At 45.4% G+C, this 71,846-nt stretch overlaps 1 protein-coding gene across 2 annotated transcripts; it reads left to right on the plus strand.

The window, feature by feature from the left end:
- The first annotated feature begins 22,267 nt into the window (after positions 1-22,267).
- On the plus strand, positions 22,268-57,521 carry AKR1D1 (aldo-keto reductase family 1 member D1). Of its 2 annotated transcripts, XM_072849585.1 has the most exons (9): positions 22,268-22,360; positions 38,785-38,952; positions 43,444-43,560; positions 48,012-48,089; positions 50,308-50,430; positions 52,177-52,286; positions 52,766-52,931; positions 53,705-53,787; positions 57,479-57,521. In XM_072849585.1, the coding sequence occupies exons 1-9, from the start codon at positions 22,268-22,270 to the stop codon at positions 57,519-57,521; spliced, it is 981 nt and encodes a 326-aa protein (XP_072705686.1). The 2 variants fall into 2 exon arrangements, with proteins under 2 accessions (XP_072705686.1, XP_072705688.1); XM_072849587.1 differs by lacking the exon at positions 50,308-50,430.
- Positions 57,522-71,846: the final 14,325 nt, after the last annotated feature.

The raw sequence follows: 71,846 nt of genomic DNA on the forward strand, positions 1-71,846 counted from the left end.
CATTTTCTTTCCTTTTTTTCTGACCAAAAACCCTGTGTGGTCCCCTGTGCAGAAACATGTAAACCACTATCTCATTTTCCCCAGAGCTCATCGTGGCCATAACACATATGAGCATCTCAAATTTGTAGCTGGCAAATTGCTGCCACAATTGGACGATTAAAAAAATCCCAGGGAGCACACGACAGCTTTCACGGCCCTTCCACTGCTCAGAGCAGAAACCTTCTCCTCCCTCTGAGCAGCCAGCCCTAGGAGATCTGGAGAGACACAGAGCTTTAAAACAACATTAACAATTAATTTTAAAATGAATGTGAGAAATATCGCAAAGAAAGGTAACCGGCATGGGCTTACCTGTGCACAACAGAATATTATTTTGGTACGGAAACAAGGACTGCCAAACTGAGGTATTACTGCTAAGTACCCAAACCATCAGCATGGTGCGTTTTAGGTACCAATGCCCTCAGAATGAACTTACAGGAGCAAGCCCCCAAGTAAAGCCGGTACCCCAGGCAGGCCAGGCTCAGCAGCCAGCAGTTGGCACTGTTGCTCCACGGGAGAAGCGATGGGCAGCACCAGCCAGGGATGCAGCAGCAGCAGCACCAGCAGCCAGGGATGCAGCAGCAGCAGCACCAGCAGCCAGGGATGCAGCAGCAGCAGCACCAGCAGCCAGGGATGCAGCAGCAGCAGCACCAGCAGCCAGGGATGCAGCAGCAGCAGCACCAGCAGCCAGGGATGCAGCAGCACCAGCACCAGCAGCCAGGGATGCAGCAGCACCAGCACCAGCAGCCAGGGATGCAGTTAAAGTGCAAGCCCACAGACAGCTCTTCTGACCATCACTTGCAAATACAGTCATGATGATAGACATGGCCTGCACATGAGCATGCCCACGCTAAATACACACTCCGTGCAGACGTGTTACGAGAAAGAAAAAAGATTTCCATCGTGCATACACGTACCACTCTCGCTTAGACCCTGCAACAGCAAATGAGACACGTGGAAAATAAGAGTGACGCGCTGCAAAAGAGTTGGGAAATTCAAATGGATTTGCCGTGTGTCACAAAGTAGCACATGACAAAATCCTTCACAAAAGCAGTAAGATACTTCAAAACTCACTCTAGGAGTATCTAGAAAATGGAAACTTTCTTCCAAATGAGAGGGACCCTCCTCTCCTTCAGGGATTTGCTGTTTGCAGCACAACCCGCAGTAGCGATAGTTGGTGTAGATGAGTGAGGCAAGGCCAGAAGAGGGGATATCGCAATGGAAAGGCAGCCTTGCAGAGCTTGCTGATACAAAGAAAAAGGCGTTTGCTATCTTTTCCCATCGCGGAGCCTTTCAGTATCTCACAAGCCCTGGAAAAGTCACAGCACAGCAAAAGGTAAAGCAAAATCCTGTGACTTTACAACTACTGCTTATTCTTCAGAAATTGATGTAAAACAACTTACACTTGTGCAGCAGGGGCAGGGAGAGTCTCACTGGGTAAAAATACTACCCCCACCCACAAATCTGCTCTTCATGGATTTTCATACATGTCTTGGCAAAAATGTAAGTGAGGAAGAATGGGAAAGAATTAAATAAGAACAACTTACATTTTCAAAAATAAAAAATAAGCAATTGGAAACATCTGGGAGGTGAGAAGGAAGGAATTTTAAAAAAACAACAACAAACAAACCACATTTCATTGTGAATCCACGGAAAAGGAAACCATTTCAGTACATCACATGGGGAATTTTATCCATCTCCAAGCACAGGAGCATGAAAGCTTGTCTGAAGGAAGGGTGTGTGTCTGAGCTCTGCCTGTGCTCCCTGCTCAGCACCAGAGCTATTTCGTCACTGAGGGCTGTTCTGTAATCAAGGTAATGACAGGCCTTGAGCACATGCAAGCCAGAAAGGCAGAGAAAAGTCTGGGCTAAATAAATTAGATGGTTAAGGGTGAGAGATTCTTACTCGACATCTTTCTGCTGGTCACTGGTCTGAGGAAGAAAAAAAGACCTCATGCTAGGAGAAAGAAAAAAAAAAGCAGAAAGAATTATTGAGAAATAACAAAGAGACATTCAAATAAATGAATTCTAGGGTTCAGAAAAGAAAACTGGCCAAGGAGCTAGAGCAGAAGTTTCCCTGTGCATTAAAAAACCCCCAAGAACAAGAGACAGCTTTGTCTAATAACGTGCCACAAGAAAGACATGACAACAGCAGCAGCAAAATCCTTCCCTGCTGCGATTGCAGCAGCAGCAATTCCAGAACACATCGGGGGGGCATGTATACATTGCATTTGGTTTAATAGCCTGAAAAATAAGTAATTAGTTCCTTTACATTGAGGAAATGATGCATTTTGCAGACTGGGGAGAAAGAAGAGGCAGTTTAGCAATACATTACCACGTCTGCCTGTTGCAATGATCCTCATCAGGGAGGACCATCCCTTTGGGAGCTGCACCTGAGTTTCTCTACTGGTTATCGGCACAGCCTCAAAGATCATTTGCCAAAGAGTTGTCTTTCTGTGAGCACATTCCCTCAGAGCAAACCTACCACCAACTGCATAATATCTACCAAGGAAAATCTTTGTAAACCCTGAAAGAAAATAGGGTGATATTAGCAATCCTCTTTTAGTCTCCCTTCAATATTTATTCACTGTGTTGTCTTGCATTGCTACCTGTAGTTACATACATTCGCTTTAGTCACAGCAGTATATAAGCATGAGGATAAGGGGGATACAGTGTTGTCTCTTTTAGTTTCACCCCATGCTAAGGCCCCAACTATTGCCCAAGGGGAGGTGATATATGACTGAGAAAATCAATGCATAGCATTGAGAAATCAGCAACCAATTTCTGCATGTCCATGTTATACAGCGGGGTCTCACTGCACTGCCTAAGTCATTAATGTCTTACATATTCTGTGTATTCGTATAAAAATTCAAATTACAAAGATTAAATTACTTCTGATTATGGTCTGGGGTCTCTGTGTGCAGAGACAGAGGCCATATAAAACCCATCAGGCCAAGTCAGGAAGACAGCATCGGTTTTGCACCAGTTATGCCCATTTTGCATTTGGAAGCCCCACTACCGTCACAGGGATTCCCACACAGAGACTGAGCTGAACTTTGCCTATATCCAGTAATTAAAGTTGGGAGTTTCGTTCACAAGGGAAACATGACACAAGACACCTTGAATCTCACTGCTGCCTCTGCCTTTCATGAAATCACTTTCGAGGAAGCTGCAGCAACAGTGGAAAAACTCGAATGGAAATCTGGATCTTAAAATACCACCACTAGACGTCCCCTTAGCTCCAGCCAACCAAGCAGAGGTGCTTCTGTAGCCCTGACGGCTTCTTCCAGCCACCCTATGCAATACCAGCAGCCAGGGCAGAGCAGCATGGGCGTACGAGTGCAAGCGGCAGGAGCAAGGACTCTCCAGGGACTCCACCTACAGCCTCGTGGTTTCTAGACCATGTTAGCTGCATGCATGATTTACGTGCTACAGTCACACCCCGTGTTTGCCGAGCAGAGACACACCTTAAGCATTAGGCTGAGAAGAATGGGTCCATTCAAGCCTGGTCACAGCCTGCCTTCGCCGTCTCAGCTGCCCGAGGAAAGCCACCAAGGTGGATCTGCACCAATCCTGATCGTGGCAGGTCTGGAAATTTCCTCTGATACCCTAATTAAGAAGCCAAGGTTCAGCTGGTGTAAAGCAAAGCAGCTGTCAAGGGAGTGATGCCAGCCTACGCTCTCTGTGAATGGCCCTTATCTTTCAGAAGAGAAAATCTTACATTCCCCTCATCCTGCCTGTGACATGAGGTTAGATAAAATATGTTTAGGAGGCATGACCTGGCCTGTGGCCCAGCTGTCTGACCACAGTAACCGCACTCTTTCCTTATAAACAGGACACTGTTCCTTCTGGGTATCTGTGATTTGCTAATTCAGCTTTATTCAGCTCACTAGAATTATATATTTTTTTAAAATGAATTTTCCAAAATCAAAGCAATGGCTGTGGAATGCTGTCCGAAAGAACCTTTTTTCTTCCAGCTTTGGTGAAACACGGAAAAATTGGCTGTTGCACAGCCACTTGAGGTGTGTTGTTTTGGCACTTGAAAAGGTGTTAACCTGGTTCTCAAGGAGACTTGCCTGTTTGAGAGCTGTGTTCGTCTTCCAAGATTGACACTCACTTGCACCTTATGTCATAGCTAACAAGAATGACATCATCACCATCACTTCAGGCATTTCAAGCTGGAATAGAAGGAGCAGTTGAGAGCCGAGATAAATTCTGCTCTGGCAGAGTGTCAGGAGAATAGAGCAAATGACCCTGGAGAGGATTTTCTTTCTGGTCTCCAGTTAAAACAACCACCATTAACCTCCTCCCTGTTCATTTTCCCCCCTCATTAACAGAAGTGCAATAGTCTCTCTACCAACAGGGAATATTGTGAATAACTCATCATGCTAATTACCTGGACACAATTATAAATATCACATTAATAATCACCACAAGATAGCCTGCTGTCTTGCTGAGCTCAGGTATTTCACTGTTGACTCTGGTACGCACCCATGGTTGCTCATCCTAACCTGAATGAGGTCGCAGCGTTACTGCTGTTCCTGGTCCTGCTGGATGGCAGATCACAAGCATGTATTAAGAAAACACAAGCTCTTTGTAATAAATCTTCTTATATTCCTTTCATAGTATCCAAGCATTGCCACTTATTAAATACGAGCAGCCAGGACACCCTTAGGTGCTTTCAAAACTATACTGGTATGGTAAGAGCGGAGTTTTCTGTCTTCCAGTCAAGCCTCTGCTCAGCCAGAAAGGCTTATAAGTTACCTTCCAAGGCATGAGTTGACTTTCTTGTCTTCTGTGCTCTCTCAGAAATACAAACGCTCTACGTTAAAGCAGGCAGAGCATACATGAAGTATACACCATGGGGGTTTTGGTGTGTTGGGGCAAGAAGTAATAGTCTTTAACATAGGAAGAGAGATTCAGATGAAGCTTGAGGGCCTGTTTTCCATCCAGGGATGATGGAGCAGTGGAGTGGAGTACCTGGTGATGGTGTGGGACCTTGAACCTTGGACGTGCTTGATGACAAGTCATGAAAGCAGCCCCAAGAGACATCTGCCTGCAGCTGATTCTCCTTCTGAACATGCCCCCCAGCCCCATCACCTGTGGTACCACAGCTCCGCAGCAGGAGCAGTCTTGCCTCTCTAAGGTGAAATGAGATATATTCCTTTAGGGACTGTGACAGTAGAAGTTGCAAGAGATGCAGGAACCCTTTCTCTTTCGGACCTCAGCTGGGGTTATTTTACAAGGACACCTTTCCAATCAAAAAGGGGGCAGAGCTAACCCATTTCTCTGCCAACTCCACCCTCCATAAGTAGATGCCAATCTTTCTTTGGACTTTGTTCCTGAATTAGAAAGGTAACCAGAAGGCATCAGATAAGAAACTGGACACATCAAAATAGTCAAACAAATCCTGAAGGACTTTGATAATAAACACACATGCAGTGAAGACACTTTCACATGGATTCCTTACTTCAGCATGTAGGCAGACCTACAGCAGGAATTTTGTTTAGGAGAACAAAATACAACATTGAGATCTTTATAGCAATCTCTAGCCACTCTCTCTGGGGTTTTTTGTCCCACACACAGACCACAAGCTCACAGAGCTGTCATCTTCTGGGCACCATACAAACACGGGACAAGTGCAGGAATGCCCTGGATGGTAACGTAATACAAACAGAGATAAGGGGAGAACACCACCAGTGAACAAATGCAAATGCACTCTGATGACCAGAAAAATCCTGGCTTGCTTCCTAGAAAAGCTGTGGTAGCACCTGAACCAAAGAGGCCTCCTGGAGCAGAGGACAACATAGTGTTAGCCAAAATATGTTGCCTAAATAAATCAAAGAACTTCATCAACATGACAAAGCAAAAGACATGCAGAGAAGTACAATTAAAAGATTCAGTTTAAGAGCAATACATACTCACACCACTGTAAAAGGCCATTTAAACAAACTAAACTTAAAAGAGTTTAGCTGGTTTAGCTTATTAGTTAATTGATACAGCAGTGTTGTGCCAGCACAGAAAGGCCTGCTCAGAGCACAGGAATCAACCCAGCTACATCCCCTCACCAAAATACCTCTCCTGGCACAAGTCGGATGGGAGATGCAGCGGTGCTGGTGGAAATGGGCTCTGCTGCCTCAGCCCGTGTTGCTTGGCGGCGGCGCAGCTTTGCTGGACAAATGGGTCCCCAGCACGACGGCGGCGGTGGCAAGGCTGCTGCCCCATGTGAAAAACATGCACTCAGAGCCATTTACATCGGTTTTCTTCAATGGACTTAAACTCACTCCTAAATCAGTCTGTAACTACGGTCTCCTCTGCATTCACTCCTAAACTGAATACAATCGGTATCGGATTTGTCCTTCCTCTCCCCTTCTCTATCACATCCACGCACACACAGATGTACTAAAAATACATGCAATTCAGTGTTTGTTCAGTGTAATTTCTTGGGTTTCACTTTCCAGCAGATGCTCTTCTCGGCTGCTAGCTCTTCTTCAGCTTTAAATATGCCCTTTCACTCCGGTCAGTTCGGAGAGGGTAGAGTTTTCGCTTTTCCTCCAGCTAAGCAGTTGAACTGAATTTTCACACTGCACAACGCAGCTACATTCGTAATTGTAGCACTAACACACAGGAGAAACGGAAGCTCACCTGGGAAGTCTTTCAGCTCTCAGTGTCAGAGAGTAACTCTGCTTGGACCCATGAAAGGAATGATTTTTTTCTTTGACCAGTTCTCTCACCAACCACTTTGATGCCAGGCTGCTATCACTACTCAAGTATGCAAATCTGAGCGAGCCACCAAAACAAGTGTTAAAAACCTCCCTGGGAATAAAAGTGCTGTTTGTATAAACTCTCACATCCTTCTCCCACTTTCCAACCGAAGGGTGCTCTAGCAGCTGGTAGGATAAGGCTCTTCTGGTGAGGTGGGAGCGGAAACACGACGGCTTATCATTACGTACTGTCTTCAGTGTTTTGCTGAGTTAGGAAGGGACCAAACACATTCCCAGGCACCCTGCCAAACTGGGGCCCAAAGGGTAAGCAGAAAGTCATGTGCAGGACGCAAAAGCATCTTTAAAAAAAAAAAAGGCACCAGGTGGTCAAAAATGATCCAGAACAGGGGAATGTGAATGAACATTTCAAGTTCTGCTTCAACACCTTATTAAACATATAAGGATCTGTGTCTTAGGAGCGTTCTGGGAGAGCCATGTCAGGCTGAGATTTTGCAAATAATCCATCTCCTCCAGAATCATCAGTAAAGCCACCACCTCAGCGCCCGAGCGTCCCGCTCCTTCCAGCACTAAAGGCAGGCATAATCCCCCCAATAATTTTTTTCCCTGATTAAACTCACTTCCAATACCATTAAACAGTAAATTACCACAAGCAGGTTTTGTTCTTTTGCTTTTTAACTGCAGCCTCATATAACACAGCGTGCACACCCTAACGAAAGGCATTTGTATGCCAGCGCAGGTCGATACCATAGTTTAACAGAGAGCAGCTTTGTAAAGGGAGAACAAGGCTACTGCAGTGTGCTTTAGGGCTTTTACTTCCTATGGCCAGCTCCGGATTTCTGTTCTGCATTAATGAACGGCTGCTGTTCATTCACCCGCTGGGGTGGTCCGGTGGGACGGGCTGTCGTGGGACAATTCAGAGGGGACGCGCCACATGCAAAGTCCCTCCACTTATCTGACTGCTTCACGTGAACAATGCTGGAAAAATCATCCGTGCGTATCACAAAACTCGGGACGTGATACGACATCACTTAGGTTTCATGCTGTTTGGTTCAAAGACAGAGCGGGCAAGAAAAGGGCTCTGCTTCTCAGAAAAATAAGCTCTCCTATAGCCAAGAGGCAGCCGCGGCCGTTACAAAAGCTGTGTCCCTTCGGCAGGAGATTACAGAAGACGTTTTGGGCTATCATGAGGCTTTCTCATCTGGTGGGACATGCAAGAAGCCATCCTCCCATACAAGCTAATGTTCCAGTGATTTTCATTCAGCCTCGACAGGCTCTTAGCTACTTAATAGAAATACATTTCTAAAATTTGAACACTGAAATTAAATTTCAAATGTCAGAAATTTACATGCTCCCATCCTTGCGTTTCTCTGCAGAGAAGCATGCATTTGTTCTTTAAGAGGTCACAAGCTAAAATCTTGGGAGCTGCTATAAGGGACCACAACACTGAAATAATAGGACGGAGCCTGGGTACAGTAAGACACAGCAGAGGCTGCCTGGGGATCACTCTGCAAAACCAGGTCCAGAAAACCTGTTTCAAGGGAAATCTGTTCCTCTTCACCTTTCTGGAAAGGAACCAGAGTTTGTCAAGCTTTGTCCAGGCATGATTTTCTACAAGTCTAAACACCATATCACAAACTTTTCTGAGGAGGTGTGAAAATGGTGTATTAATTTCAGTCTGCCCTTAATTGCTTTACCTAAGCTAAAATAACTCAAAACTCAGTTATTTAAAAAAAAAAAAAAATCCACCTTCATGCTGAAATAAGAGTCCAGGCACTTGCACTAGTTTACTGGAAACCTGCTTAAACACACAGCTTTAATTAAAAGGGTGTACCTCTTTTTTACACAAGCCTGGAGACACAGCCTTGCCTAGGGAAGGTGATGGGGACAGGGAGCTGACAGCCAGCCCAAGGAAAACCTGGCTGTGTGTGACTGCAGAGTATTTTTTGTGCTTTCCCCTTCTTCCCTGCTAGCTGTCCATGCTGTCTGGGAACGACGCTGCCTCCCTAAGCACACGTGAAGAGCGAGCCGTGCTTCCAGCCAGTCCTTCATGTGCTGCAGCTTCACTGGCCTCACCACAGCCTCAACCTCCTCCTGTCTTTCTTCTCTCTCCCTTGAAAAAGCAAATAAAACCCCCAAGCCTCTTCAAAGCCAGTTACCAAGCAGAAATGAAGCAGAACGCCCAAACAGAAACATTGCCACAAACTAGATTATTTACAAGCTCAGGAGAAAGAAATGCAAATACATTCCCAGTGATTGCTCTATCCTTTTAGTTTCTATTTTCTTACCTTTTTGTTTTCGCACAAGAAATAGCCAGCATGTGACTAAGGTCAGGGTATCTCTTGTTACAGCAGCGTCTAAGAAGCGTTGTTCTAGTAAAATGATACCATGTACAAGCCACACTGTATAAAAAGTGAAGGAGGCACAGGGCGCGGGATACGAAGCACTCCAGACACAGAGGTATCCACGCTAACCTCAAATGATGATACCCCAGCTACAGATCCTGCCCAAAAAGCAGGATGTTAGCCCATGCTAAACTCGGCACTGCCATAGCAAAACAATTAGGGATAGCTGAAAGAGGTAACCCCACCGCTGCGGCTGCCGTGCTCATGCGGCCTGGGTCCCCACGCAGAGCTGGTCCCTCCCGCTGAGTCGCAGGGGGCTCGCGTGCCTGACAGACCTCTAGTTTGGGCAGCTAACGTGAACAGCACTGTGCAGCACTGCCGACATCAGCCACCGGGTAGGGGGAGAGTGAGTAGGGTGTCATTACCCAAAAGTTTGGGAAGCGACCGCTCCCTCCGCCCTCTGCGCAACGTTCCTTCCAGTGCAACAAAAAAAGCAGCTGCTTTGGTTTTTGCAAGTGTCTGTACAAGATTTCCCATCCTAGGAGTGTCCCTTTCTCCTTTTTTCTGTTTGGTTTAAATCCTCAAACTATTGGTTTTCACCTGGTTTCAAAGAAGCAGCAAAAAAGCAGTGTAGATTCATTAAATGTAGCAGACACTCCCCAGAAGGTTCATAAACCTTTCACTAAGCTGGCCAAAGCTTCAGCTTTCTACCAAAGTGCCTGAAAACAACTTGTCTGCTTTCCCGTTTCATTAGGAGGCTTTTGCACAGCTCTAGCACTGATATTGCAGAAAGGACCTTTTGAAGCTGCTGCTTGGCATGTGTTTTCTGTTTATTTTCTAATAAAAAAGAATCGTATGCACTAAGTTTTCTAAAAAGCAACTGTACCGGCACTCAGCCACAGGAAAAAAAACTGTAAAAGCCCCTGATGGTTTCCGTTAACATTAAATTCAGGCAGCTTTGTTTACAAATGGGACTGACCTCTTATTTAATTAACTTTTTCAAGGAATAAAATCTGGGAAAGTTTATTAGTCCACTGTGGCAAATACATTCTCCGAGCAACAAGCAGGCCTCTGATCACTTTTACTTACATGAAGACATTTCAGAAGTGGTTGAGTAGATGTTTTCCAGTTTTCAGCTAGTGTAGGGCTGATCATGGTTTATACACTGGATCCTCCTCTCATTAAAATTAATAACTAAATCCCCACCAATATCACTGGGAGGAAGAGCAAAAAGGAGTGCTGAAAACCATGTGCTCCTATCAAAAATCTCAGCTTTTTTCACAAACATGGCCAGCTTAGACTCTCCCTGGCCCCACTAATCACATTTCCATAGCGCCATCACAGTAACAAAGTGCAAGAGTTTACCAAAACCCCTCAGAAAATTCCAATTTGCCTTTTTTTTAAAATTCAAGTTTCTAATTATATTTGCACAAAAGACCATAAGATGTTGCATAGAGGTATAACCAAATGACAGCTGTCTTCATCAAATCCCATTTGCATTCCTAGAAGTGATGGGAAGCACTTTATGGCAACTTTTTCCCAGGAGAAACACTTGAGTTGCTGCAAGTTCCCAGCCCCAGGGAAGGTCTGGCTGGTGAGAAGCAGGATGAACCCCGGCAGCCGCAGGGATTACAGCGCTGGAGGAGAACATGAAAGAGAACGTTTAATTCCTTGGTGCGACAGATTTCAGCAAAGGCTGGAACTTCTGTCTCCTACATCGCCCCCAGGTGCTCTCCTCTCATGATTAAGTTAATCACCATTTGTTTTCTCATTTTTCTTCTCACTTGCTAAATCTTTAAACAGTGGTCAAGGGGGGAGCAGCCCCAGGCAGCAAGCTCACAGAGGCAGGGGCTTCAGGTCTACATCCAGGTCCCCCCAAGCTGTGACTCGAAGCCAGTTGCCCCTTCACCTCCCTCCCCACCAGACAAGGCTTTATCTCCTGAAATCTCCCCTCCTCAGGTTTCTTCCCACCATCATTTATAAAACTCTCCTTTTGCTTTGATGAAGAATGAAAACCAGACGTGCCAATCCTGACTTTTTCATGAGGAAATTTTCCATCACCATTTCCTGCCAACCCCAACTGCTGCCTTACTAACACGTATGTATTTCAGGGGTACAGACTGCCTCAACAATAGTGGAAATTTAGACAGGAATCGTGGAGCAAGGGCACAACATGCAACACAGCAAGAATCTAGATAAGGAGAAAATTTGGACTATCGGTATTTGTACAAATGTGTTTCTATAGTATATATGATGATTTCTGCAGAACAGAGGGTATTTCCAAAAATGAAATTGCCCTGAAGGCAACAACAAATGAAGAAAGTGAACAAAGGAGAAGGAAGCAAAATGAAGAGATTTCTAAAAGAAAGGGACCTTTAAAAATACAATGATGGGTCAGGCTATAGTGAATTTAAATACCAGCCTGCAATAAGCTCCGTGTAACAGGATCCCTGAACACAGCCCAGCTCTGAGGGAGGTTTCAGCTCCACTTTCCAGGCCTATCTCTTCACCCTTGTCTCTGTCACATAAACGAACTGAAATGAACATATGTTTTTAAGTTTGTTTCTAAAATAACCAGGCCAAAGCAGAAATACTGCGCTGCCCACACTAGTCTCCCCCCGCCTTCCTCAGGGGAAAGAGCAGACAAAAACCATGCGTGTTAGTCACATCAGATGAAGTGCTACGGTGACGAGGATTTATACAAAACAGAGCTGAAAAAAAGGTCTGTCGGGTCCCAGCTGCAGGCAAACAACGAGCTGTGAACGCGAACAACAGGCGGTGATGGCGTGCCAAGGCTCACTCACCCCAAGCCTTGCTGGGCTCCCCAAGGCACACATCAGCCCTGCAAGCATGCAAGAGATCACCAGGCGTGTTGCAGGGACGTGTCCACCTTCTGCAACGTGCAGAGCTGAGGATGGGCACCAAGAGCGTCCTGTAAATGAACTGGGCAGGAGGAGCAAGGTATTGCTGCCCCAGCCTTTGCTGTCCCTTCACAAACAGAGGTAGACCACGTCCAAGGGACACTAGGTACCAAGGAGATGCTTTTGTCCTTCAGAGAATGCTACAGCAGCCCGAGAGGTGCCTTGACAGGCTCCTTTCTAAAGAGCAAGGATCCTGGAGTTTTAATCACAGTAAAAACTGAAAAGGAATTTAGAAGTAGAGAGATATGTGTGGATCTGGCAAGGAACAAGCATAAACAGGGAATAAAGAGTGGATTAAATCAACTGCTTCCCAGAGAGAGAGGAGAGAGTTAAAAGAGGATGCACACTTTTCATTTTGATTGATCCCAACAAAAGTAATTTCTGTTTCAAAATTAAAATGTGAAGGAAAATGTCACAACAAAGTTATCTAGTCTAAAACCTGTTCCTTACCTTATCTTATTCCACACTGAGCAGACGCTGTAACCTCAGAGGTACTTACTTTATTTCCAAGTTTATATCCCAAGGGATAGTTTTGCATCTTATGAAGATAAGGAGAGCACAGGGCTCTGGCAGCCTCCAACCTTTTATTCCCACTCTGTCTCTCGGCCCGTGCTGCAAGAAACTCAAGGCAAATCCTATGCCTAGCATCAATGATTCCCTGTAGTTCCTCCGCATGTTTCTCAGATTGCTGTAAGTACATCATTACCTACGAAAGCCAACTGTGACTGCATCTACATCCACTTGTCTTCTTTCTACCCTAAACACTGAGCCCTGCAGAGCCTTTTTCCTTTCACAGGGCTGCTTGTTCCTTGAAAATCCAGGCTGAATGCTCTCCATGGAAAAAAAAGGACATTTTACACCTATGTCTACAATAAGCAAAATGATATACCTGAAATGGCAGCTTGGTTTTTCATGAAAGCAAGTTTTAATGAAATTCAGACATATGGACTATCTAATAATTATTATTACACTCTCAAAAGGATTTTCTCATTTCTCAGAGACTTGGAGACTGGAGAGATCTCATTGGAGACTGGAGAGACTGGAGAGACTCTCATTTCTCTGGAGACCAGACTCCAGAGACTGGAGACTTGATGGATTTTAGGAAGGCCTATCTGAACGAGACACCATCAAATTGGTAGGAGAACCCAAACCCTCCTGTCTAAAATGTCACTTACTGAGGCTACAAGTAAGACTTAAAATACTTCTGTAAATGAAGGAAGCTAGAAAAAATTATTTTCCACTTTGGAGCATTTTATTTGTTGATTGCCCACAACACATACTGTGCATAACTGGTTGAATTGCTGTCACAGTATAGGGTCAGCATCAGCAGAGCGTATGTAGCTATTTTTTTTTAAATGATTAAAAATTTCAGGATCTAGCACTTCAAAGGTGCTTTGACAGCAACAGAAAAAATTTACTTTGCAAAATTTTAGAAAACTCAAATTGGCAATATCTCTTTAATTGGTTTTAAAACATTTAATAAAAGTTTTAGGTACAATCTGACCCTAGGGCCACCACTAATCCCTTATAACTACGAGACATACCAAGTAACCTATGGAAGCTAGAAGAGAACATTTTGTCCTTTGTTTCTCACCTACTACTGTTTACTAAACTAATTACAGAAGATTTAATAAATCATCTCAGAAAAAGAAGTTGCTGCAAGCTCCCCTTTCTTGTTATGACAGGCAACCCCATGACTTATTCTGGGTTCTAGCCCCAGTTCTGTCCTGACTGTTCCTCCAGTCTTGCAAACAAGGAATTGTTCGTCTGCCTCCATTTCCTAATCCCAAATTGGATCGCTACCATTTGATTTTCAGAGATGCTACACGACGCCTTGGAGAGAGGAGGTTTAACATCATGCTGCCTCATTGCACAAGATGAAATGAGGCATGGAAATGTGGTAGGGTAGAAGGATGAGCCTTTCATAAAAGGCAGCGATTTGGGCATAAGCTTGAATAAACCTGACAATGAAGTTCAAATGGGCAAGGTGGTATGGAAGACAAGCGATAGGCTGGTAGAGCTTGGCAGAATATGATAAGCGTGTTTCACAATACATCAGGAGATTTCCCAATCTGCCAATGTACATGTGAGCATCAAAAATTCAGCGGCAATGTGAGAAAAGAAAAGTGGATGAAGAAAAAATAATTTTTTTACCTCCACTGCAAAGCAGACAGAAGGAATGGCCGGTGCTGAGAGGAAAAAACCACCTTGTGGTCAGCATGCAGCACCTTGGTACTAAACGTGGAATGAAGAGTTGAACGTAGCTCTAAGTCCCGCCAGTCCAGAGAAAACCTCTGTTCATAAAGCACAGACACTCAAGTGGGACTTCACGTCCTTTGGCAGTGCTGCTCTGACCCCCCCAGCACTGCCCTCCTCCACGGCTGCCGAGATGGTCACCTTCCGGCATGCCAGCTCCAGGAAAAGGACTGACCCACACAAAGACAAGCTTATCTGGCCTTTGAAAGCATTCTGGCACACTTTAAAAAGCATGCAGGCAGACTAAAATGCATCAATGGGATGCTTTAAAGCCTACTCTTCTAAAGTCCCTGTTCCTGTACAGAGAGCATTGCCCACTAGCAGGCGGCACCAGCAAAACCCACAACACCTTCTGTTTTCAAAGCATCCACAGGAAATACCTGCAAGCAAAGAAACCAGCAGGCTGTTAGACTTTACCTGCAGGGCTCTCTTTACAAGCTAATGGTTTCCTCCTCCTGACGTTGGCTCTGGCCCAAGTGAGATGTACTTCAAAGGAAGAGTGTCCCTGCAATCAACGAGGACTAGCCACTTCGGGACCCTCATCTCCAAGCCTGTGCTGCTTTCACCCTTTTGAATAGTAAAAGATAAGGGAAAGAAACTGCAAGTGCCTGTTCTCTGCTATTTTATCTCAAGACTATTTGCCAGGTGGTGTGCTGTGGAAAAACGTGTGTTTTGCATGCTGTCCCGACTGCAAGAAGGTGCCAGTGCGGCTGTTGCAATTAGTCAGATGTGTCTGCTTGTTGCTGGAGGCAAGGAAAGAAACCTGTCAGCAAGCCTCTTAAAGCAGGTAACGCGGAAAACAGCTGTTTATCCAGCACAAGGAAGTAAAATGATCATTCATCAGAGCTGAACTAAGAAGACCACCTGTACAGCCCTGAGGTGGACCCAGGGGAGCCGTGTGAGGTTACATATCAGGTAAACATGGGAGACGGCTGGAAGAGCGGTGCTGGACTGAGGTAAGATAAGCTTGGCCAAGCTCTGTATTAAAAGGAGGCAAGAGAAATCTCACATCTTTGGAACATGCTGAGATCTGGTGATGCTTCTTACTCTGTCCCAAGAGCCTGATTTGAAGTAAGTGACTCAGATGGGGGCATGGCCCTCTCAGTGAGTCACTCGCACCGAATCAGAAGGAAAAAAAACACAACCCAACCCTCAAACCCTCAAACCACCTTAGTCACATGACACAGACACTATGAACATCTCCCCGTGGTGGCTATCCCTCTTTTGTGCGAGGAGGAGTGCTGACACGGGGGTGAGCCACCACAGCTCCTCCGTCCTCCCTGCCCCTGTCAGCGAGAGGGGCTGTGAATGCATGGCCACCGCTTCTCAGGCTGCCCCTTCTGCCACCGCTCGCTCAGAGCCTGGGCGCAACACACGGCGTATTTTCCACCGGCATCAGGTGGACGGCATACTGGAAATCATCAAGACGGGGCTTAGATTTGCAGGATGCCAAAGGAAAGGGCTTTCTGTCGGACAGGATCAAATAGCAGGCCAGACGGAATGAGGTGAGAGATGAGGACACTTACTCAGGGCCAAAGGTTGATGCCTCCCCGCATGACAGGGGTCAGTATCTGAGGAATCCAGAGGCCACCGTGCAGCTACTGACCTTTGCCTGGGGATCTGAGGGGCAGGGCTCACCAGCCCCAGGGTCGTGCATGTGCCGTAGCAGAGACAGTCTGGAGCAGAAACTGAGATTCTGTTGCTAGAAGAAAGTGATAACATCAGTAAACAGACAGGGGAAAAAATAAGTCGGCTTCTGGCTTGATTCATTGCAAGCCCTGCTAACACCGAACTCGAGCACGAGGATGGTGCCCAAAAGACGGCAGTCTCATGAGACAGTGCCTGTGTAAATGACACTGGTAGAGGACTAGAGGATTACCTTTCCAAAGGATGAGGAGGATTACCTTTTCAAACAGAGCATCTCTTTCCCTCTCCCGACAGCTCCTGGTCCTCCAAAGGAGCTCCTGGTCCTCCACAGGGCTTTTCAGCCCATCAGCAGCATTCCCTGGAGGCTAACAGAGCGACTCGGCACCTGAAATGGACCCCAAAGGGAAGAAGGACACATTTTAGGGGCCGTACTGCTAGTGCTGGCTGCCTTCCAGTTGTGCCATAGGAAACACGGTGGCGGTGTATAAACAGCCCGGCTAATTTTGGCTCTTGCATTGTGAGATTTTGCTGCTTCTCCTCTCCCTCAGCCGTGGAGACAGCACGCTCTCCCGTGTGGCTGCTGCATCCACCACAGACGCGTTTGGCTACTACAATCCAAACAAGAGGGGGGTTAAACTGCTGAGCGGGCACTCGCTATTTGTACAACCACCCGCCCTGGCAGAGCACCCTATGGCACCCACCGCACTTGGCACAAGGGCTGCGGCAGCGTGCCTTCAAGGTGACACCGCGGCCCCGGGCTCTGCGCCTGCTGCCAGGTGGCACGGGGACAGGGACGGACCGGGACAGCCATCGCCGGGACGGCGGCCCGCAGGGAAGCCCCGCGCCTCACCGCGCTGCAAGCACAGCTCCGTGGCTGCTGAAAGCGGCGGGAGGATAATCCGGAGCAGCTGCTGGCATTCCTCCTGTACCCTAGGAGCGATCAAAGCCCAGCAGTGGCCTGACTTTTCCAGTGTTACTAGGAGCAATGGAACAGCGTCAAGGATACCTAGGAATTTCCCTTTTATCGCAGCTGTAGCCACAGAGCGTTTATACAAAGCAGAAGGGATAAGTGACCCAGCTGTCAAGTATTTTCCCAATTCTCTCCGAAGGCACAAGTGGTAGGCACATTTTCTCCCCATCCTCATGCTCTCCTTAAAGATCCAGCAGAAGTGCTGTACCAGTACTGGAAAAATGGGGCCAGATGAGGTCTTTGGAGGTCAGTTACTGCTTTGTGGGTCTTGCAGTGAAGAGTTTCACTACAAATGCACATATATTATACTGCCATTGCTACCAAGCTGTAAGTCAGATAGATACAATTTGAAAGCAAACTTTGGGCCTTCAAAGAAGGGCTTACCAAGAACAAGCCCTTAGCAGACATAAAAAATATTCAAATAAACAAGAGCATGTCACTTAAGTGTTTCATTGTTTGCAAAGAGGTTACATGCACCAGTGGGAGCGGGGGGAAAAGTGTTTGCATAGAAACTGCTAAGAAGACCTATTATATCGCACTTCCCAACAAAGCCCAGGCTGTTATCAGCCTCGTGGTGCAACAAATACAAAGGGAAAAGATCATGAACGCTTCCATCTGAGAAACCCCTTGGCCGCTAAGGGAGGGAATCACACAGGCAGTATAAGGCACCCCTCATCTCACCGGGTGTCCTTGCGAACTATACCATGACTTACGTGATGATAATTGGAGTCTGAGAATAAAGAGTAAGAAGATGCTGCAACATTTTTCTCCAGAGAAGAGGTGTTCTCCAGTTCAGTTTATAACATTTGTTTCCACACTGAAAAAAGTAGCAAGAAAAAAAACCTCACTTCACTTGTAGTCTCCCTACAAAACACTACACAGACTTTATTTCTTAGAGTTAAAAAGTAAAACTAGAAGTTTTTCTTGATATGTATTAGTTCATCATATTTAATGGTAAAAAAGGAAAAGAAATATTATTCATGACACATGCTACCAAAATCTCTAAGCTAAATAGTGGAAAATATATATTATAAATAGATATGCCACATGCACAACAGACACATGCTAGTTTATGTGCATTATTAAAGGACTAGGCTGAAAATATGCAGACTTTAAGACCGTGTTTTAAGAAATTTTAACTAAAAACACATGCAGAGTATGCATTCTAGCAGATAATTACACATAGAGTGGAGCGGTCATACAGAAAATAGAAACAGTGTAGCCACATGCACTTTTTATCTAATAGAGAAATACATGTATTATAAAAGTACTTCCTATTTTCCTTTTCGAAAAAGCTAATTTTTAGGCACTACAGGTCACCTACCTCTAGAATCTCACTAATCTAATCTACAATGCGTAAACACACCCAGGTTTACAAGATCCAGGAGAATACTATTTTTAACATCTTCCCTTGTCCAAAACAACAGCTTGCTTAAAAAAAAAAAGGGGCAATACACGAATCTCACAGAAAACATGAAACCTAGAAGATGACAAAGCCAGTCCTTCCCAATCAACAACTCCTTTCCATTCCCACCTTCTATCTTCCATGAACTGGGGAGGCTATATTTAAAGGCCTCACACATTTTCTCCTGTTCCCAGGACACCCAGCAATTTGCGATAAAATGAGTAAAAGGGTGACCTCTTTACATTAAAAGATTGCTGACAAGTCTTTTTCAGGTAAGGAGGCCGTTAAGTACTTTCTTTACCTGAGATTTCTGCAATTTTTTAACAGTAAGAAACCTCAGACGTCTGATCTACTTTTCCTGTAAAAACTTGTATCTAATTTTTCTTTATATTTTTTAATCCATTTTGTTTGCGGGTATATACGGGGGGGGAACCCCACATTTAAGAATAAGATGCTGCTTTTCAAAATCCTGCTCTTTACTTGCCCGAGATGACTAATGTAGCTATAAAACTCCGCGCCGTCGATCCAGGAATCGTGAACTTACCTTAGCTGCTTTTGAAGGTGTTTTTATGTGCTTTACAAGCTTTGCTAGAGACGGCAAACTTGTGTCGATAGGATGGTAATTCTCATTACTTCCTAGTAAGGCCAGGCTGAAACCTCATTGTTTTTGTTTCCTAGAGAAAGAACTGAGATCACATCTGCATTTTATAAAAGCTCCTGAATAGTTGCTGATCAACAACAACCAGCAGCCAAAGCTTTGCCTCTTAGAAACTTGCATTGTTTTGCAGTTGGAGTTTGCTAGATACTGTGTCCTCGTAAAAAGTCTGGTTAAGTCATTTAAACTCCAAAACCAAGAACTGTACTCCCCTGAACAGCTAGCAGAAATTGTTACTAACAAGAATTATATGCAACAGGCTCCAGGCTGCATTATTCGGCTTCCTTTGTTCTTTAAAGAATATTCATCGTCAGCTCAAAACCCGCTAGTATTTCTAGCTTCTGTGAAATAAGGCTATTTCGAGTTAGTAACTCAGATGTAAATGGAAAAAAACTACATTTTCCTATCTGTTTTCTGGGGTTTAATATAAAATCTGCAAAGGCATTAAAACAGTAGGGTAGGGAGCTAGAACTGCTATGGGAATTAGAAAGTCGCATGTGTAAAAAGCGTTCGGGCTATTTGCTGTTGGTTAAGGCACGGGGGTGGAGGGAAGGACTTGTAAAACCCTCTGCCTCTCTCCAATTTCTCTGACAAGCACACTGCCTGAATTTTATAAGGACCTAGTGAATCTAGAAGAGAGGTGACTTTTGCCTGTTACCCCACGGCTGTCTGTCACCCTGACCCCGCCGAGTGCCGGGGGCTCGTGCCTGAGGCTGCCTGGCTTGCCTCGCCTGGTGACTGACCGCTTTGCCCCACTGTTCCTAGAAGCAGGAGTTGTTCTCCTGCCCAAGCTCCCTTTTTTGTGAATTACGGCAAGTCTGTCAATCCTTCTTTCCCAGTTGTCGTTGAGGACTATCGGGTATCAACCTAGTGCACTCCTGCCAGAGAGGCTCCTTATAGTTGCTCACTTGCCCAGGACGGGCACCGCAGACACAGTCGTGCTTTGCTTAGCTCGGGATCACGCGCAGCTCAGGGCACGCATTGCTCTGATGCCAGAGCACATGAGCAAGCTGGATGTGCTCTGACTCTGAAGCAAATGAGCGAGCTGTGCTGTAAACCCCCCCTCAAGCTGCTGGATCAACCCCTGCAAGCTGCTGGACTGGGAGGAAGCATGGAAAAGTGGTTTCTGGGGTGGACTTGGAGTGTGGGAGCTCAGGGGTAGGAATCAGCCACTTGGCAGCAGGGCCTCTTCACGGGATACTAGTACGGGGCTGGAAATGGGGACATGTCTGAACACCCTCTGCAACATCAGACTCTTCTCTACTCACCCCATTTCCATCTGTCTCCATGCTTTTTCTCCTGTGTTGGAAACACTGCAGAACAAGGGCTATAGCTCAGAGATGCGGCAGTCTGTTCCACACACTAGCATCGATTTATCCTTCTACAAACACACGCAGTGTGCTTAGGCATGGTTGGCATGGAGAGAGGAGATAAGAGCTTCTCTGGTATCAGGAAAGTGGTAGCCAGTTACATGGGAACAAGAGGGATGCACGGAGGAGGTCACTGGGTTCCCTTCCTCCACATCACATGTAAATACCTGCACCGGCAGGTACCCACAGCTTACAATGAGATGCGGACAGGGTCTAGCAGATGCAGGCTGCCCACAGTAACTACGGCAGCTGTAGTTTGCCCCAGCTTCCCCCCCTCAGATGAGAACCCAGTCATCTTACAGCTGGTTTCTTGCATTGTGTTGTCCAGGTAAAGCACAGGCTGTGGAGAAAGCCTCAGCTGCACTCAGCCCTCCTCCCAAGGAGCATTTTACACCACAGCATGCTACCTTTGTCCTGCAGGATGTCCTGGCTATCTAGGAATTTTGGGGCAGGGATCAAGTGGGCTTGCACTTAGTCATGAGCTGCTTGGCATGTTCTGACCAGTGAAAGTGGCAATTTTTCCATCTTCACTGGAGACCCTTGCAGGTATCTAACCTGTAACGCTAAAAGGGTCTTTTGGTAGGGTGTTCTCCAGGTAGGTCCCCAGCCTTAACAGCCACTAACCCTTTCCCCAAATGCAAACTAGCGCACACCTATTGATTTCAAGAACCCTGCAAAGATAACTTATCACGATGGATCCATTAACCCCTCTCGGAATTGCATAACTTGCTGAACTATTACTGCGCACAGAAAGCTAAGTGGGGTATTAGAGGAGATAAAATAATCTGCCAGGCAAAAGATATTTTTACAGCTGAGCAATAAAGTTCTCTGAGGGCTTAATTTCATGTTGATCTAGGAATACGTGTAAGACCATACACTTCAAAATCAAATGGGGAGAACTCAGCATAAACACAGTTGCAGGACACAAAGTAGCTGGCTCAGGACAGAGTACATCTCTGCAGAGTGGTGTAAAGGCATAGCCCTGAGTGTTTTATGAGGGTCAGAAAGGACAGTAAGAGCCGTGGGTTGAATTTCATAAAGGGCATTGTCCCCTTCTGGGATATCAGCGATAGGAAATACATACATTTTTTCCACGGCGGCGCAGAACCAGACTGTGAGGAACTTGAGCCCATTCACTGTAATTTGGGATGCATGCTGAGGCAGAGGAACTATTCACCAGTCTCCGGTCTGGGATTTTCTTCATTCCTTCCTTGCCCCTAAAGCAGTGGTTTTCAACCTGTGGCCTGTAGCCTTCGGAAAGGAGAGGCGGAAACTGTCCCCGGAGGACACAAAGTGTCCTTGGTAACCCTGAATTTGGGGTTCTAAAAAAGGGCTTTACACCTCTGTGGGAAAACTTCCACGACCTGCCGCCCCAAAGCCTGGGAAGCCCGTGCCCTGCTGCTGCGGGGGGGTGGGAAGGCACGGCAGGCCCCCCGGCAGGCAGGGGATGGACCCCCCGCCGGCAGCTGCGGGCAGGGCGGCCCCGAGGGGGCTCCCTGGCAGCGGGCAGGACCCCCCGCCGCCCCCTCCGCCCCGCCGCGACTTTCGCATGCGGCAGCCCTTGCCCTGCGCGCAGCCTCGGCCGGGGCAGCCCCGCCGGGGGTCTCCGCAGGGCTGGGCCGGGCCGGCGCGGGGGTCCGCGGGGGCGGGGCGCGGGGGCCGCCGGGGGCCGCGGCGGGGCGGGGCGCGGGGCGGTGCGCGGCGGGGCGCGGTGCAGGGCCGGCGGGCACACGTGGCTCGGCCCCCCAAAAAGGCGATCCCCGCCGGCGGGAGCGGGTAGTTCGTACCTCGGCCCCTGCAGAGGCGCCGTCGGTCCGGTCTGTCGGTCGGTCGGTCGGTCGGTGGGTGCCGGTGCGCAGGGGCCGCGGTTGGCTGCGGAGCGGCGGCTCCCGCCCCTGCGGAGGCAGCCCCGGGCTCGGGGCGGCCCTACCTGCCGGCACTATGAACCTGACAGCCGAGAACCACCGCGTCCCGCTGAGCGACGGGAACAGCATCCCGCTGTTGGGGCTGGGCACCTACGCCGACCCCCAGAAAGTAAGTCCGGGGCTGCCGAGACGGGACGCCCCGCTCCGCTCCGCTGGCGGGGGCAGGTGGCGGCCGCCCTCGCTGCAGCCCCCCCGAGCCGGGCTACCCGCCTATTTCCCCCTCCTTTCCCGGCTGTTTCTCTTTTTGCTCCTTCCCCCGTGCAAAGTTAAAGCCCGAGCTCTGCCGTGAGCAGTACGGGCAGTGCGCGGCGCGCAGAGGAGGAAAAGGTGGGAAAAAAAATCCCGCCCGGCTTGCGGTGCGGTGCGGTGCGGTGCTCGCCTCGCCTCGCCTCGCCCGGCCTCACCCCGCCTCACCGCCCCGCAGCTCCGCGCTGGTGGGCGCACGGGAAGGGGGCGCGGGGGGCCGGGGAGCGGCTCTGCCGCTGCCCCGGGGGCTGGGGGTCGGTCACCGGGACGGGATGTGACAGCCAGCGAGCGCCGGCTCCCTGGCAGGGCGGCCCGGAGCCCTCGGTCCCGAGAAGCCCGGAGCCGGGGGGACGGTGCCGCGGGTCCCCCGGGCCGGCCCCGCTGCCCCCCTGCGCCGAGCGCAGATAAGGTGAGGGATTTCGGACCGTCTTGCAGCTGTCCCCCACGCTTTCCAAGGAATGTTCCTGAAACAAAGACCCAAATTCCTGCATCCTGATTCCTGCGACTCCCACAGCTGACTGCCAGCGGCCAAACCACCCTCAAATATTCTGCATCCTTCGGTTTTGCGTGTCCCGGCCAGGCATCCCATCTCACTGTCGCTGGGTCGGCTGCATCGAGGCCGTGGAAGCACACCTGGTGCTTCTTCCCTCTGCGTACCTGGGAGCACAAAGGCAACTGGCTAGCTGCTGCGTTTCGCTCTCCTGAACTGCCTGATCTTTCAGCAGTTCTTGTTTTGTTTGTTTGAAGAGTAGGAAAAGAGATATTTTGGCCAGAGCCCTTCTTGTGTAATAGTATCAGAGTTGAGATGCAATATTGTGTGTGTGACTCCACATACCACAAGGTATTTAAAAATACCTTTTTAAAGAAAACTGTTGATTAAAGCCATTTAACAACCAGTAATTGTACTATGGTATATTAATAACAGTGTCAAAGAAGATCTTCAATAAACGCTGCTGCAGGCAGTGCGTGAGTGATGCAGAAAGGGTGTCAGAAATCCCCAGGGCTGCAGATCTCCCTGGTTAACAGCGCAGGTTTACATGGGAAGAATTAGTGGGAATCTGCAATTTCAGAGGCTGGCCACCGTCCCCCACATCACTAGAGTTTCTAGAGATATTTTCAGCTAGTGCATTCTTTGAGTAACCGTTAGTGAAACAAAATTAAGCTCTCTAACAGGAGTTTTAATGTAGTGAAGCAAAACGTTGTATAATTCAGTGACAAAATACCTCTGAGCAAACTTGAAGCGTCCCTTTCCAGACTTGTATATCATGCCCCCAACCCTCGAGTTGCCATTTTACAGTAGTTTTAAGTCGAGAAAAACAAGGCTGCCAGCAGAAGGGGTGCTCCTGCCTTGCCTGCAGCCCAGATGAGCCGTGGCCCGATGCTGGGGCATTAGCCAGGCTCAGGCAGGGAGCTCAGAGCAGCACGTAACCTGCCGGAGCTGAGAGGGGAGGCAGATGGGATTCCCCTTTCGGAGGCAGCTTCTCAGCAACGCTATAACCCTGCTAAGAGTTCGTTCTGCAGAAGTTCAAATGTCCCAAAATCAGCACAGCAAAGGTCCTGCTCCTTCTCCCCCCACTCTGCAAAATCCTGTTGCCTCCTTTGCCCTCCCGTGGGTCGAGGTGGAGGGTGAACCTTTACATGGAGCTCATCCAGCAAAAATGAATCGGTTTTAGGTAGGGTTGGTTTTCAGCTTAATTAGACCCGGGTAGTGGCTTTTTGCATTTTCTGCTGACAGAAGGAGGGGGGACGACAGGACGATGCTGGCAGGGCATTGCTATAGCAACTCCAGTTTAGAGCAATTGAAGCTGCTGCGTAACTGCACCCTCAGTGGGAATGGGTGCATATACCCAACCACCCATTCTCCCTCCCCCCGCGTTTGTGGGAGTTTGATTTTCTGAGCTGGCTTTCCCTTTCTACGTGACAAACGCGTTAGAAAGTTATGGGTGGGAGGAGGAGCTGAGAAGAGGTAGGGAAAGAAGCACTGATAAGGCACTTGCAAAAGTCTCATTTTCGCAGAAGACCAGGTGGAACACTGTATGTTTATCTGGAGGAGCCGGGCTGAAGCTTTACGCTAGGATTAGGACTGCGTATTTGAGTCCGGGAACTGGTTACAGAGGGAAGCTGGGGAAATGTGGTAGCAGGGTGCTACGGGATTTGTTGCAGAATTCTTTGCAGCTACTAGTCAGTGATGGGGCTGGACATTTAAATAGGTCACGGCTTAAAGCTTGCCCACCTCAAAAAGGCTGCTTTGCTGGTAAGAGGACGGGGGGCTTCTGTCAACACCTTGCCGTGGCAGGGAAGTGCTGCTTAGCTGGGGTAAGCTGCTCTGCCGAGTGCTGACTTGTGCCTGGCGCAACTTCCACCGGGATGCCTGGCGAGGTTTCTGTCCTGTTCCTCCCGCCTAGAGAGCTGAAAGGCTTTGTGGCAACTCGGGACCGTTTCAAGGTTTATCTTAACAAGCGAGACTATAAACTAGCACTGACACGTTTCCCTTAAAATGCTTAGCTGTAGCCTTTTGTGGCTGAATTGCTTAAGCAGCAGCATCTGAGCCACCCATTCTCCAGCGGTGGGGGCAGGCAGCTGGTGGTAGCAACGGTGCCAGCCGTCCCCAGCACGCAATTTCTGCTCATGAGTCGGATCTCTGCGACTTCTAGTCATTTTGTGCTTTGATATAAAATACAGAGCTATTCATTTGTCAGATTATTTGTCTTGCTCTTGGAGGCAGATTATTGTTTTTTTTCAAAGGTTATTCACCCTGGCACCTCCATGTCAGAGCAGCTTGTCCAAAACAAATCTGTTTTCTCAATCTCGTGCTATAGCCCAGTAGCTCGTAATGAGCCCGGAGTGTTCTTCCCGAAGTGCAGGAATGCGCTCGCTCGTTAAGCAAACCAGGCAGAGCTAGTTAGCCACGGAGCAGGGAAATCTGCTTCTCCGACTGTCTGTTACAAGAAAACAGAGGCAGGAGGCTAGCTTTCATGTTTCGGGCTTTGTCTGGATAAACTGCACAGCAATGCCTTCAGAACTGAAATGTATCAGCAGCTTGCCTTGCTCGTCTTAAATAACTTAATTGTTCTCCCAAAGATGACTTTGGGAGGTAAGTCATGCTTCTCCAGTTGTGGAACACTGAAGAAAAAATACATCTGTTGACTGAAATTTGGTCCTGTGTACAAGTTTACGGACTCAACAAAGCACATCACTCAACTGGAGCAGAGCTGGACCACTGTGGAAAAGATTTATTTCATAATCAGATTAATTTTATCGAATGCTCTTTCCCCCTAGGTGTAAGAGAGCTTTTCTTGAGACTGGATACAGGTCAGATTGACAAGAATTCAGCTAATTCTTTGACACTTAAAACACTGGTAGTGCAATGTTAGGGGTTTCTTTTTGCTTTATTCTCCTAGCATGGCAGGAAAGTGCAATGAATCCATTTGCTACCAGCTCATCTGCTAGCAGGAAGAAAGAAGTCTTCACTGGGTCATGGAATTAGTGATAAATTTGGGCTGTTTATCAAAAAAAGCACTTAGAAATAATTTTAAATTGGTGTTTCCTATCCCTATTTTTAAGGGAAGGTAATAATTGTATAATTAAAAAGCTTAGTTTGCTTTTTCGTGCAGATTTCAGTGTGTCGAAGTTGGTTTTGCATTCTCCTTCACACAGGGAAGGAAATGTATAAGTTGTATCAGAGTCTTGCCTATGTAAACTAGGCTGTTTGTCCTAGCAAGGATGGATTCAAGCAAAACACTGGAAATCTCAGTCACTGACTCTTTCCCCTATTCTCTCTTCCCTTCCCCAAATATCCCCTCTCCTCGTGGGTCTCGGAGGGAACCACAGCAGGAGCAGTGACTCGGGACTATCACGGCCCTCTAGATGGCTTTAAAATTTGAGGCCAATTCTGCCTCTGTCTGGCTCTGCAGATCCTGCTGGCAAAGCCCTGCACGTGCAGGAGTGGCTCTGCCAAGGCTCCAGCAGATGTGCGGTGTCCAGCTTTCCCTCCCCGAAGGCCCCTGAGCCGTTGACCCAATTCTCTGGGGTATTAAATGAATGGGGGGGGAGGAGGAGGGAGAGGGCAGCCCCACAGGGGAGGGGGGAGGAGGACAGCCCCCTTGATGAGCCCATGGCATGGCCCTGTGCTGCAGCAGAGCTGGGTCAGCCCTCCGGGCTCCCGCCACCTCCCTGCACCGATGCTCAGTTCCCAGCACAGCCCGGCGAGTGGTACTGGTACCCATCTGGAAGCAGATGGGGTGCAGGGACGAGCAGGCTCAGAGGGGAAAGGTGCTAAAAACACTCCTAAATCCTGGAAATCCTATGCCTTGTTAAAACTGCACTTATGCCCGCTTCACTTTATAACTCATCCCTGTCAACACAGCTAAGATCATCAGCCCAGTGCCTCCACATAAATACTCGCTGTCTCCCTGGAAGGTCAAGGGGCCTTGGCCACAGCTCCTCTCTTGCTTTCCTGTTTTGACTGAGGGAGGAGAGGGCTTGGAGGGAAGGTTGTAGCAACCACACTGTACACAGGCGCTGCTTCTGAAACATAAGATTGGGCAAAGCGCTCAAGAATAGCACTGGGTGAGGGTTTTTGGCAAGTTGTGACTTTGCTAAAAATGAGGTTCTGAGGTAGCCAAATCCATTCATAAATTGGAAGCAGTTTTGTGGAATATTTTCAGGCAAAACAAATGGCAAAGCATTTCATTTTGGGCACTGGCAGTACAAGCTGAGGAATCAAAGGATTATTAAAGCAGTTGGAGGTAGCAGTTGCCTTTCCCTGAATAGCCTGCTGGTGAGGGAATCCACACGGGTGGTGGGAAACGAGATTCAGTCCTCCTCTCTGCCTCCGGGGATTAAATTCGTATCACACAGCCCAGGGAAATAACGTGATCGTGGGGGTATGTGATAGCTAGAGAGAGGCAAGAAGAAACACGTACAGGCTGGAGCGGGAGGAGCACCCTCCCCATGGGAAAGTGCGTTGCCCACCAGCCCCACAGTTTTGGATGCTGAAGAACTCGGTATGGCATCCAGCCAGGAGGGAGAGAGACCCGTTTCCCCAAATCCTTAACTACCACAAAGTAACCCTTGTGAGCGCCCAGACAGTCTGGGTTTTGTTTAAGAAGCAATTGCTGGTTTGAATCAGGGAGAGGAAAAGTTCATCCAGGGCTCCCGTATCCAATCTGAGTGACCAAGTAAAAAAATCTGTTTCGGATAAGTAAGAACACTGTTTTGGCACCCTGAATTACTTTTTACACCCAAGATAGAAGCTGAACAGAGTAACTTTTCGTTGTACGGGCCTAACCGCCCTTAGTGCTCTCGTAGGACCTTTTACGCCACAGAGTTCCTCGCACAAGGATGTGCGCACACAAACTATTTCAATCGCCCTTAACGCTGCAGGCTGCCTGCTTTTGGAGCTGCCATAGGCTACCTTTAAGTCAAAAGAGGTAATAAGTGACTTGTCCCCATGATGCGATCTGGATCTCTGAGCTGCAGTAAGGGGGGGATTACAATTTAATTCCCTCCATTTTCTTCCTGGCCATCACCGGCTTCTGAAACATGATCAGCTGGAAACAGCCATGATTTCGGGTGACTTGTAGAGAAAGTCACCTGGCCTGACCCAAAGCTATGAAATGGGTCATGTATTGGAAGTCCCAGGCAGGAACGACACCTGAGATCTCTGGAGACAGGGTTGAAGCTTAAAGGCTTCCACTTACTGATCTCTTTCCTACAAATTTCTCCTTCTCTGACTCAGACAACTGTCTTCCTCCTTTCTCCTGGGGTAAACCTCCCATTCGGCTTCTAAATTTTTTTCTTGAAAGAGATAAGAGAGGCAGTGGCAAGAGCAGGAACTGCCCTGACATGCAAGTGTCCTTACAGCCTTAGCTTACTTCCCACGACACGCTATTAAAATAAATATATAAAGAAAATACCACAGTCCTTTTAACGTGAACAATTACGCATGAATATGTGTTTGAACTCAGCAAGCACTGAGTCTGAAGTTAGCTCTGTAATGAAGTGATCTTTATAAACCTACATGAAATCACCACAGTTGTAGGCCAGGGAGATATTTTGCCTTTTTCTTCCCTTAAAAGGCTATTGGGAATGTGATTTGAACAGAGCTGGGGGGAGTCAGCTGAGATATTTGGCTACGGAGCCTCATATTTATGTCCTGAACCTAAGAAGTGAAGAAAGTTCCCAAAATGAAATTGTTTTTTTAAAGTTGTTGGGCCATATCCCCTGACCAGCATTTCCAAAGGACATTGCGCCCCTTTACAGTCCCTTTCAGTGACCACCACTGGCTTTCTCAAGCCATTTGCTTTTTAAGCAGCAGTATTACCTCATGCGGTACTAATTCTTCTTGTCTTCAGGGAGCGCTTTGGAGCAATGGAGCCACAGCTGGCCAACACATAGCAACACGTGGCCTTTCAGGGTTGGGATTTTTGAGATGTTTCAGAGGGTGGCCTTATGTTCCCTTGGTCTCTGAGGATATCCTAAAACGATACTCCCAAACCGAGATCTGTACGCTTGAGGCAAGGGCAGAAGGGAAGGAGATACGTTACTGCAGCCCAGGAAGAGAACTGTGCCTGATCTGCTACACATCCTGGAAGGCTCCTTGTCTGCCTGTTAGTAAACTCTTAGCCTAGCCTTCACGCTGAACGATATTTATCCCAAAACTATATATCTGTAGCCAGATCCCTCACTAACAAAGCCACGACTCAGTTAGTTTCATGCTTGGAGGACTAAACCATACTCAGATGATTTGGCTTGCACGGACCGCAGATGGGACACCTTTCCTTTGGTGGCTGGTATCCTGGTGTTGAGTAATGCTCTTGTTGCTTAATCTCTCAGATTTTACTCCTTGTTCCTCAACTAAGTCACAGTTACTGGCAAGACCCAGTTGCCAAGAGCAGTTAAAGTCAGGATTTCTTGGTATTTGGTTCCCAGACGCCTCGAGGAGTTGCAGTAGCAGGCATCAGCTTTTAGCAGGCAGCAGAACAACACGGCTCTCAGGCAGGAGCACGGCTGCTCACTGGAAACATGATCAAAAGCACCATGAGTAAGAAGATACAGGGGAAGGAGTCTGCGTGAGGATTCAAGAAACTGCAGCAGCTCTGGGCTGTATTATTTTCTTAATCCGTCCCTGCTGTTTGCTACAGAGATGGCAAATATGCCAGAGGATGAGTGATGAACAGATGAACACTTAAGATACTGCTTCCACAGATCGGACTTCTCATAGCAAATAGGTGAGGGTACAGAGTAGAAGAATGCACTAAATCTAAAGGGTCTTGGGCAAATTCTGCTTTCATCAATGACTTTTGCTAAAAACTTAATGTTGCGTGACGCATTTTAAAGTTCCCCTTCGTATATGCTTTAATGGCATATTTATCACCTACAAAAAGCAGAGTTTGTTTATCTTGCATTCACCTTTTCTCCTCTGCCCATACAACTTTTCTGTTCTGCCACTGGAACAGTCTTTCTACATTTCTGTGTCTTAAACACTTTGTTGTCTTGGTGTTCAGCCATGAACCTCAATTCCTGGTGGCTCCCTGTAATCTCATGTTATACAATGGAACATTTTTGGCTTGCGTAAATGCAAGATTGCATCTTTATCTCATTAAGAAAGGAAAATTAAGTAATCTAATTAGAAAAAACAGGTAATCAGAAAAGGTAGCTGCTTTTTTCTGAAATGTGGCAGGCTCAAAAACTCCTAGCTTTTGTGTAAGAACTGTACTTTAACCATTAAAGTTGTATTTTAAAGTTGGATTTGACAAAATGACTTGTAACTCTCTGTCAAGCTTGAGGAAAGATTCTTGCATGCAGCTTTCTTGAGGACACAAGCTTTGTTCTTAGGAATTTGATTTGCACAAAACCTGTTGCTCTAAGACAGTGTTGAATTTGCAGAAATGCTAGTTTACCTCCATGTATCTTCTCTGCTGAAATCTCTGTGGTTCTTCATTTCTATGAATCCTGAAGCTTAATAGAAAACAAATTGATAGTGTGACTAATCTCTCCTTCGTGCCAATGGCTTCTGTGGTGTTTCCAGCTATGAACTCAATTAATGTCTAATCATGTGTGGCAGATTAAAAGCTGCATTTACTGAAATAGTCAACATGTAAAATTCCTGATGAGGACAGGCCCAGCCTTGCACATTAGGGTGAATGAAAGACTAACTTTCTAGATACAAGGTTCATCAGCCTGTGAAGGACTTCTGAGCCAAATGGCCACAAAATTGCTAGTCCTGGAAAACGGTGGATTTTTTAGTTTGCTCTGAGGAGTAGATCATGCTAAGAATGACCGCCCCCAAACGTGAGCATGCCTTAAATGATAAGCCTTCAAAAAACCTCTTCTTAAAAAGTACCTCTAACCTACGCTGACATCTCAGCTGCTATTTGAAAACGTTTTCAGACTACTCCAGGACCAAGAGACATATCCCTGCGCAGAGCAGAGGACTTCTACTAATGAAACCGTTGACAGCCAGATAATCGCCTGGCCCCAGTGCAGCGATGCCTGCCTAATCCAAGCAGAGAGGATGGCTCTTACAGCCAACCTGGCACCGCGTCACTTGGCTCCCAAACGTGGTGCCAATACATGCAGACTTGGACACTGCAAGAGCACTCCAGAGGAAAACGTTCCCAGAGCAAGGTGACATTTAGGAGATGACAACTTTGTCTGGGAGTCGGTACGGCTTTTGGATGGTGGATATCAGATGCCAACGTCACCCACCGAGCTACATGTCTGGCTATGACATAGGGTAGAATTGCATTTAATCAGCCCAGATCCAAAACTAATAGAAGGTTAATCCAGATGAGCTTTTAGGACAGTAGCACTACCCAAAACCAGTCATAGGGATTCTTGTTTGAAAAGTAACCAAACAGAAAGCAGACCTTTTCCATTCCATAGCTGCATACTGCAGTGACAAGCACTAGCTCTTTCAATATACCCCTCTTCCAAAAACTACAAAGCTAGCTGGTACCTATGCAATAATATCAAGGCCAAATACTGACACAAAAAAAAATTATTTTTTTTTGTCTTTTCCTCTGGCTTTTTAAGCACACCAGATTTTTAACGCTGCTCAAGAGCCACAGGGAAAGCCCTCCTGTGTAAATGAAAGTTAGGAAGATTGTTTTACAGACAGGGAATCACTGGCATTATCGAAGAGGGGAAAAACTGAAACCCTATGAGTGAGTAATCTGAATTAACACAACTGAAAGATGCCTTTTTGGCAAGAACATTTAGAGCCCAATTTTCCAGATGAACCTCCATTTTCTAAAACATCCCTGACTGACACCATATGTTAAATATGGCTGTGCACTCCCATGCGTCCCTGATTCCCTGCAGCTCTCTGAAGAACAGCGTAAGCATGTTCTTGCAGCTCACGCGGGAAGCTAACATCTGGGTTGTGTCTTCAGTTGACCTAGGAGGCCACATTTGTCAAAACTTGAAAACACTGTGCAGAAAATGCCTCTCTAGGCTTCAGCAAAGCCAACTTTTGTTGGTTCAGCTAACTAGGTGGTGGAATTCCCCAAGTTTTACATCTGCCTTTGCAAACACTTCTTCGAACTGGCGCCAGAAGCCTCTCCCCTTTAACTCTAGGGAATGAACTAGAAGCACTACTAGCAACCTTTTCTTTCTCCTTTGTTATAGCACAAGCTGGTGCTTTATCTTCCCCTTGTACCTCATGCATCCCTGGGATCACATTTCTTGTCTGAAGGACGTTTTGATAGCATCCATCCTTCCAGTTAGATCTGTGCTTTCCAGGGCTGGCCGGCTGGCTATTGTGTCTTCCAGCTCTTCAGGAAACTGTCCCAGTCCACCCTGCTGGCACTGCAAGCATGGGACCTGGCTGTGCACATCATTTGCTTGGTTTGCTTTAATCCCTTACCTGCCGACAGAGAGGCATGGCAGCCCCTTAGCTTGGGCTTGCATTAAGTGAATTTGCATCAAGTGAAAAGTTGCGGCGATCCTAAAACTGAGGATTCTGCAATCAAGTGGTAAAAATAACTCCAGCAGCCTCTGCCAGCTACAATAATAAGGCTTTCCTGAACACAGCTTTGGCTAAATCCTAGAATAACAATGTCACAGGAATTCTAGAAATGCTAAATCTGCAGTTATGCAATCTAATTTCTGTTGTACAGGCAATCAAACCTCACGCTTCAGGCCACTGACAGGACATCAAGCTAGAGGAGAAAGGCATCCCTTGTCCACGCTCATTCACAGTGTGATACAAGGCAGCAAGCACTTCCCCCATTTTCTCTGGGCACATTTGCTATCCTCCACTTTCTAAGGCAACGCGCTGCATGACATAGGGCAAAGCTCTGGGCCGGCGTAGCAACTCGTGGCTCTCAGCTCTACTACCTGCTTTTGCAGAGATCCCTTCACTGGGTTTTGCTTCCTGGATGGTGGCTGCCAATGCTTCCGGGGGATGACAGCCAGATTTTCCTGTGTACGAGAGGGATGTGCTGGCAGTTGCAGTTTCCAAGAAAGAGGTGTACAGTACAGCTTCTCCTTTACAAGATTAAACAATTCTAAGAATGTACCCTTGTGTGGCTCATATCCTCTGGCTTTGTAAACTCAACCTGTGCTTTCCTGTAATGCCTTCAGTACACATGTTTTGTATGCTCTGTTCCTAACATCTTAAGCCAGTCCTCTTTGCCAGTTTCTCCGGAAAAAAGGCAAATGGAAAGAAGCAACTGGGCTTCTAGAAACTTGCATAAGAATCTGTGTGCGAGTGCCGAGCTCTGGCGAAGGAGGCTCTGAGCCCAGGAATGTACCTACTTTCTCCTTCCTGTATTTAGCTGACTAAGATTCCTAAACAGTGGCTCCACATCTTAAATTATAGGTTAGGACTGGAGCGCTTAGCCCACAGTTTGGATCTCTTGTGTAATTCAGCTGCAGCTACATTCACATTTTTCCAGGAGATGGCCCTGTCTCCCAACACCTCAAGCTCTTCCTCCCAGGACCATTATTGCCAGCTGAGGGACTGGATACCATTGCACTACCCAGGTGAGGTGCTCAGGACTAAGGTAAACGGCTCCTTCCCTGAAGTGCTGCTTCCTCAGCTCTCACACGCTGCTGAGACTGGTGCAACTCTGTAAAGCTGTGTATGTGAAACGAGGCAGAGCAGAATGTGGGAGCCTAAGTCAGACTGTTTTCCTTTACTGTATAGACTAATAAAGAATAAATGACAACCGCGATGTTAAGACGTTTATACAAGCAGTGCCTATGGCAGCTGTTCACATGGCTTTGCAAGATTACGATCTGCCGCTAACGTGTCCTGTTAGCTTTGTCTTTGGAGGTAACCAGAATCCCTCTTTATCAGCTGGAAACCTGATGGAAATTGCTGACCAGAAAAGGATGCTATAGAAAAAGCAAAAGAATTGGAGGGCAGCTGAAAATCAACACTAAATAACAGTAATGAGTAGGACAACCACTAACACTGCTAAGCAAATACTGTTCTCCTTGAGAGGGAACAGTAAAATTCATGGGTATGCCTGCACAAAAAATATTCTCCTGTGGCTTGGTCGCATGCAATCATGAGCAAAACTGAAGCTGTACATTTTCTACGGTAGGGAGAACAGTTTTTGACAAAATGGGATGTGATGGAAGGTGTCTGGAATAAACATTAAAAAAAAAAAAGTTCATGGTCTCAGAGGAAAAAGAGAGCAGACCCTTTCAGACAGGCAGAACTGATGAAGTACATTGCTTTTTCAGACTCATAAAACGTGGTAACTGGCCAGTTGGCTACTTCATCTATGGAGAAGGGGCCAAATTGCCTCTTCCTTTCTTTCAGTGAAGGTGCAAATCTGAGTCTGCTCCCCCGTGCTTCTGCCAGATGTATTTACCGTGGAACCTGAAGGAAATGGATACTGGTTTAATCTGTCATGCGTGGTGGTAAATCAGCAGGTTTACAAGCTATTGATTGATAGAGGGAATAATTGCATGTGTTGTTTCCTTAAACTCTATGATCTTAAAAATAACCTAGATGCTATTGAAGGAGTTATTAGTGATTGAGCAAGTGGTTCTAGTCAACCAAGCAGTTTTTCTTTTGTCATAAAACATGTAATAAATTTAATACCTTTTTTGGCACAAATTAGTGACTGACTGTAAGAGCACTGAAGATAAAAATCTGACTTACAGTGTGCAAGTGGTTTTAAAATTCCAGTTCTAAAACAACAGTCCTTGATCAAAGTAACATAGTTGCAGGGCACAGTGATTAGAAGCTGAAACATTAATTACAGCTAAGGATCAAGCATACCTCTTATCTACACTTAAATAAAAAGGCAAAGATTTGTCTTAAGGCCAAAGCATCCTGAATTACTACCGATGAAGCACAAAAGTTTATAGCACAGAGACATTTCAGTACCTCAGCTGGCATTTGTGCTGCTCTAAAGGTGAGCCCTGCTTATCTGGGAACGGTGCAAGAATAAAGGCCTACCTGAAATGAGCAGACAGCACAGGTGACCACGTTTTAGATAACGTACGCTAGTGCGTATAACTCGCAGTGAGGAGGAGGAGGTCTGGCTTTCCTGGTGGAGTAGAGATGGCTGCTCTGAGGCCAGGCAGCCTGGGAGGCACTGCCCCATCAGCTGCTGTGATTGAAGTGCCGACCCTTACACAACACCACGAGACGCAAGAGCAGTCATATCACAAACTTCTATCTGCACTTAAGTAAAAGTTGGTTTTCAGTTCGTAATCTTTGATCTGGTCAATACTAGTTAAAGACTTTATTTCCATGAAAGACAGAAGAGATTAAAATGCCTCAGGCTCAGCAGCGGGGTAGAGGGGAAAGATCCAGGTTTGTGCCTTCTCTGATGGAAAGATGGATGACCAGTGGTGATCTGAGTCATCCAGCTTTAATATGGTCTGTCAGGAAACAATGGAATAAGATATGACACTTAAGGCAACGCTTCTAAAAAGTGGCAAAACCACAACATGACTAGCCTGTGCAACTCATCAGCACAGTTTACCACAGCCCATTACTGCAGCATTTGGAAGGATTAGATATATGAAATGCTAGAAATTATAATTTCTCCATTAGAACAAAAATAAACATATGGTATAAAGTTTCCAGACTTGCAGATGTCCCAGGCCTTCAGCTGAGATGGTTCAATAGAGGCAGGAGTTTCCAAAAACTGTTCCCTAGGTTGCATTTTTATATGAAGCACCTTAGACCAGAATCTGTCAGAACTAATATACCACATCAGATGAAATGAGCTAGTGCAACGAAAACATCTATATTTAATGTAAACCCATCTCCGGCCATTGGTAATCAAGGCCTGATCCAAAAAAAGCCTCCTCAAGCCCCTAAAGAATAAGATTAATCCTTGAGATGGAGGAGTCTTTCACAAGATTATTTGTACAGATGTGTGTAAGTCCCATGCAAAAGATTCTAATACATAAAAGTTCAGCTCTAACATAAGTTAACTGATTCAGCCAAAGGCAATTGCAGTAACTGCAAGCTTTCTCATTTTCCTCTATTCCACCCTCCTCCCCAGTCTGCAATTATGCCATTCCCCTCTATGTGAGACTCTCCCCTTCTTCACCTGTTCCTTCTGCTTTTGTTACTGACCAGGCTGGCCCTGGTGTTTGAGAAAAGATGCAACTCAATAATCAATATTTCCTTGCTTGGTGGAATTTATTTTACAGCTTTAAGAAATGACTGGGAGCTGTGTTCATGCAATTTCTCAAGAGTGCAAAAAGAAGAGAGGAAATTCTAGGATCAGGCCCACACCCCATTTTCAGGCTTTTCAACAAAAGGGAAAAAGTTTTTTAAAAAAAACCAACAAAAAACCACAAAACTTTTTTTAAAAAATCTGTATTAATGTAATACATCACTACTCTAAATGTTCTGCTTTCATACACTTGAATGGTAGAAGACAAACAGACTGAAGCAATCTAGAAGTCACACTGAAAAATCAGGTTTCATAGAGAAAACACTGATTGCACTTTTAAAAATATATTTCTCTTTTGGATAACTAGTCATCACTTAGACTTGAGCTCACAAGACCTTTAAGCGGAACCCCATTGCTCTGTGCTAGTCAGCCTGAGCTTTGCACCCGCGGACTACAGCCTCGTGCATCTCATTGCTGAGACAGAGGTCCCAGGTTACTGTCACCAGTAACTGTGGGCTCATAGTACTTGTGTCAGAGCTTTTTACCTGAGCTTTCTACCTTTTTCCTCAAATCCTTCCTTGCAGGTTCAGGCAGGGACAAAGCAGCAAACATGTTGGAGGTTGTCACTGCTGCATGCCTCACACTTCTGTAATGCTGCCTGACATGCCCCGAGTGAAAACTAGCCATTGACTGCTCCTGAAAGGCTTTTAGCTGCCATGGTCTTCATTACATCCTACTAACAACTAGGAAAGGGCCCTGGCAGGGGCCAAGCGTGCCTTTGGGAAGCTCCCACAGCGAAAGCAGCAAAGCATTCAAACAAGTGTTTTGTTGTCTCTCTCAATTAAGCAGACAATATTGCGTAATCACTGCTGTAAATATTTTAGCATGCCAAATTGTGCTGTTTTGCCTCTCAGCCCTCACTCATGTCTGTAATAAATAAGGGCAACCGTGAGCGGCTTTGCATTTTAAGTAACCTCTAGGCACTGCATCCTGGAGCACAAAGTCCTGAGTCTGAACAGAAGTCAGTCCAGTCATGTCCAATGGCAGCCAGCCCAAGTGGGACACTGAAGAGCAGAGCGAGCAGGCAGGGATACAGTCCCATTACCCCAGAATAATCTGCCACCAGCCTACAGCTCTGGGACTGAAAGACAGAGAGGTTGACCCCCCATGCGTCTTCAGCAGTCCTTCCTAGATCTTTATTCCATGAACGCAGGAGGGCAGACCAGTGTCCCTAGTCGCTGCAGCATCCTGTGGCAGCTATGATTTTCACACCTTCTAGTTGAGCAGGTGGTGGAAGAGCAGCTGCTTATTTTATAGCAAACTCCTGGACAGCCAAGCCAGTAGCTGCTGCCAAAGGGCAGCTTGGAGGGAGAGGGGGGAGACTGATTGCTGTGGTGAAAAGTGGTCCTTCCCAACAGCACCTATTGCCAGTCCTGCTTCTTGTCTTTCCTTGGCATCAGCAAACCCAACAAATTTGACATCCTCTCTTCATACCCTGTCTCATTTTCAGATATCTCTGGCATCTGTTTTTTTCATAGGAGAAGCAGCGTGGTCTTGGCCCTTCACTTGGAGGTAGCAAAATTCACCTCTTGGCATTTGCTGCTGGCAGACAGCAGCACAGCAGAGCAGGTTGACTCACCCTGTTTCAGTTTTCCTTTAAGTGAATCAGATGTCCCTGTCACAGCAGAGCATATGAAAAGGATGGAAGAATAGTGCTGCCACGTGTCGCTGAGAGCCCTTGACCACCACCGCTTAGAGATGCCGTCTCATTACACGAAGTGTGGCAACAACACGATGTTTTCAGTACAATTTCAGTGATCAGCCAAATGATTTCAGTGACCAGTCTTACGCTTTTTTGCTTGGTTTGGCCTACGTGTATTTTGCTTGCCACATTGGCTAATGGAAAATATGACTGTTCTGAAAAAACAAGCTTACTCTGAGTTTCAGCAAAGATGAGTAAACATAAGTGCAGCACACAGTACAAAAATGCTACTTGGACTGATTAAGAGGTTTCTTGGGTTCATCTTAAATGGAAGCAATAAGATGTATGTAAATGTACACTAAAGTATCTACTAGTTCTTAGCCACATGGTAAAGCAACTGTCCAGAACTAGGAATACCAGTAGAAAGTCCTGAGCTATCACCCGTTGAATTGTGATACCACCAACAGTAAGTTGATTTGAGGAGAAAGAAGTCAAGTTCAAATTTCTGCTCTGCTGAAAACTCTACTGGGCCATAAGATATTCAAAAAGCCTCTGATCAGGCAGGTGGTTGACCAGCTCTGCTCAACCAAAAAGCCTTCTTCCACTTGAGTAAGGGATTTTATCAAACGGTTGTTGTAGGAAAGCCCTTGCTCTCTAGATAAGAAATTCTGAAATGATTTTCATATCAAATACATTCAGTTCTACTTTCTGAGGCCCCTAGTACTCTCTCTTTCCTAGACACATAGAGAATTTTTTGCTTTGCTCCTTTTTCCAGTCTAATTCCACATTTGTGACAGTTTTGAAGAAAAGCACACAGCACATTTTTATTCAGAAGTTGAAACACAGGTGTCTGGGGAGGTAAGGGATGGTTAGACTGGATGAACTCCACCATGAACCTTGTGCATATCTCAGGGACTCTATAGCATTGCAAGAGAAGCAAGCAGGAGGCTGGAACTATGTTTACGCTTTTTCTTCTCCCATTAGACTCCCAAAGGTTCCTGTTTGGAGTCAGTGAAGATTGCCATTGATACTGGTTACCGCCATATTGACGGTGCCTTTGTCTACTACAATGAGCATGAAGTGGGACAAGCCATTCGGGAGAAGATTGCTGAAGGAAAGATCAAGCGAGAAGACATTTTTTACTGTGGCAAGGTGAGAAGCTGCACTCAGATTATTTACACTAAATCCAGGATTTCTGTGACTGGGCTTTCTTAAGAATGCCAGTGGTCAATATCTGGCATGCTTCCAGACCCACCATCCTTTATTTTTCTTCCCTACCATTACCATAATGCCTCAGAGCTTTATGAGCACTAGATTTGCTGTAAAGCACAGGAATCACTGCTGTTCTCAGTTTAAAGCTCAGTTAGCAGTGGGAACCATGCAACATCCATTCTGCCTAGGATTATAAGCACCTGCAAGTTTAGACCATTGCTACACTCAGCGGTGCTGCCTAAGCTGTTACTGTCCCACATGTTGTGCTGGCACACACATTTGTATAGTCACACCCTGAGCCTGATCCGGACAATGATCCTGCAAATGAGTTATTTTCTGTTAGAGCAATTCCCCGCACAGGTTTGCTGTGAGATTGCACAATGAAAGGGGTGGGACCAAGCGCACGCATGCAAGTGTCTGTGTACGGGATAACAGCAAGTGCTTACATTGGTACTACTGCCAGAAAATTACTCATCGAGCTACACCCTTAGTTACTGTATCACCTGTCATTAAAAAGTTCTAGGATGATCAGTCGACTCACTTGGAGAGAAGATGTCATCATGCTTCTGCTCTAGAGCAATGAGGCTGGAGTAGCACGCAAGCTAGTTCATGCTTTAAAGTCTTAGCTGTAAGAGTTGATTCTCTGGTAGAAGAATTAAATCCCTTGTCCAGTGAAGTGTCTGACAAAAGCTGTTACAACTACAGTGACTAGATCCCAGGTATAAGAGAGAGAGCTCATTGCATATTGCAGAATAAAGGTCAGATGGCCCCAGAAAGTTCATGGTGCCTGTCCAGTTTCTAATGGAGTTTATGGCCTTAAGTTCCCCTTCCTGCAGTGCTTCTTTGGATATATTGCCCTAATATTTTCCCTTTCTCCTTTCCCAAATAAGACGTAATCCACAACAGTTACTCAACAGCCTTGGAAATAAATACCATGGTTCCTAGAGTGAAAGATCCCATGGGATAAAGGCCTGTTTTACTGTGAGCAATTTAGTTAAGCTCTATGGTCTGGGAAACTAAGCTTCGGATTGGGTAGTTTGCAGACCAAGTGGATTTTCAGCAGCTATAGACCAATTTCCAAGTAAAGCAATTTCCAATCTGTAAAGTATGCAACTCTTTTCCAAGTTCCCTGCTCGGTTCTACTGGTAACAACCTTGCCATCCTGAGAAAAGCTGCACGTCCTCAAATTTTCCACCTTTATCAGGGTAGTCTCTCAGTTGCTCATATGCCAAATATGTTGATTTGGATCAGTCAAAATACTTTGTTTCAACTATTTTATAGTTTCATTACTGCAAATTACCAGTAATATTTCAAATCAAAACCACAAAGTTGTGCCAAAAGGTTAGAACCAGATGTCCTAACAATTCTGAGTCTTCAACTTTCCCAGCTGCTTCCCCTGCACTTTATTTTCCCATCTAAACCTTTAGGTTCTGTGAAAGTACATCTCTTGGTAAAATTTTATCAAGATTCCAAACTTACTTTATTTATTAAGCCTTTCTATATTCAGTTGTCTGATCTAATCACTAGGTGACTTTCCTAGTTGATGATTGCTACTTAAACATTGAGCCACCTCTGAAACCGCATTTGATTTCTTGATTGTAAATTCAGTTGTTCCCTGAACTGCAGATCCTGCAAGCCACAGGGCTGCAACTCATAGTACCACGATAGTCAATGCCCGTGGTTCCAGCCTGTCTTGTGACTCAGATGGGACACACGTGGATTTATCTTTCTGTTGTGTCCTGTTTGTGCTTGACAAAACTTCAGGTGCTCAGGGTGACAGTTCATTCCAGCATCTCTGTAGTCTTTAAAGAGTTCAAAGGCAGAAGTGGAAAATAATCTGCAACCAATTCAATCCATCACAGTCCAGGATTTTCACAGGTTTCACTGAATGTTTTCACAGCAGCTCTGAGCTTCCCAGGAGGAGCGGGACTGGATGTCCCTTGTCTTATGGGCTTATGTATCTTCAGCTTTGTGTACCTTATGAACTTACTTATGCATCTTATGAACTACAGACAAATATCAACCCACCGTTAGATACATCAGCCATTGATTGGTAACTGACTGATATGAACTGTTGCATCTTCTGGGAAACATGGTAGATACAGTAGACCATTCTTGAACGTAGTCTGCACAACAAAAGTTGGTTTTGTTTTCAGCCTTACTGACTTCAGAAGTACTGGAAATTCCCAAGACCCTTCAAACTCAAGCACCTCATGCAGATCTTTCCTTAAACATAGATGATGCAAACTGAAGGCTGGTCCATCAGCAGGGACTAACAAGAACAGCCCCGCTGAGTGGCAGTGTTACTGGAATAGTGACTTGGTGCAGTCGGGCTGCATCTGCCAGTTGAAATCATCAGCACTTGCACTTGGCTCTTGCTGCTGGCTGGCTGATCAGGCAGAGCAGCTCAGCATCCAGAAAATTTAGAGGTTTTATATCAACTGCCAACATCTCACTTGGCTTATATAGCAAGACCTTTTTCGTCTTCTCTTTCATCCCAGGATATTTCTTTCATTAAACTAGAAGTAACATTTCCAGGAAATGTGGTGTCCTGAAATGCCAAAGCCAGCTGGCAGCTTTGACTGCTCAAACGTCTACATGGGTTCTACTTAGGTAGATAATACAATAACTTGTACAAATCATGAAAACAGTTATGAAACTCAAGTTTCCATGGCATCTATGTATTAACATAGTACAAATGTTTGCTATTTCTAAAGGCTGTTTCTTTAGAACCTCTGCAGTTTTTTAAAGGGAAGTATATTCACTGGCAAGTACTGAGCTCAATAGCACTGGGCTAGAAAGGGCACTTGGAAAAACTGCTTTTAAACTATCAACATACCTCAGGTTACTAAATTTCTAAAACACAGTAACAAAACAAACTAAACATAAAGGGTATACAGACTCATTTCCTTAGCTATATTTAAGTCCAAAACAACATCTCATTTTACATGTAAAATGCTTAAAAAACACCCAGACCAAAGGCTTTCAGGAAATCCAGTGGAACAGCTTAAAATTCTGAAAGCGGGACCTTGGTCCTTTACTGTAGTACACCTCAGCCTGTATAGCCACTGTCTAGTGATCATAAACTCTTCGCGCCTTGCAACATACAGCTGGGGAAGGCCTAGTATGAATTTCCAGGTGCCAAATCCTGCTTTGGTTTGTCAGCTTAGGGCAGGGTGAGATGTGCTGCTCTCAGTACAACTGAACTTTAAGATAACATGTCCTTGCCTCTGCTGGCAGAACTGAGCAGATAGTTATTCCCTGGGAAAACAATTAAAAAAACTGGTTTAAAAAAACCAAACATCTAAAATACTTCAAAACTTACCCAGGCTATGTCCTTTGACACCTATGATCATGATCTTCTCCTGAAAATGGCAATTCAAGTGGTTTGTGTCTCAGGAACTAATTAATTCTATACCTTGGCATATGGTGACTACCAGCTTTGGTGGCAGAACTAGCTAGACAATGACCGTACCAATAAACAGCAGGTTTTTCCAGCCAATAAAGGTGCCAAAAACCTCAACGTGACTCCACATTGTCAGTTTTGTGCATTGAAAAAAGAAGATAAAATAGCCCAGATGATTGTGTGCAAGCAAATAGCACTTTAAACCTTCTCTTGTGTGTTAATTCTGGCTTTTGTAGATTTTAACTGCAGCAATCAGTTTACAAAGAGCTCTTGGTTACTAATTACTATGCTATGATTTTATTCTTGAAAGAGATTTGCATCAGCAGAGTTCAGTTAGAGATAGCACTGAAAGCTAATCAACTAAGTACACTCCATAGCAACCTCAGGGCATCACAACTGCTTCCTTGCAGGGTTATGAAAGAAATTGAAAAGGCTGTGCTTTAACTAGTCACACCTGCCTTTCAGTAACTAAACAATAATACATCTTTCAGTGAGGACCGGGGAGTAAATTAAAATTTCCCTGGGTCAGGCATTCACTCAGGCTCCGTGACCACAGGAGAAAACCAAAAGATTCTGTTTGTGCTGGGTGCTTGGTTGTTCAATAACTAGCTCATGATCTGAGCTTCTGCCTTCAAGCATAAAACTGACCACAGATTTCTTGTGGGAACAAAATTTTCCAGTGAAAGCATATGCTTGGAAAGCTCAGAAAACAAAAGGAATCTGCCTAAGTTCATTGAGCAAGAGTTTGCAATATACTCAACTCAGAAGAACCTGTCTTGCAATAAACAAATATGTAATGGCTTTACTGGGTCAGATGTAACCTCTACATCTGCCTCTGGCAGAGGACAGGATAAGGCCCCTCACCTCTGTCTTGCAGTGATGTAGACCACAATGTCTTTGCACTGTGCATAACAGGCTCTGTCAGAAGAACAAGAGTGTGTGTGTGGTGGGGGGGCAGGTGTCAGCTGGAGGATGCTCACTGTTCCTCCTGGCACCCAAAGAAGAGCCTCTGCTTGCCTCCCCAGCTGTGGAATACCTGCCACCCCCCAGAGCTGGTGCGACCCACGCTGGAGAAAACCCTGAAGATCCTGCAGCTGGACTACGTTGACCTCTACATTATTGAGCTGCCAATGGCTTTCAAGGTAAGAAAAATTGCCCTAAAAAGTGCATGGTTGGCTTGAACTAAGGTCTTCATCTAGCATCCTCCTTGCAGCTTCCAGTCCTTGTTGAAAATAGCACTTTGGCCCAATAATGGTTGATATATACTGCATGCATACATTTCTGTGCACTACCCACAGAAAGAGAGGCATATAGGTGGTGTGAGAACAGTTACTGACAGCTGTAGCATGGGGTCTCTCTACTGGAGGGACAGGCCTCCTAACTGGGGTTGAACACTTCCTGTGCTGAAGAATTACTGTAGCTGAAGCAACACGTGTCTTAATCCTCTCTGAGTCATGAGGAGGGAGTCACTGGAGGAAAGTGGTTATACAAAGCAGCAAAGGACTAGGGGCAAAGTTTGGAGGGGGAAAGGAGAAAAAGCCACCAAGTTGATTTCCTTACTCTGTCCCAAAAAACAAATAGGCTCAGTAGTATTAAAGCCACTGGGCAAATCATGGTTATGATCTTAATCTCCTTAACTACAGTGCTCCTCTTGGACAGCTTCAGTAGATCACAGTTGGTCCCAAACATGGGCTGTCCATCTCTCAAATGTCTAAAAAGTTAAAGCCTGATATTCCTTCGTGCTGCTGGCTCTGGGAAACTTGTAGTCAAAACCTTTGAATGCAAGGAGCGCACATCAGAGTTGCATGCCTCCCTTGCAACGAGCTCTTGCAAGTCCCCAAACTTTCTGGTTTTACAGCCATTTGCACCTTGCTTTACAATTTTCCTCTGCAAGTACATGATATAAAGGCAAATTAAATAATAGTGAAATTAGAAGAATGAGAGTCAAAATGTATTTTAGTGGTTTTGAACCAATTAAATCCTTTTTCTTAGAGAGAATAGGGTCAGGCAATTAGCTGGCTAGTTGTTTTTGTGGGATGTTCAAGCTCTAAACTGGCCTTTTTTTGCAAGGAAGGTAGTTCTCTGATTATTAAAATTATATTTTACTACAGACTCCAAACTGCCAGAAGCATCAGATAGGAAGCAATTTACCAATGAAGCAATCACCTTAGACCTGCAGTTCCTTTTTCCCCCAAGGAAGCCATATCCCATTAAGACCTGTATAGGAGTAACTGGACTCAGATATTAAAACTTTATTTATACGGTCCCACGTATGGGATCCTTTTGGGTACATTTTTAAAAACTTCCCACCACTTGCAATTTCCTGTTTCCCTTTGCTTGTGTTTGTATTCTCTAGTAGTTCATTCTCCCACTTAGCGAAGGTCATTGTCTCACAATATAAAGATATAGACAGCTGGCTTTAAAGTAATGTACATCTGACTCCCTGAGGCCTGTATCAACAATCTGAGTTGTTAAAGGAGTAGCAGTCCTAGAGGTTCATTCTTGTCCTCCGTGAGAAGAGAGGAAAAAACGAAGTCGCTTTCTGCCTGAAAAATATACATATTTCTGTGCCAAATACAAAAAGAAAAAACCCCACCCTTTTGCAATGGTGACAAGTTCCCTTTCTTTGCTTCCCCTCTCACAAATACGCCCATCCTGCATGCAATGCTTGCCTTTGGTGAGGAGTGTGCAGGTGTTACGCTAACAAACTCCTGCTCTGCCCTAGTCTGCAAACATTGGTGCTTTTCTGTTGCCCCTAAAGCCTTGTAGCAAAAGCAGTCTCTGCTTGAAACCAGTGAAGTACTTGAGACAAAACTTACAGTCCCAGTCTGAAACCAGTAAGAAACATGCCCCTGCAGAGCCCAGCAGTGCGATCTGTTATAGGGGCTTTTAGGCAGAGTAAGAGGAATCTGTTTTTGGAGAGAACCACTCAGAGAAGGAAAGCCCCACCACACCAGCACTTCTGGGTAGATCAAGAATGGCCGACATCTGGGGTGACATTATTCACTGACCTACCAGCCTGCGCCTCCCTGTATTTTTCCCTCATGCAGATTCCCCATTCAGGACTTTTGTCCTTCCTCCCTTTAGCCCAGCGGTGGTGCTCAGCCCCTCTACCCTAGCAAGGCAGATGACCAGCAGCAACAGGTCTCCTCCAGGCCACCATGTGCCCTCTGCCTGGGGAGCTCATACCCACTGGCAGGTTTTCTAGGGGGCTCTGCTCAGATGACTGATCCATCTGTAAGCAAGTACCTGTGCACTAAATGATCTCCAAATCCCTCCCAACTAAATTATTCTGTGATCTAGCAGGAAAGCAGGTATTTTAACCATACATTGAACAAGTCTCATGCAAGTATCTCCTTGTCATTTTAAGATAATAAATCAGAACAGACCAATGGCTTCACTATTTGACTTCCTATTGCCTTCTGTTTATACAATGGGCATTCACACATTGTTAAAATTGCTCTCTTGAGAAAGCCTGCTTGTCAAAGACCATTTTGTGAAAGCGATGGGCTGTGCAGACCTGTCTTCCTGCATCTGTGTTGGTGAGGAAATTATTATAACGGGAGCAGGGCTTTTCCTCTCAGTGGTTACCAACAGCTCTTTTTTAAATACGCAAGTAAGTTGTCTGGTAGCTTTTGGAGTGCCTCCAGACTTTGAACATGACATGATACGATGTGATCCCTGCATAGTGGCAGTGACTGTACGGTGTTGTCCCACTTATTTAAGTGCTCATACAGCAGCATGGTAGGAAGCCACCTTACATTCAGTCTAAGGTGCATGGCTGTCTCCAAGAGAACTGCAAGAGAAGACAACAGCATTTGTGGGAATGACTGGTGTGGTGTAGTCTACGAGAACCCAAAGCTGAGAAATGTGACCAATTTCTGAAAGACCTTTTCAAAGACCCAGTAGCCACCATCAAAACACTGCCTTTCTCTCAGCACTTTATCCCTCTTTATCCATCTGCAGACAGTTCTTCCATTCAGGAACTCCCTTGCATAAAAAGGTAACTTGGCAGAGAAAGTATTGCCTGGTGACTATTGAGCAGACAACTGTACTTCAACACCTTGTGCAGTTCCCTGAAGGCAGGAGGAAGGACTGATCCTTGTGGAAATCCACAATAGCTGGCACCACTTATCCCAGTCAAAATAAGTTCATCTTCAAGCCGCATTCATCCTGACTTTGTTCAGTTTTTAGAACACAAGTGATAGAAATAGAGGAAAATGGGGGGATTATAGATTAGCTAATGTAATTGCTGTCTATTGACTACTATGTAAAAGTAATGTTGAACAGAAGTTAATTAATTAGAAGTGGAACATAGTAAAAAGGCCTTGAATTCAGACTCATCCCCTGAACTGAAGGAAGTCCAACTGCTATGCGTTGAGCTTGCAGTCCTTGGAGAGTCTGCTGGGATATTGTGGGGATGAATGGTTTGTTCCAAAATACCATGGGGTGGTTTTGTAAATAGGGCTTCTCCAACCTCATGTTATGATGGCAAACAGTTTGCCTTCTAATACAAAAGTGTACCCAACAGCCACCTACCTCCTTTCAGTCAAGATTATTTTTCAGCAAGGCAAAGCAACAAAGGCAACAAGTCATCTTTGTGGAATTCATTGAGGAAAACCAGCACACTTGGACGAGACAGGCTTATGTCTGTAACTTAGACCTTGGCCTCTGAAATCTGAGGCTGTTTTCCTTAGGCTCACTTCTCCCATGAAATGCCTTGAATTTGAACTTCTTGACTGAATTGGGAGGTGCCAGTTACTCATCATATTGGTCACAGCTGCATGTTCCCAAGGAGTTACCCTGTCAACATCTTGTACCCAGGGCTTTGAAATGCAGCAGTTTGCAGTCAGATCAAGTGCCAAACATCACTGAAGGGTTTTTATGAAAAGTGAAATTGCGATCAGACAAAAGGGAGGGAGGTATTAATACATTGCCTGCAACAGCAGTTAAATGACCAGCAAATAAAAGAAAGCTGTGCTCATGAGATATCAGCTCATAACTCATCTCTGAAGTCTTGTTTATGGGATACAGAGATAGGAAGAAAGACTTCCTAGTGCCCAAAGAAAGGTGGATAATGCACTTAAGAGGTTCACAGCCTGTACTGTAGCTACGCATGTAACACTTTACTACTAGTAAGTAGCTCTTGGAAATGGTCCCTCCAACTGTTGGGAGCTGGGAAGAGTACAAGCTCAGTCCAGGTGCCTAGGACACAAGCAGGATCAGGGGAATGGCTGGGAAGAAAGGAAGGAAGAAATGGAAAAGAATACAGGTTGGTACTCTAACCCAGCCCTTTTGGAAGGAGACTAGTCCTTTGGATGCCATAACATAAAGGTCAAAAGTTTATTGAAAAACAAGGCGATCCGGGAACTCCTGAGTGTGCACTCGTGTGACAGTTCAGAAGTGTATCCAAGAATGATCTAGCAGTGGAGGATGTGGTAAGCCCAGCATGAATGACGTGTTGAACTTCGGGGGTTTCAGAAAGCTTTTGAATTTTTTTTTGTTTGCTAGTAGAAACAGTCTGTGGAAAAAATCTTAGCTCTGAGGAGTGAAAATTTTTCTTTAAACAACAAAGTGTGGTTTTACTTTTCAGCCTGGAGATGCAATCTACCCAAAAGATGAAAATGGAAAAATTATATACCATGATACAGACTTATGTGCCACTTGGGAGGTAAGCAAACACAACATCCATCCATATATGCTTTAAAAACACAGATCCTCATTTTCAGTTTTATTTGTGGCCTTCATAAACAGAGCTGAGGCATATTGAAATGGATCAAGTTCTACTAGCTCCATGGATAAATTTTACTTCTGTCCCTAGGGATGTTGCTTCTTGCCATCACTTAATTATTTTTATAACAAAATAAAACATTGTTCAAATATCCGACATACACATTCCTTCTTTCAGAGAGTACACTCTACATTTGCTAGTTGAGGTATCTGTAGGTTTTTACCAATCTTTCCTCTTTATCAGATCTTTACAGCAGAAGAAAGTTGGAGCCTTAAGTGGTGACTAGATCCTCCTCAAAAAAAGGAAGCTTTTCACCTTCAAGATAAAACAGAATTTGCCCTAAAGCTCACCATAAAAAAACCACAAAACACCAACAAAACCAACAACAAAAACCCCAAAACCCTTGCCATCAGAACAAGTTCACTCACTTCTAAATTTAATTATCAAATGAGAACACAAGGTTTTCCTGCTAAGAAAACTTGGAGGGAAGTAGCATTTGCCTGAAAGATTGCATCCTAAATTTGTTTGTGATGTTCTGTAGTTCTATTAGCCAGATGTGTCCTTAAGCCTGCTGCCACTTGGCTTCAGGATCTCAGGTGAGGCAGAAAGTGAGATTAGTAATCTCATGTTCCTGCCTTTTGAAGCCTTGGACAATCTTTAATTTATGGCCAAAGCTGGTCAGCTCTCCTTCTGCAGCAGGTCCGCTGCAAAAGCATTACTAGTTCAGCCCAGTTCACACCAAGAGATATAACATGGGCTACTACACACTCCACTTCAGCTTGCACTGTCCAGAGCTGGATAGTCATGTCCCAGTTTAGCTCTACTCGAGGTGCAGCAGATAAAGATGGAGAATGGGTGAAATTCTGAGTGAAAGTTCAGAGTGGGAGAGGGCTTGGGCTTTCCCCTGGGAGCTAAGCCATCTGGGCTGGGTCTCAGGGAGAACGGGGACTTCCACGTTAGCTGTTTATGTTACCCTCGTCTTTGGCTGATGCAGTTCATTCCTCTTTCACAGGCTAGTTGCTCGAATGTTAGAAGCAACAGCTGCCCCGAACACTGTTATGTTTTTATCTTCAAGCTAGTGCTTATTGTAAAGGATATATTGTAGCGGGTCTGTCTCTTCAGCTAATAGGCCAAGAGAAAAATAGGTGGTGGTGAGCGCCTGCAAATAATAGCATCAATCTAAATAAAACTGGCTAAACTCAATCCAGATAATTTCACTCTCTCAGTATGGTGCTAGCAGGCAAAAATGGCTCCAGATGACTATATTTGCTGACTTGTTACCGAGTGATACAAAGCATATGAGGCCAACTAGAGGTCACCAAATACGTGGTGCCTCCTCTCTCCCTGCTTTCAGCTCCTGTGAGACAGAAAGGAATAACAAAACTGGCAGGAGTGGCATCCAGCTCCACAGTGGGGTCTGCTCTGCCTCAAACAGTCACTGAATCATTTGTGAGCAGAGTTTCTGGGAGCAAAGGGGAAGACCGTAGGAAAGGACCCTCTTTCCCCTTAACAACCCAGCAGATAAAGCTAATGAAGACCAGGGCATGTATTCATATCCAGTATTCATAAGGCTTTCTCAGCTATGAGGATTTATCTGAAGTGCAGAATATCTAGAATTCCTTTCTCCCCCCCCCCCATTTTTTTTCTACTTCATACTGTACTGAAGTTTTCTGTGCTGGTTTTGTTGTGCCTTGCCAGATATTTAGGGGATTTCACTGGATAGAGACTTCATATGAAAGACTCTCATACAATCAAAAGGAATAAATTGACTTATCAGGAAAGCAATCTGTTTTGTTCACTCTCCCTTCTCCAGCTTTGAGGCAGTGCTAAAGCAGCATAAAGTAAAAATCTTTGAAAGCAGATGTCTGGCACTTATGTATCTATATCTCAGATTAATCTTTCTGCTCTCCAGACAAATTCTACCTTCACAGGAGGTGTAAAACATTAGGGTTTGGTCTGGAAAGCAGGTCTACACAGGAACAGAGTTTAGAACAGCAGGACAGCACCAGCCCTCATGCTAGTAGAGCTGTTAGTTCTGCTGCAGCAAGGGTTTTTCTGCAATCTCAAAAATGGACTATCTTCCACCTATGTCTAAAACGCATGCTCCAAAGAATCAAGCCAACATGTGGGACTCCCCTGGTCTTTGCTTTCTTTGCAGGCTATGGAAGCATGTAAAGATGCAGGCTTGGCAAAGTCTATTGGAGTATCCAATTTCAACCGCAGGCAGTTGGAGATGATCCTGAACAAGCCAGGACTTAAGTACAAACCTGTCAGCAACCAGGTATGACTGCAAGCCAAGGGTGGTGCCTGCCATGGTGCCACCGCCCTGTAGGGAACACAGAGGCAACATGTGGCCCAAGTCCCCACATGCAGAAGGGTGGCATACACTTTGCCACACATGCTGCCCTCCATACTGTCACACTTCCATTTCTAGCTTGAAAATATTACTCATCCTATCTAGGCTAAAGATAAATACTTGAAGATGCTGGAATGGTCACTCTCTTCAGTTCCTGCTCCAGGACTATAAAACTAGTGCCTCCGTGCCAAGCTCTGTAACAAGGTTGAATGCTGAGTCAATGCAGATCTTAAATCTCTGCCACGTACTTTACTTCAAGTCCCAAAAATTCCCAAGACAAACCATTCAGGGCTAACCAGTCCTCAATGAAGCCATGTCTACCTCAGCTGACACCAAACCAAAACAACCCTAAGTACCAGGGATCCTGAGTCACTCTCAGCTTCCCAAGTTTAAAAGCTGTTAGAAGTAACTCCTAAATTTCCCATACTTGCTCTCTTGTGCCTTTCCTGTAGACATCAGTAAGAATTAGAGAAAAACCTAAATTAAAGAGGAGACCCCATTAAGTGACCAACTTGAGCTGAACAAGCCAATGAAAATGATAGGCATGTCCAAGTTAAATTACAGTAGCGGGGCTCAGATAAGGTGGTAAGTGGCAGTGACCCACCCGAATGCCCAATACCTTTGACATTTGGCAGCTCACTGCGTTTCCTAGAAATCACTGGGAAGCTCTTCTGACTCATCTGGCACAAACAAATATCCACGTTAGCAGTATCAGAGAAGAGGCCAGAGAGCAACTGAGACCAACTTCCCACCCTCAGCGTATGGCCTGGAGGGCTAGGATTGGCACAGGGCAGGGCAGGGAGGCTGGCTATAGCCTTCATTTCTGTCTTTGGCCTGCATGGAAATGAGGCCTGTGAGAGGAGGAAATTCCAGCACCCTTCACTGGTATTAACATGCCTAGTGGGTGCAAAATGCAATTGCTGTTTCTGGCATACCCCTAAGACTGCACTGAGCATTGCTGCTGCTTCCTGGGGTTGAGGAAAACCAGGCAAAAGATTAAGCCCAGCTTAGGGCAGCTAGCCAGCAAGCGTAGATGTGCCAGCTAGCTTCAGAGTGCCTGCAAACAGTGGTTGCTCTGTCACCTTGTAGACATCCCTTTCCCAGAGACTGAGAGACAGCCAGAAAATCCCTGCCTGTAAGGGAATGATGCACAGTATTTGCGATGTGGGAGGGCAGAGCTTGTAACAAGGTCATAACCGTTATGGAGATGTCTCAGCTTTTACATATCCGCCCCCTCACCTTTCTATCTGGGACAGTTTATGCCAACACTTCGCCTAAAGACATCAGATTAGTCATCCTGAATGCAAGAGGCAGAGAAACAAAGATCTGACCCACGTGAGACGGGTTGCGGTCTCAGCCTACCTCTCTAGTGAGCTTCCCTCACCTCCATCTCCTCGCTTATTGCCAGCTTTCCACTGGGGGCCAATAAAAATTCCCTGCAGCCAAATTATAATCACAGATGTTGATATGCTGTCCACCAAAAAAAAAAAATCCATCACGCAGCAATGTACAATTAGAACAGTAACCACAGGTTGTGTTTCCTTATTCCTTAACTTACATGTGTCCTTTCCTGAAGGCATCATCTGGTCTGTAGCTCTCAAATATTGGGACACCATCTGCCTCTGCATCTGGTCCTGTTGATTAATCATCCTTTCTATGTTACTTTTGCAGGTTGAATGCCATCCCTATTTCACCCAACCCAAGCTCTTAGAATTTTGCAGACAACATAACATTGTTATTGTTGGATACAGCCCACTGGGAACCTCAAGGGATGAAACATGGTAAGTTTCCATATTACTCTCTAGTAGCAGGATCCAGGAAAAGAATAATAGTTATCCATTGCTGGGTGTCTGTGAAAAATACCTTTGTCCCCATTTTTCAGAGTAGTGTCAAACTTCAGTGTCTAAATATTACTGTTGTGAATGTAAACTTGCAACACTCCTGATGCATGCTGTCATAAAAAAATGCCAGGTGTCTGTATAGGAGGTTGCCTCAGGTCTCCTCTAACAGAAAGCACGTGTCTGTAACTGGTAATGTTGAGGCTTAGGTGAGAAAGTAGAAACTAAGTCAACATTAGGACATCACATAGGAAGTTGCGTTTGGCAGCCCACCAACCTAAATGCTAAAGCTTTTCTCCCATCTTTCACACTACTTGTCAAAAAGGTGCAGTATTGTCCACAAACAAGTAGATGCCTCTATGTTTTGGCATTAGAGATAAGGAGGTTTGTTTGTTTGTTTGTTTTTCCCAATTTTCTTCCAGGGTAAATGTGTCCTCCCCTCCTTTACTGAAGGATCCTGTGCTGAATGCCATTGGCAAAAAGTACAACAAGACAGCTGCACAGGTTGCTTTGCGTTTCAGCATCCAGCGAGGGGTGGTGGTCATCCCAAAAAGCTTCAATCCACAACGTATCAGAGAGAATTTCCAGGTACATTCGTACTCCGATGGTGCATGCATGAATCCACTTACATTGGCTTAGCCCCTATAGAAGGTGATTTTCCCATTTCTTTCTGTAGGCATAAGGCTTAACCAATGTCAAGCTTTGCCACATTTGATGCTTTTTGTCCCCATCACTTAATGGTACCACAATGTGACAATAATAGAGCAAAGTATAGAGGAAATTTTGGTGTCTTTTAACCCTCTGGAGTAGCTGAAGTTCCAGCTGGTGGTGTATCCCAGAGCATCAGTTGCTGTAGTGAGCAGCACAAGCGAGATAAAGTAATTCAGTAGGTCAGTAGCCCAAGGTTGCTGGCTGTAGGTGTTCAGGAATGACTGACTTGTTCTGTCCAGTCTTCAGGTACAGGGCAGCTTTGTTAGGGAAGGGTTGCTACATGCAAGTGTGCCAGAAAGGCTCATAACCACACCACCAGAAAGCATCTGGCTTGGCCACGACACCCAAATAAGATGAAGAATTTCTTCCTGTGTCCCTTGCAGCACTCAGTACTCACACTGCTCCCTGCTTTCTGTGCCAGTGTATTGCTTTCAAAGCTGGTGGCCCAGTACTTGCCAGACTACCTTTCTCTTCTTGCAAAATGTGACTGGACTTATTCATGTCCTCAAGACTTTCCTGTAAATGCAAGCAAGTATGGATTTGTGGGGGAGACGGGGGAGGAGAGGGGTTGTACTTCTGAAATCTGGAACATATGAATGTTGATTGTGACAAGAAATGCTAACTAATTCCTAACATATCCTTCCATTAAGATCTTTGACTTCTTCCTCACTGAGAAAGAGATGAAAGAAATTGAAGCCCTGAACAAAAACATTCGTTATGTGGAACTGTTAATGTAAGTCCAGGAGGAATCCTAGATCCTCACAGAACATTCCTGTCTTTTCAGAGGATTTAAAAAAAAAAAAATCACTTCCTTTTACTATTAATTTTTGTATAAACAACCTTCTTTTAAGGTAAGGCTTAAATATGGGAGGTCTTTAATGCAGCCTCAATACGCACCTGGACCCGTTGCAAAAATAAGTGTGTAATATTTGCTTACAGCTCAGATGTCAAAACCCCACCTAGTAGAAAGTGACTGTATCTGGCTATTCCATCTCTGCTCCATCTCCTTAAAGGCTTTCTGCTATATGTTGTAATGACAATCTCAGCCACTCACAAGGTGTAGCATTGCCCCTGTCTAGCAGTGTGGATATCAGAGCTGAAATTCAAATAGGAGCACTTTCTTGTCTTTCCCCTCCTTCCCACCTTCTCTTCCAGTGCTCAGCAAGCCATGTTGCTGCTTGAGTACAATGGCCTATGGATTGTAAACCTAGTGTTTCCAGAGGCAACTTGTCCTAAATTGCCATGTGGAAGGCAAAAAATTAAGGACACTGCTACATGAAACCGCAGGGCTAATTTAGGGAGAGCTCTGCTCCTTCTCGCTTAATACTTTAGTGAGAACATCAAAATTTGCCTACCCAACTTCCTCATAAAAGATGATACATCTTCGTGACCACAAGTGGTCAGAAACTTTGTTTTGGCCTTTCCTCTGATGCTGTCTTCTTCAGCAATCTCCCTCTCCTGTGGCATGATGAGTTGTACCTTCTTATATGGAAAGCAGAAAACCCATGCAGCTTGTTTGACTGCTAGACCACTTCCTAATTATCTCTTCTGAGAACTAACAAGGCTTGATCTCTTGCTGCTTGTGATCTAAAGCTTACCACCCTATGTAGTTTTGCTTCACCTGAAGGCTGCACTACCCCAGAAGGCTCAGACTGGCCCAACATCTCCTCTTCCGGAGAATGAGGACGTTTGTTTTTCCTTCAGCTCAAGAGCATCTACACTTTATGGCTGAACTTTATGCTTTCCCCTTTTCAGGGCACTCAATGTGTAGCCAAATGCTAGATTCGTTTCCATGCATTTCTCTTGTTACCTTGGATTATCTGTGTCTTACCAAACTGTAGCGTGCTCAAGCACTAAAATAATGAAAAGCAGAATAGCAGCATCAATAGCACTCTAAAACATTGACCACTGCTGAAAACATGGGGGGAATGTTGCGAAGGAACAAATAAACCACTCACTGTGCTGCATAAATATGAACTAAGTTAAAAGCATCATAATGGAGTTAATCTTTCACATTTAAGTTCAGACAGGTGCTCTGAAGCTTTAGTTTCTTAAAACTTAAAATAGCCTTCCATCAATTAGCAGCACTTGGTTCCAGAAGGCTTCTCACAAATGGCCTATCAGATTCTTATGTGTGTTTTGGTATTTGAAATTGTTTGGTTTTTCATAGCTAAGTTGAGCTATAACATCATTTAAACTTTTAGTGAGTATATACACGAAAAGTAACCTTGGTGCAAATGCAAGAGCCTTTTCCAGAAGCAAAGTTAAAGGATGCAAATGCCTACAGAAGAACTTTCTAAGCCACCAATCCAAAAACTAATAAACTAAATACTTTGCTTTGTTAGACTAAATTTGGTCACAGGAGGCCATTGAGGACAAAGAAAACAGGTTGCATAGGATGGACATTGCCAGCTCTATTTTTCACAGGAGTGCCATGTTGGGGGAAAATGCTTAAATACAGTCTGACCTAAACCTAAACTGTGAAAAATGCCTTCTCGGAAAAGTGATGTTGCCATGTAAGGAGCAGCTAAACTTATATCTGCCTACTATGTGTTCTCACACTGAAGTGTCTGGAGTTGACACTGCAACAGATAAGTTACCAGCCTAAAGAGATTTCTTATTTCATCCAGCAATATGTATCTAAAAAAGTCAAACCATCGTACAGAAATACTTCTGGTTAGTCAACTTTGTGCAAAACCTTTGACTGCTGTGATGCAAATGCCAGCAGGAATGAAAAAATCCAGCTTTCCTCTGGCTCTTCCAGTTATCAGCTACCATGGGTACTGTGTGCAAATCTGTTGTTCTGATGGTGTGAGTAAGGCCATACAAACAGGATATTGCAATCAGTGGAATGAGTTAGCAAGTTAAGCATCTGAGCAGAAAACGGAGGTTTTGTAAAAATATGAGTACTCCAGGAAATCTTAGTCTGAAATGGTTTCTTCTCCCCTTGGAGATATCTAGAAGTATTGTGCTGGGCAAGTTTTGTATTAATCTGTCTGCTTGATTTATCTTGTCCTCCCAGTCTCTGCTATGGATATTCTTCCTTAGCAGGTATTCCAAGCTGCATTGACTCCTCTGAGTGAATCATTTTCACTCAAAGGACTCAGACCTGTGAACACATGAGATCTGATTAGCAAGCATGCTCCATAGATGGAAAGTAGAGATTATGACACTGGCAACTCAAACATTGTCAAGTTATACTGAAACCAAAAAGCCAAAGTGTTGTGGCTTGTTTTTTTGAACCAACTCAATCTGTTAATATGTAAACACTTCACCTTGGCTGAATATTGGAATGAAATGTTTTGACACAACCAATTCAAAATGTTTGATGCCTTCCAGTTAGTTAACTTCAATATTGTGAAATGTAGCCTTCTTAAACTGGAACAATTCACAGCTGGGATAAATGCCAGTATTTGTTGTGCTCTGCTGTAAGACAAGGCAGCCAGCTGCCATGGTGCACCTGAGAATGCTTTTCAGAAACTTTTTATTTTGCTGATGGAAAGTGTTTGTCAAGCCAGGGCTTGACAAACATCATCTTTTAACATCATCTTCTCAAACAAACAAGAAAAAACAAAACAAAAACCAACTACCTCTCTCTCTGAAGTCTGTCAATAATGGGCAAACACCGTGTTATTTTTTTCCACCTGCAGTTGACCCTGGGAATTTTCTTCTTGCCTTTTATAATGATCCTAGATCATGCATCTTCCCTGAGCATGCAATTTTTAAAATTAAGCCTGAAGCATCTCTACCTTTGGTAGTATGCAGCCATGAACATCCCTTTGTCCCCTGACCTGAGTCACCCCAAAGCTTCTTTGTAAATTCTCTGCCACTGGTGCTATTAACCTGGCAGAGCATCTACATCCAGGCTGAGCTAGAGGACAGCCAGACCTAGTCTGGGTATGGCAGCCACTTGGAGAAGGCACCATACCAGACCCAGACCTGTTCATGCCAGCTCTAACTGCATAAGCCAAAGTAGTAGAATCTGGTGCCTCCACCTCTCCTTCAAATATAGTCCTTATTTCTGAGGGTCTTTCTAGATATTTGAACAAAGAAGTCTTCCCCTTCCACAATGCACACATAGTGAAGCCATCCCCCTTCCCTACAACACTTCTACTAACCTGAGTTAAATTCACAAATATAGCGAGAATAGCTGACATCCAAACTCTTGTTGGTTTTTCCCATCTGTCTGTAGGCCTGAAAAATGGTCCTTCACTGTCCTTTCCTTAAATGCACAGGTTTGCTTCCAACTCTGCAGGGAAGATTATTCAGAGCAGACAGCTTCTGAATAAGCAGAAGAGCCTTCCATGAAGGCCACCTATATATTGCAAGGAAAAGAAGTTTGCTAGGCACAGGACAACTGCATCAGTGATGTGATATCCTGTTTCACCCACGAAGCTCATTTGTTCAATCTGACCTATCCACAGGTGGCGTGACCATCCAGAGTATCCCTTCAGCGATGAATACTGAAAACAAGGTGTGTCCAGACAGGTTCCTAACTCGGTGCCATTAGGCTTCACTGAAAGTGACCCAATGTTTAGTGCTTTGACTTCATGGGGGACTGTTCAAATCAGCATTAAAACATGACATTTACTTCCTCTTGTCTTGTCAGTCTCTTATTGCTACTGAAGAGCAAATCTATTTAACCTATTGAATCTCTGTTTTTGGCTTAGGAGGCTTTAACGCTGAGCATCAAGACTTCAAAACTGACAGCTGATAAAATTGAAGATTTCTCTTGAAAACAGGCTCACTAGTTCAAGCCAAATAATTTTCACTCAATGGCACATTCTTCACTGAATTTGAAACAAGAAGTTCTGCTTCAGTAGATGTGAAGCAGTATCATTTTGTTTCACAGCTCAAGTGACAGAAAGTTAGGAGTGGGGAACTAATTGGATTTGCTATATATATATGCGCATATGTATATTGATATATAGATAGATATAGATATATTCACTGCTTCATGCAATGAAGCCTGTTTCACTCCGACCAGAGTATTCTTCAGCTGCATACATGAGCTGCATTCCATAGGTACGTCCCAGCTGGCTCCACATGCAATTAGTTCAAGCCCTAAAGCATTATAAGCATGTTCATGTCCACCCCACCTCAGCGAAACACAGGAGGGTGTATGACTATTGCATCTGTATTCGAGCTGCTATACGAGGATGGTATTGCATAGCGTTGCACATGCAACCTGGAGCCATCCTGGAGCTAGCACTAGCAAGAGCCTCATCTCATGAGATTAAAAATCCCTTAAACTTCTTTCCTGCTTCACAAACTGATATTCACCCAATAAAGTTTCTGTTCACTTCAAAATTCTTAGTCTTTTGCATAAACTCCTGACCAAGACAATACTGAATTAGGAAGCTAAGTTTTAAATTAGGAGAAAGTTGTATTTTGTTAATTACCACTTTCTACCGTGCTTTGAGACTGCAGAACACTGGCAGGTCCAAGAAAGGGTAGGAATCAGGCAGAAGCAGCCGGGCTGAAACCTGGACATTTCCTTCTATCTCCCCTCAGCTCTCTGAAACATGGGGGCAGAAGCATGGACACCAGCGTAAGGAAGACTAACTCCTTCAGCATGAATTTCTTTTTCAGACCACTTGTTTGCTCAACAAGTTTTGCAGCCTATAGGTGCGTCAGCCTATACCCACATCTGCAGAAGGCTACTTTCCCTTCCTCCTGTGCCCAAGCACTCCAGTTTCCTGCCACAAAGGGGGTATGCTAGAGAGGTATTGAAGAAGAAACTAAATCATACACAGAGAGAGTACTTCATGTACTAAAACATGCATACTGCCATTGGAAAATGGGTCGTACATAACCTTCAGTCTATAGCATCTACTTTTATTTATTACCATTGCTATTTGTTATCCCTGGAGTGTCTGGAACAGGAAAACAGCAGAGCGTACAGTTCATGGAGACACTCCTGTTGGGTCAGGGTGTGCTCCTCAGAGCTGAGGTGCAGAGGTACAGGGGTTACCATTTCACAGGCTCCCAAATGGGTCTAGTGCCAATGCATCCCTGGATGAACTCAGTGGGCACCACTAGAGAAGTCAGGCCCCTTCACCGGGGGTGGCCATCACATAGTATTTATAAATCCATTTATAAAGCTATGTCAACAGAGGAGCATTCTGCTTGCTGGAGGTTACCCAAGGGCAATTCTCATTTTAGTCTATTACCCACTTAGACCAGAGAGGGAAATAAAAAAAGGTGGGGGAAGTATAGCTGAGGAGGAAGAATACACATTAGAAATCTGCTGGTGTGGATCTAAGGACAATCTCAAGGTCAGGTGGAGCCCTGCTCCCAGAGGTCGTCAGAAACACTATGACAGCCCTGCTTTGCCCCTTTGCAAATAGCTGAGGTCCCGGCCAAAAACCTGAACAAAATCCAAGTCTAAATTCAAGTGCCAGAGAGGAGCACAGTTACCACCATACCAAACGTGTTATTCCAGTTGCTTCATAAGTACAAGCCTTAAATAGAGCTATCGGGGGTCAACTGCTTAACAGTAGCACTGTACAAATTTTTGCACTGTAACTTGACCAGGTGCAGGTCTCTGGCCATGGACAACATTCAGGCCGGGTTTGGCAAAGCTGTTGTTTTCTACACCGCAAATGTCAACTAATGCTCATCTTAAATGCTCACACCAGCCCCTTCACAGCTATCTGCTCTTTCCAGACATCCCCCCCCCCGAGGTTAGGCAGCACCTGAGGTTCTAATAAATCAGGTGACCTTGTATGTGTAAATATGGAAGACGATACGCTGAAGCCTAACAGGAAATACCCTATAATCAAGTCTTCAATCTGTACTGAGTTAACAGGCAGGAAAGAGTTCCTCCAGCCCAAGTCATGCCAGCAAATCCCTTTTTCTCCTCCCTCTAATTTTAATAGAATCCTCCTCCTCCTTTGCATTTCCTCATTTGAATCTGATGAAAAAAGATTCAGCCTCTTCCCAGGGGCGAATGCTCCCATACTCGTTTCCATCGGTTATGAAACTGCTACTGACGTCTAGCCTAGTTTTTCCCCCACTTTGCTCAGTTTCAGACCATTGCTCCCCATTGTTCTCCATCTTGCCCTACAAAGAAAAGGTTTAGAGGAGGGAAAATAAACAGGCCTGCAGATGGGGGCTTGGGAAACGCATTCCACCAGCAACTACACAAAGAGATAGAAAAACCCCAAACCCCGGCCCCACGTACAATCTGCTTGCATCTAGCAAATTTCAGAGGCTTATTGAACTCGCTGCCTGGTGCGAAACACATCACTTGGAAGCGCTGCATACAGCCCTGCTCCAACTGGAAGGGTCAAGCGCGGGCAGAGGGGGCTCCAGCACCTCCTGCTATGATAGCGATCACACATGACAAGAATAGACCCAAATATGTACCGGGAAAACTTACTTGCTGTTACTGTAAGTAACCTGAGTAGTTTGTGACTCTTCCTGTAGTGCAAAGTGAAATGAAATCCAGGCCAAAGAAGTTTGCTTCAACTATGCAAAGTGACTTTATGGCAGAGAGAAGAACAAGTGATGCAGCATTTTTTAATTCTTTTGCAGCCCAAGAGCTGCTCTGGGCTGGCCAGCAGCAAGCCAGGTGATATACTTGCATCCCCAGCAGCAAAGCAGTTGCCGCAGCTGTACATTAGAGCATGAGCTTACCTGGCTGTCAGAGGAAGAGGCATTCCCTGTTGCTACACAAGCTCAGGGCAGACCACAAGGCTTTACAGCTGCTGCAGCTGGGCCCTTCCTTGGGCACGTCCATGCTCACATTTAATAGGTAAAGCAACAAGGAAGCGCTGTCAAGCAGTTATCGTGCAACACGCTGACATTTCCCCCACCCTGCACTACATGGTTAGCCAAAGATGTTTCCCCACAGGGAGGCACAGCTTCATCTTCCCCAAGACTAAATATCTGGAATAGGACTCTGTTTCAGAAGGGACATGCATCCAGTTTTCCCTGATGCTGTGCAGGTGCTCGCAAGAGGAATAGGGAAGATAGTAAGAGGCAAAGTGGGATGCACCCTGTGTACATTTTACAGCCTTACATTAAAGAATAACCTTTGGATTTATATTGCACATTTTTGTACCACAAAGCTATCAAGAGGTTTTACAAGGGTGTGTAATGTGTCCTGTGGAGGAAAGGGCGAGTGGCCTTACCAAGCCATCAGCCAGAAGTAGGACACAGTTTTGGGTAGACAGAACTGGACACAGGGGAAGGGAAGGCAGTACCTCCCATAGTTTTCATGCCTTGCCTGCCATTAAGGCCTAGGTGCCTCAGAGCTGGCTGCTCTGCAGTAAAAATGAGATCTCCCTTCCCCTGGCCAAAGTGTAATGATAACTGAGGACAGAAAGTGAGTTTTGCAAACAGTAGGAGAGGATCGGAGGCCACAAAAGACAAAGTCTTTGGTTACATACAGCAGGGTCCTCACCTGATAAGGCTTCTTCACTTCGTTGCTTTCTTGAATCCAACAAACCCTGAAAGCTGCTCACCTCCAGACTGGCAGGATATTTAACCACTACCATATCCTTGGGACATGCAAAGGAATTCAACAGCAGCGAGGCTGCTATTTTCCTTAACTAATTAAGATCGCCTCATAACCAGAATCAGAGTTGGTTCTTCAATTGAGTGTGCGAATCATTTAAGTGTGGAAGCAAAGCCAGTGTTGTAGGGACTCTTAGAGGAGAAGAAATCACATGCCTGGGATGTGCAAGACATCTCTCATATCTCTGCAGCAAGCAGAAAGGACAAACTCAGATCCCTCATGTACAGTAAGTCTGATTTCTAGATTTAAGATGAGATACCACCTTCCTCACTGTGCGCAGCACCAAAGTCCCCTTGTTGCCATCCACCAAATTGAAACACTTTGAAATAAATCGGGTTTGTATTTGCAAGACAACTCCCTTATTTTCTGGGGGAGAGGAAGGGAGGGAGCTACTGTTTCCAGACATATTTTGCCCAGCTCTCAACAGGACAATTCACACATGTAGAGGAAAGCACTGAGGTGGAGAAGAAAGTCCGTAAGAGAGTGACATTTTAGAATGAGATTCAACATGCTTATTTCACTTGTGACCTAGACTGCAAAAACATTTGCCTTTGGGGGTGGGGTAATCAGCACACAGTTGGGTACTAGTGCAGTTTTTATACTAATTGATTCTCAGCAATGCCATATTTCAGCTCTTCCCAACATCCTACTACCCTGGAGCAAAAACCCTAGCTCATAATAAAGGGCTTTGAGAGTGCGAAAAACAAAAAAGTTAATTTTAATTTTTCAATGCCAGACAGATGCCTCGGGGAACCTTAACTCAACATGCATGAGCAATACTCACAACAGGACAACACATTGCAAATAAAATGCAAAGCAGAACCAAATGGAAAAAGAGGAGGGAGAGAAGGAGCTGGAAAGAAAGACGACGCATGTATGTGTAAACACATACACATGCACACAGAGGGGCACCACTCGATGAAGCTGCTCAGTTTTTGCTCTCCAGACTGCAAAGCTACCTGGATGGAGGCCTCAGATCAGCCCAACATCATTCAGCATAGTGAAGGCAAAATCCTGCACTGGGACAAATGTGCACTCGATTACAAGTTAAATGAGAGCTCATGATGGCCTAGAACACATCTCAGATCAGCCTCATGCATAACAAGGAAAAGGCTGTGCAAGCACAGGGTGCTGAGGACACTGGATAGGCTCCTGCTAACATTTCAGCACATACAAATCAGGAGTGACTGCTGACTCAAGGTTTACACCAGTATGGATGCACAAAACAGAGGCCCCACACCCTCAGTGCAAGGAAACTCATCCTGAATTTTCTGTTCCCCTAATTAGCCTGACCAGTGCTGTTCTCCCAGGTCAGGGCAGACCCTGGGGAAAGCTTGCAAAGAGTGTTTTGTCTTTGTGATCTCTTAGGAAAACTGCTTTGCTCCTCATGCCACCATGTCTCAAGCTTCCACCTACAGGGCACCACCCAGAGCTCCTCACAGGTGAATAGGGAGGTTTCCCAGCAAGGTGACCCCACCAGCCCACATGTTCGGTATTGATGCCCCCAGGCACTCCAGAAAAGCCCAAACCAGCTGTTTGGCAGCATACTTCACACAGTTCCTCCCTGCTTTTCCACAGTGGTGGGACTGCAGTCCTGCATTGCTTTCCTATAGGTTGAGGAAGAGATTGCCTTTACATTTCATTGACTACATTGATCTGCACTTGAGGTACTTCAAAGAGGAATCTCCAGCATTCGGAAAGGTTCTTCTAAGTCATGGATCAGAACTCCACACCCTTGTTCAACAAGCCAGTGGTACCTCTCTGGTCCCCTATGAGGTATGGTCTTTCCAATGTAGAGTAGAAGAAACAACAAAGCAGGACAGTAAGAGGTAACGTATTAGAAATACCACATGGTTTAGGATTTCTACTAAATTTTTTTCTAGGCATGGCATTTAGAGCACACCAGCAGCCATGAATTCCCTTGGCAATCTACACCTCTCCAGGCCTGAGACCACCAAGTTACTTGGCTCATGCCCCCGTGTTCACAGAATTGGTCTGCTGGGTGTGCGAGAGTTTAAGGCAACAAAAGTGGTCTCAGAGAGCATGGTTGGAGGGAGGGGGCATCATAGCTCCCTTCCCTCAGCAGTTAAAGCACTGAGAAGTGATGCAGCAAGTCAGGTTAAAATCTTTATGGGGGTTTAAACCTACATGTCTTATCTTATCCAGTTACCAAGCTATACAGCCTTCTGGAAGGGATCTGGCTCCATCCATCCTGCTGAACTTTTCAACTTTGCATGAGAAATTCATCAGGGTGAAAGGGGGAAGGGCTTGGTATATGAGAAACATAATGCACTTTCTTGGGAAGAAGGGCACTTGCAGTCTGGCCCTCACTCAGGTCACTGCTGACTGGAAAATACTCCCACAGAACAAGGATCAAAACTTCTCCCCCTTGTACTATGGCTCATTCCTATGCTATGCAGGTTGCTCTCTGCTGTTCCTTTTGGACACAACACCAGTTACATTATCAGAGAGGATTCTCTGTGTTGGAAAGGGTGATGTAAATACCCCTTCCATCACAATATATGTAAATGTGAATTTCACTGCGTTTCTAGGATTTATTACTACAGCGAGAGCAAACCCTACAGCATCACTTAACCAAACACTTACCCCAGCAGGCTGCACAGAGATACTACAGATCCAACTGAATTAAGACATTGATTTGCACCTCCCTCTCACCCAATTGCCCCAGCACTCCACAGACATTAGTGACTGAACTTGTGTGATTATCGTTGTCTCCCCCAAACCTTAGTCCTTTGACCTTCTTTGCAGCTAAACACATCCATCCAGGTTCTCTGCTCTCTCCCAGGTTTCATTTTCCCACATACCTGAACTACTAATCCAATCAAGACTTGACTGCTGAGCGAGGGTCCCCCTCACACGCTGTCCTCCATGCAAAGATCGCTTGGACGCTTGTCCCCATTCTGGTTTCCTCCCATCCACTGAGGCAAGAGGCCTTGACATGGCCCACCTCCAGGGAACGGTCACTCACCTGAGCTATTTCCCAGCTCTGGTAAAACTCAGCATTTAAAAAGAGCCATTGGGTGTGAAGTGTGTCTTTCCTGTGGCTTTTATGATGGAAATGTGGATATGCTGTGCTAGACAATGAGAATCACAAACCAAAACTAGTTACAAGAGAGAAAGCATGAGGAAACAACATTGTACGCCTTTCAGTAATTTTGACCGTGTGAAGGATTATGAACTTTGCGTGGAATAAAGGCCTGATGTGCCCCACGGAATACAGCCTCTGGCAGAGTCAAGGCTGGAAAAGGGTAAAAATGGTGGTGGGAAAGCCGAGGAAGCCAGCTGATGGGCTATGGAGACTGGCCTGTTTAGAGTGGCACGGAGAGAAGCAAGATTCTCCTATTGCAAACCATATAATAAGGGACATGCATTAACCCCTACGTTTACAGCTATATAACGGTACAGGAATGAGGAAACACTCAAAGAAATCAAGGAGCAGAAGATTGGTCAGGATATGAGTTTTTAGCTATGCAGGGCCACTCTCTGGAATTCATAGCTACAGCCATTAAAGGGCCAAACAAGGGTACTGGGGTTTGAACCTAATGGCTTGTATAATGGCCAGTGCGTAATACCTCTGTGCCAGATACTGCCTAGCTAGCTGGATGGGAACATGATGGGAAGAGGAGAACTTTCCCACCTTGCCCTGCGTGTTGCACACAGGATTATATGACTGAGGACTCAAAAGAGATTTGTCTGGTGCCAGGGTCACACACTGCTCGGGGCTTAATACTTTCAAGTCACATTCAATAAAGGCACCTTTTTTTTTAAAAGTAACTCCTCTTTGCTCCAAGAGGAAGGCCAGAAAATAGAGGTATTGGAGCTTTTCAGCAAGGAGGCTGACTGTATTTATGATCGCAGGCTCGCACGGGCATGCACGCACGGGCTGGGAATCCTGCCCTCTGCAGAGTCCTGCTGCGCATTTCCACGGAGAGGTGCTGGGATGAGGCACATCAGCTTCCACAGGCACCCAGAGCACCTCATCTGCTACAGCTGCATGCACAGCACTTCACTAGCACTGAAGAGTCACAGGCTGCGAGCAGCACAACAGCCTAAACCCAACACTTGAACCACAGATACAGCCTCCCAGGAAATATCACTGGGGTCTGACAAATAAAACAAAATACTTCAGTCCTTTGCATTAGCTTAGCACCAGGTTGATATTAGCCGCAGTTTAACCGGTTAGCCTGCAGTAGATTGTTTCACACCCACTTTGCTTTGTAGCTTGACACTTTCTCTTCACAGAAGGGTTTCTCATGAACAGGCTTGAAGCAAAACCAAGAAGTATTTTTCCCCCTACACTCACCCAGTCTTTTTTCAATTCCTGAGAAATCACCTATGAAGCTATGGTGAGCTTATGTGCTGCTAATTTCAGAAGTCACAGGCACAGCTAATCTCAGTTGCCCCACTCTGAGAGGGGCAAGAGGTAGAAAAAAAGCCCCTGAGCAAGTCTCTGTGCTATATTCTTGGTGTTGGCTAGGGTTCAGGCTGTGAGGTAAACTACTGAACTTGGGAAAATAGCAGTCTGTGTATGGCTTTTAACTTACTTTTTCCTTCCCCTACATATGAAATTTCTCTCTACTGTTTCTGGGTCATCAGTCTGCAAATGTGCCTTAGTCATTCGGCTAGGGTGTTCACAGTAGAATAAATAAATTAATCACGCTCTTTGTAGGCATTGCTGTGAAATAACTCCCTCCCCCTTGACTTTCCTGTATTTCCCGAGTCAAGGAAGCCAAAGCCTACAGCAGCCGCAGTGAGCATGCTTTGGTCATCGACTGTCTCACTGGGCAGCGTTGCAGGAAAGCAACCTGTGCACAGCTCTGCTGCTGCCTGCACACGGGGGCAGCTCGTGCTCATGGGCTGCGTCCGCCCCGCTGCCTGGCCAGGGGCCTGGATGTGCCCCTGCTGCACTGGGAGATGGAGGGCGAATCTGTGCCTGTAAGGGCAGCACAGCATAGGCACACCTCACACACATCCCCTGCTTCTGGGGCTGTCTTTGTATTTGCAGTTTCCTTAGGTCTTGAAAATGAAAGCAGGCAGGTAAGAAAAGGCAAAACGAGAAGCTCAAGATAAATGACACTTAACACTCCAAATTCCTCCTTCGTGTGGGCTCAGGGGGCTTGAATCCATGCTCTGCACTGGGCTGTTTAGGTATGATTTTGGGAATCATCCTACCCAACATGGGACAGCAGTTAAGTGGAAGGAGATCTGTTACAATCTGGCTTGATTTGCAGGGTGGGGGCCTTGGATGGTGCAGTGCTGACCGCTGCAGCACCAACTTTTGGTCCTGCAGTGTTTGTCGCTCTAAGGTTGCAGCTGGGGCTCTGGTGGGTGGCAGGACCTCAGAGGGCCTGCAAGGGGCATGAGTGTCAGAAGAAAGTTCAGAGAGGAGATGTAAGCTTCAGTCTACTTCCACAGTGAATGAAACACTAATGTTTTCATTGTAGGAAGGCTCCCATTTCCAATTTACCTCTCTCCTGGAGAAAAACATGGAGGTTTTCCTTCTGAAAATCCAGAAGATAGGTGTTTGGCCTTTCAAAAACACAATGAGAAGAACAAAAGGAATTTCCACTACCCTTTAACCAACTCCCTTCTCCAGTCAATAAGCAGAGCATTAAGCAAGGCCACAGAAGACCTTGGTTTTCATCCCTTTTTGACCCTAAAAGATTTGCTCCCCTTGACATTTTTGAGGGAAGTGTCCTAGCACAAGGTTTCAGGAGATCTGCTGAACCTGTATTTCCACAGGTCTTTCAGGTTATGGGGTGAGTTTAGACAACTCATGGGACAATCTCTGCTGGAGAACTCTTGCAGCCTTCTGAGCAATCGAGTTCAGCGCTTCAGTTCATCGGGAGGGTTAAAGTTTGCTTGTCTTTAGTTGCCTACTGTTTAGAGCAGAAAACCCAAAGAGCACTCACAGGATCCTACAAGCAATTGCTCTTGCCTGTTTGTAACTACTATGATGCATTAAGATGGGACATTCCACCCATCCAGGGAACATTATGCTTTGGTCTAATTTCCCGAAGAGTGCGTTCCTGCTGGGATCAGTCCCCCCTCCAAGCTGCCCCTTGTTGAAAGCTCTTCACAGAGAACTATGCAGAATAGATTTATGTGCAAAGTGACCTCATTTTTTTTTCTTTCCTTTCACTGATTCTTTTTTCTTTTTCTATACCTTAAGTAATCATCATTAAAAATTGTATTTTGCTAGTTACTGAGTGTGATGTTCAGTGTGAACTTTCTGTGCATAATTTAGTTCAGATTATTTCTCTGAACAAGCTCTGAAATGAGCCAGTTCTCAGGACTTGCCCGCAGTTAGTTGTTTTCTGCATTTCTAGTAATTCATGGAATAAAATTACTTGGCCTTCAGTATTTTAATAAAACTTTCCTCTTCCAAACAAGGTGTAGAGGTTGTTGTTATGTTGTTACAGCTCCACAGAAGATTTTCCTCCAACGGAAAATTGCTCCTCTGGAAGTATTTCAGCTTTGGTAATACATGTGTAATAAAGTTATAAAATTTTATTTCTTTATGTATGTGCTTATACTTAGATTTACCATCTGTTTATCACTTCATTTATCCACATTTCTCTTCTGTGAGTTTGTGTTGTCTTTTAATATAAGGAAGCATTACATTAGCACAGTGTAGAGAGCAGTGCATTTACCCAGCGCCTTAGTACTATCTTCATTCCCCATCAAGCAGAGTCCCGGAATTTTAATTAATATTCAGTATAATTCTAGCAAGTTAAAAAAAAAGCATAACTGAAAGTCCACGAATCCTCATGTATAATAAACATGCCTAATAGCATAAAGTAAGCAGTCATCTATCTGTTCAAGTGATCAGATGGAACGAAAGCAAGCTAGCCATAACACATCCAGTCTTATTTACTAGCTCCTCTTCCTGTTCTCAGCTATACACAGAAATGGATCTCTAACTTTACAAGGGTGATTCATTTTACCAGTGACAGAAGAGCAAAACACTGTAATGCTCCTGCAAGGCTCTCAGGGCTGTAGCCTATGTCAGTGCCCTGCCTGCACCGACCTCCACCACTGCATGGATGTCTGCATCCTCCTGAAGCTTCTTCTGTGTCATTGGCACTCATGGGTCCCTGTGCATCGACTTTATGCCTGTTAGTGAGCAGAGATTCCTGGATCAGACATCACAGAGAGTTTCCACTTCTATGAGAACTGCTAATCAATGCAAGCTTTTGGAGAATCTGTGTGTGGATAGTGGGATAGGGTTGAGCATGGGTGGGACAGATGTGCTCCCAGAAATGGGTAAGGTGGCCCCCAGACTAGTTTGGGGTGGTTAGAAAGATGAGGTGTGAAGTCCTGATCCAGCTAAACTCTTTGAAAGCCACAGTTTCAGGAGATGCCCAGGGTCCCTGTAATTTCTGAGAGTTTCTTGTGCCTGTGGATGAGATCTTAGATAGGTGATGTTCCAGCTGCTATTTTTTTCCTCCAGTTAGAGGCTGAGTGTGCTTTGTACAACACTTGGAATGCTGTTTCAGAGAAAATGGTTGAAAAATGTTTCAGAAGTGATTTCTGTAGATAAATCATGGTAGGAGAGGAAGAAACAGCTAACAAATGTTTTGTGATCTATAGAAAAAATATGGAAAAGAATCTGGACAGGACCACAGAAGGCCCGTCAACCCCTGGATGAAGCAATCGTACCATTTTGACGTCTTAAAGACTTTCCTGAATGGGATCCTCACTTTCCCCAGCAATCTGTAGCAGGGCTGAATTGTCCTTATTGGTACAAAGCATTTTGCCTAAGTCTAAACCAAATCTTCCCTTGCTGCCTTTCACAGTCTCTGCCTCTTGCTCTGCCCAACAGGGACTCGGCCCTCCTGGTGGGAGTGCCCTCACTCTCTCCTGTTCCCATCAAATAACACATGACAGTTGCAGGGCTGGATCTTTTACCACAGACCTCCCGGTTGTCTTGGGGTCCTTGGGAAGCTTTTTGAGCTGCTCGGAGTACATATTCTACCAAGAATTTTGAACTAAACATCTAGAGCTTCCTAGCAAAGGGGGATGGGTCTCAATGACTTGCCCATCTCCTTCCAGCACCGTGTTTTGGCACTGAGTGGCTCGAGTTAGACACCATTTCCATTTCATGTGGTCTGAGAACTTGAGAAAGCTATGTTCCCAAAGCACACAAACTGCCGCATCAGATCAGATGAGGTCATCTAGCAAAAATAATAAGAGAACAACTATGGGAAAATTTGTCCGTTGAAGAAATTTTATTCTAAATACCCATCAGGTACTGGGCTGGGTCATGCCTTGAAATGGTGAGGGAGTTATACTGAAAGGTGGTTGATGAATATGAGAGGGAAAAATATTGTTTTGGATTAACAAAAAAAAAATTTCTTTCCAGCAAAAGTAAAAAATGTTAATACGACGAGTTGTCAGCCTTCTGCAAATTAAAATGAAAGGACATTCCTTAAGGGAAAATTGCTTCAAAATAAAACAAAATGTTGTATTTAGAAAACCTAAACCATTGTAACTTTCCCCAGCTTGCTTTGTTTGCTTTAGCTTAAGGCAGTCTGGATTTGTAGAGCACATGCTCCAACACCTACCTAGGCTGTCTGTGCTTTCTCTTCCCTTTTTCCTTGTTGGTTCAGTCCATCTGTGTATGGTTTCCAAGGGTCCTGCTTCTTCTTCATGAGGTTGGCACTCTGGACATGGTTTGTGGAGGACGTCCTGGAGAGAAAGACTCCAGAGACATTGGACAAAATGTAGCTAGAGCCTTTTCCCTAGCTCAGGAACTTCACAATCCATAGAATCCTAGAATCCTAGAATCATTTACATTGGAAAAGACCTTTAAGATCATCAAGTCCAACTGTTAATCTAACACTGCAAAGTCCACCACTACACCATGTCCCTAAGCACCACATCTACACATCTTTTAAATACCTCCAGGGATGGTGACTCAACCACTTCCCTGGGCAGCCTGTTCCAATGCTTGACAACTCTTTCAGTGAAGAAATTTCTCCTAATATCCAAGGTAAATCTCCCCTGGTGCAACTTCAGGCCATTTCCTCTTGTCCTATTGCTTGTTACCTGGGAGAAGAGACCAACCCCCACCTCACTACAACCTCCTTTCAGGTAGTTGTAGAGAGCCATAAGGTCTCCCCTCAGCCTCGTTTTCTCCAGACTAAACAACCCCAGTTCCCTCAGCTGCTCCTCATAAGACTTGTGCTCCAGACCCTTCACCAGCTTCGTTGCCCTTCTCTGGACACGCTCCAGCACCTCAATGTCTCTCTCGTAATGAGGGGCCCAAAACTGAACACCGTATTTGAGGTGCGGCCTCACCAGCGCCCAGTACAGGGACACGATCACTTCCCTACTCCTGCTGGCCACACTATTCCTGGTAAAAGCCAGGATGCCATTGGCTTTCTTTGCCACCTGGGCACACTGCTGGCTCATATTTAGCCAGCTGTCGACCAACACCCCCAGGACCTTTTCTGCCAGGCAGCTTTCCAGCCACTCTTCCCCAAGCCTGTAGCGTTGCATGGGGTTGTTGTGGCCCAAGTGCAGGACCTTGCACTTAGCCTTGTTGAACCTCATACAGTTGGCCTTGGCCCATCGATCCAGCCTGTCCTGACCCCTCTGCAGAGCCTTCCTACCCTCAAGCAGATCAACACTCCTGCACAACTTGGTGTTGTCTGCAAACTTGCTGAGGGTGCACTCGATCCCCTCATCCAGATCAAAGATATTAAACAGAACTGGCCCCAACACAGAGCCCTGGGGAACACCACTTGTGACTGGCTGCCAACTGGATTTAACTCCATTCTCCACCACTCTTTGGGCCTGGCCATCCAGCCAGTGTTTTATCCAGCAAAGAGTAGCCCGTCCAAGCCACAAACAGCCAGTTTCTCCAGGGGAATGCTGTGGGAAATGGTGTCAAAGGCTTTACTAAAGTCTAGGCAGACCGCATCCACAGCCTTTCCCTCATCCACTAAGCGGGTCATCTTGTCATAGGAGATCAGGTTGGTCAAGCAGGACCTGCCTTTCATAAACCCATGCTGGCTGGGCCTGATCACCTGGGTGTCCTGTACGTGCCGCGTGATGGCACTCAAGATGATCTGCTCCATAACCTTTCCTAGCACCGAGGTCAGGCTGACAGGCCTGTAGTTCCCCAGATCCTCCTTCCAGCCCTTCTTGTAGATGGGCGTCACATTTGCTAACCTCCAGTCAACTGGGACCTCCCCAGTTAGCCAGGATTGCTGATAAAGGGTTGTAAGTGCCTTGGTGAG

The sequence above is a fragment of the Ciconia boyciana genome, chromosome 1 (assembly GCF_034638445.1).
Source record: "Ciconia boyciana chromosome 1, ASM3463844v1, whole genome shotgun sequence".
NCBI lineage: Eukaryota > Metazoa > Chordata > Aves > Ciconiiformes > Ciconiidae > Ciconia > Ciconia boyciana.

Bases quoted from the DNA above. Each gene is read 5' to 3' on its own strand.
- AKR1D1 (XM_072849585.1), top strand. From the start codon at position 22,268: ATGAACCTGACAGCCGAGAACCACCGCGTCCCGCTGAGCGACGGGAAC. The intron at 52,287-52,765 runs GTAAGTTTCCAT...ATTTTCTTCCAG, and splicing joins ACCTCAAGGGATGAAACATG to GGTAAATGTGTCCTCCCCTC. The intron at 52,932-53,704 runs GTACATTCGTAC...CCTTCCATTAAG, and splicing joins GTATCAGAGAGAATTTCCAG to ATCTTTGACTTCTTCCTCAC.